The sequence below is a fragment of the Rosa chinensis genome, chromosome 7, assembly GCF_002994745.2.
Source record: "Rosa chinensis cultivar Old Blush chromosome 7, RchiOBHm-V2, whole genome shotgun sequence".
In the NCBI taxonomy this organism is placed as follows: domain Eukaryota; kingdom Viridiplantae; phylum Streptophyta; class Magnoliopsida; order Rosales; family Rosaceae; genus Rosa; species Rosa chinensis.
Genome location: NC_037094.1, coordinates 28,519,241 through 28,590,122, shown reverse-complemented (window position 1 = coordinate 28,590,122; position 70,882 = coordinate 28,519,241). Strand labels below are relative to the sequence as shown.

The 70,882-nt window shown below is 37.9% G+C and overlaps 9 protein-coding genes across 10 annotated transcripts; 5 read left to right on the top strand and 4 right to left on the bottom strand.

Annotated features, from left to right (window-relative positions):
• Positions 1–13,949: 13,949 nt before the first annotated feature.
• LOC112178958 (G-type lectin S-receptor-like serine/threonine-protein kinase At1g61500) lies at positions 13,950–17,644 on the top strand. Its single transcript, XM_024317240.2, has 7 exons — positions 13,950–15,294; positions 15,385–15,492; positions 15,728–15,885; positions 15,979–16,189; positions 16,797–17,034; positions 17,103–17,253; positions 17,342–17,644. The coding sequence occupies exons 1-7, from the start codon at positions 13,950–13,952 to the stop codon at positions 17,642–17,644; spliced, it is 2,514 nt and encodes an 837-aa protein (XP_024173008.1).
• A 14,338-nt stretch (positions 17,645–31,982) lies between these two features.
• LOC112177736 (RNA polymerase II C-terminal domain phosphatase-like 4) lies at positions 31,983–32,753 on the bottom strand. Its single transcript, XM_024315998.1, has one exon. The coding sequence runs from the start codon at positions 32,751–32,753 to the stop codon at positions 31,983–31,985; it is 771 nt and encodes a 256-aa protein (XP_024171766.1).
• Positions 32,754–38,028: 5,275 nt separating this feature from the next.
• Positions 38,029–41,424, bottom strand: LOC112179756 (phosphatidylinositol-glycan biosynthesis class X protein). Its single transcript, XM_024318234.2, has 5 exons — positions 41,275–41,424; positions 40,983–41,096; positions 39,100–39,484; positions 38,823–38,989; positions 38,029–38,426 (listed from the first exon to the last, which is right to left on the bottom strand). The coding sequence occupies exons 2-5, from the start codon at positions 41,082–41,084 to the stop codon at positions 38,133–38,135; spliced, it is 948 nt and encodes a 315-aa protein (XP_024174002.1). The 5' UTR covers positions 41,085–41,096; positions 41,275–41,424; the 3' UTR covers positions 38,029–38,132.
• Positions 41,425–41,471: 47 nt separating this feature from the next.
• LOC112179757 (protein SAMBA) lies at positions 41,472–45,593 on the top strand. The gene is made up of 3 exons (XM_024318236.2): positions 41,472–41,719; positions 43,740–43,850; positions 45,306–45,593. Exons 1-3 carry the CDS (start codon positions 41,554–41,556, stop codon positions 45,365–45,367), a joined length of 339 nt encoding a protein of 112 aa, XP_024174004.1. The 5' UTR covers positions 41,472–41,553; the 3' UTR covers positions 45,368–45,593.
• Positions 45,594–46,775: 1,182 nt separating this feature from the next.
• Positions 46,776–47,381, top strand: LOC112177735. The gene has a single exon (XM_024315997.1). The coding sequence runs from the start codon at positions 46,776–46,778 to the stop codon at positions 47,379–47,381; it is 606 nt and encodes a 201-aa protein (XP_024171765.1).
• A 1,561-nt stretch (positions 47,382–48,942) lies between these two features.
• On the top strand, positions 48,943–49,824 carry LOC112177734. Its single transcript, XM_024315996.2, has one exon. The coding sequence runs from the start codon at positions 48,994–48,996 to the stop codon at positions 49,690–49,692; it is 699 nt and encodes a 232-aa protein (XP_024171764.1). The 5' UTR covers positions 48,943–48,993; the 3' UTR covers positions 49,693–49,824.
• Positions 49,825–50,704: 880 nt separating this feature from the next.
• Positions 50,705–52,135, top strand: LOC112180416 (blue copper protein). The gene is made up of 2 exons (XM_024318966.2): positions 50,705–50,957; positions 51,594–52,135. Exons 1-2 carry the CDS (start codon positions 50,759–50,761, stop codon positions 52,088–52,090), a joined length of 696 nt encoding a protein of 231 aa, XP_024174734.1. The 5' UTR covers positions 50,705–50,758; the 3' UTR covers positions 52,091–52,135.
• A 10,463-nt stretch (positions 52,136–62,598) lies between these two features.
• On the bottom strand, positions 62,599–64,340 carry LOC112175498 (mitogen-activated protein kinase kinase 10). The gene has a single exon (XM_024313172.2). The coding sequence runs from the start codon at positions 63,788–63,790 to the stop codon at positions 62,732–62,734; it is 1,059 nt and encodes a 352-aa protein (XP_024168940.1). The 5' UTR covers positions 63,791–64,340; the 3' UTR covers positions 62,599–62,731.
• Positions 64,341–64,911: 571 nt separating this feature from the next.
• Positions 64,912–70,136, bottom strand: LOC112176867 (heat stress transcription factor A-1d). Of its 2 annotated transcripts, none has more exons than XM_024314972.2 (2): positions 69,542–70,136; positions 64,912–66,644 (listed from the first exon to the last, which is right to left on the bottom strand). In XM_024314972.2, exons 1-2 carry the CDS (start codon positions 69,860–69,862, stop codon positions 65,388–65,390), a joined length of 1,578 nt encoding a protein of 525 aa, XP_024170740.1. In that variant the 5' UTR covers positions 69,863–70,136; the 3' UTR covers positions 64,912–65,387. The 2 variants fall into 2 exon arrangements, with proteins under 2 accessions (XP_024170740.1, XP_040366806.1); XM_040510872.1 differs by lacking the exon at positions 69,542–70,136 and adding an exon at positions 67,282–68,966.
• Between the last annotated feature and the right edge of the window lie 746 nt (positions 70,137–70,882).

The window sequence follows — 70,882 nt, the reverse complement described above, 5'->3', positions numbered from 1 at the left end:
TGGAGATTAGGAATACCTGGAGTATTTTCCGTTCCCTTACCCATTACCGTTGCCTTTTTTCCATCTCCAAAAGTGACTGATCCACTTGTAAACTTACTGGAAAAGGACACAAACCAACTCTTTTCACCGGTCATGTGTCTGGAGCAACCGCTATCAACGTACCAAACATCACCTTTCTTATCTGCAAGTACAGTTAAAGCCACAAGACAAGTGGCTTCCACATGTTCAAACTCATTACTGGAACTGTAAGATGAAAGCAAACACGTTGCATCAATACATTCAGAAGATATGTCACAATTATCAATCTTAGCTGAGAAGCATTTGGGTCCTTTCTTAACCCAAGTCTGTTTTATTTTCGTTCCCAAATCCACGGGGATTGAAGCCAGCTTTGCAATCCTGGCGATCAGGTTCAGACCTTCTTTCAACTCAGCTTGCAACGAGTCAGGTGAATTAAATCTCAAAGTTTTTCTCTGATTTTGAGTGACCCTACGAAGCATATTGCACCTAGGACGTATATATCCTAATTTTCCACAATAATGACAAGTAGGAATGAAATTTTTGGGGTTGGGAACATACCTAGGCTGACGCACAGAGGTGTGCTTGTCAGAACTTACCGAAGGATTTTTCTGATGTGAATGAATGACTTTATGAGGTTATGTTCTTTTAGCCAACTCGGAGCCAGATGGTTTGTCAATAGAGCTTTGTGAGTTGCTTGATGAGCTCTCACCTTCCACACTTTTTACAAAAATCAAAGGTTTGCATGACTCACCATTATATCCTAATCCTTCCTTATTACCATAGGCTTTTCCAATTCCCATCATCTTAGAGACTTTTTCAGACCCTATAGAGAATTTGTTAAAGCTCTCATTGACCCTCAATAATTCTTCCTGCAATTTTTCATTCTCAAGGGTTAGAGAAACATTTAAGGAGGATTGTGCCTTTATTTCAACCTGCAAAACCTTGATTTTGTTAATAAGTTCCTCATGCTCCTTGTTCCAGTCTTGAGACTTGGACTTTCCCTGCAAAACTTTCATCTTATCAACAAGGTCAGTTCGTTCATCTTCCCATTCTTTCAAAGATAATTCAGAGTTTTGCTCAAATTTTTCTTTCTCACTCCTTAAGAATTCAATCTCCTCTTTGAGTTTATTATTTTTCTTAAGAACAATTCTTGAGGCATTGTATAGTTGCTTGCACTTTTCATTTGTTTCTTCATCAAAGGAGTCATCTTCTAAATCAGAAACATCAGACAGTTCAGAATTAAAGGAGGAAATAAGAGCAAGATTTACCTCTTCACCATCGGATTGAGTGCTATCATCACTGTCACTCCAAGTAGACTTTAATGCCTTGTTACCACGCAAATTGTACCTCTTATTGCCACAATCGGCAGCAAGATGTGCAATTCCACCACACTCAAAACATTTTGGTTTTTCAAAGAAATTTTTCTTTTGAGGAAATTTAGCAAACTTTGGATTTTTGTCAAAACGATTTTCAGACATTTGATCCTTCTTTGAATTAGAAAATTTTTTCGAAGTATTCCCTGAAGAATTTTTGTTTTTCAAAAAATTCTTAAATTCTTTAGTTAGCAAGGCTAAATCAACAGAATCATCCATAACTTCTTTCTTTTTGATAGAAGAAAATGCAACACTTTTTACCTTCTTTTCAGGTTTGAGACGCATCTCAAAAGTCTTGAGATTGCCTACCAGTTCATCCAAAGTGTATGTGTCAAGGTCTTGAGCTTCCTCGATGGCAATTTGCTTGGCTTAGAATTTTGAAGGGAGAGCCCTGAGAAACTTCTTGACAATTTGGTGCTCCTCAAATGGATCATCAAGGCTGCGGCATTGGCTTGTAACATTGAGAAGTCGAGCATGAAAGTCATCAACCGATTCTTCTTCCTCCATGGTCATGTTTTCAAATTCCAATACAAGTCTTTGAAGCTTTTGACCTCTAACCTTCTTGTTTCCCTCATACGTGACTTGAAGCAAGTCTCAAGCTTCTTTGGCTGTGTCACAATGGCTAATTCTCATTCTCTCCTTTTTGGACAAGGCTGTGAATAGTGAATTTCTAGCCTTAAAATCACAATTTCTATTACGAACTTCCTCTTCCGTCCATTCCTTTCTAGGTTTAAGAATTCTTGCAGATGACCCTTCCACTTTCTTTGACTCTTCGGACTTGGTTGGGTGTTCCCATCCATTCTCAATAACATTCCACATGTTTTCATCTTGAGAGTAGAGAAACGCTCTCATCATAATCTTCCATTGTGAATAGTCTTCACCGTCAAACAAAGGCGGGCAATTTATAGAACTAGAGGCCCTGTCACGTTCACGTTCCATCCTTGACCACGGATCAACTAAAAAGCTTTAGAATCCGCTCTGATGCCAAGTGAAAATACAAGGACAGAATATGATTTTCTGGAGAATGGGGATTGCAGTGCACGAATCAATCCTCACTGGGCAGCAGAAACCAAAATGTTAAAACACCGGGTTTTGGTTACGCAGTGAAAACCTCAAATATGAGATTAAAAACATTGCGGGGCTCTTACTCTTGAGAACCCAAAATAAAGATCATCATATTGAAAAGGATATGTTCTTCTACAAACTTTGAATAGCACCAGCTTGGCTATATGATTCACACAAAATCTAATACAAAGTCTGTCTTCGTTCTTGAACTCCTTCACTTGAACAATCTTCAAATCTCGTTCTTCTTTCTTCACAGTCTCTCTACTGATCTCGAGAGAGTATTATGCATATGAACCTATGATCACAAACACTTACACACGGATTAAGTGTTTACTCTTCGTGAAGATACAACCTCAAATAAACATGCAAGACTCTATCACCAATTCTTGCGTTTCAATCACCACAGCCAACCGTGTATCTCTCACTGACCTATATTAAACCTACGGCAACTGCTTAATGAAAAATCAAAGATTCTACCCTAATTCGACCTGTATTAGGAAAGAGCTTTTATTCCAATATAACCACAAAATCCTGGAATACTTAGGACTTAAAAACTACCCTTTTATTTATCAGAGAAAATCTTTTACTAATGTAATTCCATAAAGCCCAAAACCAACTTCCTAAAAACTGACTCAGATGCAAATGCAAATATACCTGATTTTCCGAGATCAGTAAAGAGACTCTTTGTATGGGAATGCCTATTCCGACAGGTACAAGAGTTGGACCTACAGTTTTTGATTTTGGTTGAGTTCTGAACGAATTGATATATTTGGTGTCATTGGGCTTCGTTGGAGTTCACTACTCGCAGCGGGTGTCTCCTATTCTTATCGGTTAAAGAAGAAACTTGAACCTCTACAGTTTAATTGAAAGAGTCATGTATGGAGAAACGATTGAGACTACTTCGAGTCAAGGTAAACCATTCTCGGCATATTCTTGTGATTTTGAAGTTGGGTTGTCAAACTAAAACTAACTGTCATGTTGTAAATTGAATGGTTGAGTTTGGAGGAAAACGCAGAAATACGAAGGGAATGGGACCCAGAAGCTTGAGGATGAAGAGAAGTGGGAACCTATATTTTTAGGCTCTGCTCGTGGATTATTAATGAAGATTTCACATGAAGGGTTGCTGCAGGTTGTTACATACTCCAAAACCCAAATTGGGTTTTAGACAGAAAACTGAAGTATAAAAGGTAATTGTGAAACACCAAACTTGGAATTGTTCATCGTACGTTGGTTGTCCATAAAGAGTTGGATAGATTATATTAATTGTAATGGTTGGTTGTGTCGAGTGTTTATGTGGGTTTGATGTTTATTGTGAATGGCCTGGCCGCCCTGGCGTAATTAGTTCCTTTAATTGTTAAGTTAAGGTCATTGAAAGAATTATGTTGTGATAGAATTAGAACTTGGTTTATTGGAGTTGACGTACTAGTCATTGAGAGTGACAATGAAATAGAAGTAATTGCATGTACTGAGCCATGACAAGTTGAATAAGTTCACAAAAGTTAGCATTCATGAGTGGTCATGGAAGGTTTGAGACCTTGTCTACTACTTGCCTGGGAGTTTAATTGAGCTGTATATCAGATATGGGGGGACTTGATTACCATGAATGATTAAATGATGTTGTTGGTAATCAGTTTGAATTCTTAGTGTATTGGTATAAAGAAATAAATATTTTCTTGGTTAAACTTTAATTTGGGGTATGAAGGTCATGAATTGAAAAGTAATGAGAGAACGAAGAGAGAAAATTGTTGGGTGCCCATGGTAATTGATGATACTTCACCCAATAAGAAATGAGTCCACTTTGGGAATGAATTAGTCAAATGGCCTTCATATTTTTGAGTGTTATCAAATAGAATTTTATATTAACACTTGAATACTATCATTGTCAGATTAGGACTACAGTTACCCGGAATGTAAGTTTACTCGGAAAACAAGCTATGGTGGTGTTGACCTAGAAAAGCAAATGAAGTCAAAGTTGCAATATTCCAGGTAGGGATTCTAGACTCGCCTCAGTAATTTTTCTACATATATTTTAAGGAAATTAATGATGCATGAAAAAGAATTTGGTTTTTATTGCATTTTCTATGAGTTATTGTTTGATGACCTGAGAGTGAGAGGAGCATAGCGACTTCCTTGGGCTTCGATCCCCTAAACCTCTGGAGGGGCTGTATGGACTGAAGAGTGTCTGACATCCGTTGAGGCATGGCACTGCTTCTAGGTGATACAACATAAGTGGACACTCTCGCTACACCTTGCCGGTGTAAACGATATTAATCGTGGTAAGGTTGTAGTTGGCATAGCCATCCCTTTGGGCCCTATTATATTTTTATAAACGAACTACGGTTTGTGGTTTAGAACATTTTTATTTATATGCATTGCTTCTCACTTACTTTGCCGGCACCCATTGTTTAAATTATTTTTGCACCTAGCTGGGGTAGAGTCTTATTGAGCAGCGAGGACGAAAGTTCACCCCTACAACAGTTTGTGGATGTAGGTACTATGTACGAAGACGGGACAGTTGGATGATGCTAATTATGGCTTAGTTACCTTGTACTTTAAATGGTCATCGACGGAGTTAGATCCGCGTGACAGGTTCTCTTATTTCCTTTACTTCTGGGTAACTTGTTTACCGAGGTTGTGATTATTTGTAAAATACCTTTTTCATATATTCTTTCGGACTTTGGCCTTGAACCGGACAAACATTCGATAATTGTTTTGAAATGACTTGTATTTGTTTTCTTTAAAGGATTTCCGATGGTTTTATAGTTTTCACCTCACTTAAACAATTGCTTCCGTGCTCAAGTTTTCCTAATGTATTTACTAAAGCATTTTTAACTTCCTTGTGTTGCCTTGCTGGTTCTTAGGACTTGAGTTAAGTATCTTAGCTTAGGTTCTAAGGGCACGTGGCACTGTAATGTACTTGGTTTGAAGAGGTGCAAATCGGGGCATTACATAATCTCTCAAAATTTAGACAATAAAACTTTGTTTAAAGAAAAAAACAAAGAGATTATATCAATTTAAAAACGTCTATTGCCCCCCCCAATAGACATTCAAATATTTTTTTTTCTTTTTCTTCTGTCCCATTACTTAAAAAAAAAAAAATCTGATTTGGGCACCCACATCATCTCCTTCACCGGACATCTCCCACCGTCGATCTGTAACCTCCCACGCCGGTTCCTTGATTTGGTCCTCACGCCGTTTACTACTCTGCCACTCCTCTGTGAGACCATAACCGACTCGAATTGTGGTGAAGTCCCCAATTCTAGTCCAGATCGCAGCAAGTCGGAGACTGAGAATCGAGTCTGAGAGAGATGGAAACTCGACATTTATGTCACCGAGCCATGGGAGCTCGGAACTCAGCCCATCAACTTGCCACCGAAACATTCAAAACCCGAGCCTTAGTGACCGTTGATTTCTGGCGGTTCCTCCATCAATTCACCAATACGAGTTTAGAGAAAGCAGAGAAGAGTAAGGGAGAGCAAACCTGAAAGCAATCGGCAACAGGCGATCAGAGCTGATGGAGAGAGAGAGAGAGACCGGAGGAGGAGATCGAGGAGAGAGAGAGAGAAGGCCGGTGGCGTAGAGAGAGAGGAAAGAGTGGCATGGATGCAATTTCTTAACTATACGAAGGGTAAAATTATCATTTTATTTTAGAATGGGTAAGTGGGAACAAAATCTGTTACTGGGGTAAGTGGGATAAGTTTGTCCAATTTTGGTGCTTTGGGTCAAGGACCCTTCTTCAAATAACTCCTCCACGGAAATCTCCACCTCCAAAGGCAGCGCCCACTGCCTTGCAGCATTTCGGGCACTCTACTTAATATCGAGGTCATCTCCCTCCACACGGGTACTAGGGGACTGCCCCTCGACTCGGACATCAGCGGGCACATTTCTCCCTATCAGAACTTCCGCAGCATGCACCGCCTCCCTCCGAACTAGGGGGGACTACCCCTCTCGCCCCACTAGAGCCCGAGAACGCTGCCTCGTCTCGCCCTCTGACTCCTGAGAGCGCCGCCTCGTCTCGGCCGCCTCATCCCTGGAGCGAGACCGAGCCTCGCCCTGCTGGTTCTGCTGTCCTCGTACGGCACCCTCATCAGCACCCACCGGCGCCTCAGCATTCCCGGCCCAACTATTAAGATACTACAACACGGTATCAGGAAACCTCTAGTACATGTCATTGAGCAACTGCATGCTTACTCGATGCTCGGTCTTGTATACTCTCTTGTTCGCCAAATCCACATTGCAACGCCTCACCATCTCCAAGTCTTGCAGCAACTCTTCGATGATGGCATTAGTATTCACTTCAGCATAAGGGGCATCACTCTTGGTAGCAAATTCGCTGGGCATGTTGACTTAAAAAATAAAAATAAAAAAAATAAAAAATAAAAAAAGCAACCCCTCCCAGGGAGCCTCCCCAACTCAAATCTCTCATATATCGCTAGTCTACACAAGCAATAAAACCCCTTCTTCCCCTTCGGGAACTTGCCCAGAACCCTCATAATGCCCTTTCGCTCTAGCGGGGTCAGACTGGTATCTTGCCTCACTACGATACAAAGAAACGCCATTAGCAACGCTGTTAGCACTAGTAAGACAAGTACACTAAAAACGCGATCATACTCACAACTGGGCTGAAACCGAGTAGGATCATGGCGCACCATATCAGGGTTCTACCAAAGACCACCAACGAGACATGGTCTCCCCCTCCATCAAGTGTAAATGTTGGAAGGAAAATCTTCAATGATTTGGCCCCCACGTGACCTGAAGTTCACGCACCCGCTATCGCCGGTCTTCGTGGAATACTGCATTTTGAACATAGAGCTAAACTTATTGATACTCGGGCACTGTTGCCTACTAAGCTTCCACAACACCAAGACACCCATCATCTGCCTCAGCGCGTTGGGCACGAAAATATTAAGGCAAGACATCAGATATTGCATTTCCTCTGGTATCGGAAACGAGAGCCCGCACTTCAGCTGGTACTCGTAGAAGCACGCCCAACCTATTTCAGGTGACTGAATAATTTGTTACCCCTAGGGGGACGTAATAACACGTTATCCGGGATGCCCCAAGCCACCCTCATATCGGAAATCTGTTTCTCCGTCATGCTCGGCCTCAGTTGATCTATAGACATATCAAGAGCAACGCGCAATCGACCAAGCGGCGATTGGGGAACCTCTAACAACTCAAACTTCTCCCCTGGAACCTCGGGACCCACAACTTTAGCGGGAGGTTCAACACTACTCGAGCAACCGCGAGAAGAACCCTAACCACCTCCCCGAGAATAACCCTCACGACCTCAATGAGAAGAACCATCACCGCCACCACTGTTAGCAAAGCCTTCTCGCCTACCACGGCTACGATGCTCACGCGCCATGCTGTGAACTACACCCAAAGCAAGTCAATTGACTCCTCCCTATTGCCTTCCCCAACCCGCCCCACAACAAAATTTCAAAATGCAACTGGCACCAGTTAGGAGCCACAACATAGGCACCGACCAAACCCAAAATTCACACCCCTAAACCTGACCCAGAAACACAAAGACCCAAAATTTCCCGGCCACTCTTAACTCTGAACAATGACCCCTAAGCAAACCCACATTTCATTGATAACAAATTACCAGAACAAAACCTAGCAAAGGAATAGGCCAACATATCTGTTCACTCCTTCATATGCAAACCGCCAACGAAAACACCAAAGCCTTCTTTGAATTCGGAAATTAAAACAACAGACGAAAGATTGAAACTTTCTAGGTACCAAAGGCTCTAACTTTACTAGCTTTTCTTCTTCAAAACTCCATCAGAACACGGGGAACAATAGCCGCTCCCATCTCCCTCCTCCGTCTATATATAGGGTCCAAGAGAGTACCGGGACCGTTGGACATGCAAGGACAACAACACCAGATCCCGCCACGTGCTCGACATGTCTGAGCGTTACAGAAGTCATGCGTTGTTGACTCGACTCCTTACCACTACGCCATTATTACCTGTTACGGAATCTAGTACACCGGACTTCCCGCACACGAAACGTGAATGGCAACAACACACGTGTCGCCAGGGCATAGCAAATACCCCAAAGGACGCATGAAACCCTACCACGGGTACACGATAGCGATACAATGACAAAGGCAGAAAATGGTCCTTTCACCCCAGCCAATACTCCTCTAAGGTGGGGACTTGGGGACTGGGGGGTAATGGTCATACGGAAGCCACGTGGCTAGTGACTCTCCTTGCACTTCTGATACTTTTACCAAGGACAAAACTCCCCACCCAAGAGAACTCTTGACCGGGGACTTGGGGAACTTGTTGGTATACATATACCTCCCAAGCACCAGAAGCACAAGGCTCATCCAACCATCACAAGGTAACGAAAGAGCTCCCAGCCAGGGATCCCAATACCCTTTGGGGCGGTATCGGGAGCCCAAACGTCCCACACTGAATGAAATGAAACCAAGCTCCTACAAACCAATTACATGAAGGCCATCCCCAACAACCAAAAGAGGTAACTGTTTACTATCGTTTTCCATTATCATTATCTTATAACAATACTGACTTAAACATTAGAGCGTCAAAGGCTGGCACACCCGGTCTTCCCTCTGACCTTTGTTTGTTTTACAGATAAACGAGACTGATAGCGATAGTGGCAGGTCGAGACACCCCGTAATTTAGTTGGACCGAACACCTCGCGATACAGCTGAAACATTGATGACTTTGAACAAATTGACATAACTTTCTCCATTAGAAAATGAAATGTGCCTTGTGTGAGATTGAAGTTTTCTTTCCTATACATGTTGTATTTTATATATATATATATATATATATATATATATATATATATATATAGGGGAAAAGTCACAAACAATACCTCAATTTTAGGCCGTTCAACACTTTAGTACCTCAATTTTCAAAAACTATTACTTTAATACCTCAACTTATTTTAACTGATTAGCTTTAGTACCCATTGTACATAACGACGTGAACTGAACTAATTTTACAAGGGTATTTTTTCGTCTTACCGCTTGCTCTTACAATTGCTACTTTTTTTCCCTCATCCTATTTATTTGCCCCTCTTCCCTCTCTCAGTTTCTCCATGAACAGAACTCTCTCTCTGCAGTTCCTCCATCAAACAAAACTTGGCTCTCTCTCTCTCTCTCGCTCTCTCTCAATCCTCCATAAACAAAACTCTCTCTCTCAAATTCCACCATCAACAAAAGGACAAGATCTAAACCTTCAATTATTCAATTCTATTCAGTATATATAGATATCAAACTCTCTCTTTCTCTGTGTGCAATTCCTCCGTCGACAAAATCTAAACCTTCAATTGTTCAATTTCATTCGTGGATATATAGATTCAAATCAAATGATACCCAATAATACTCAAGTTGCAAATTATTCAATAAATACAGTGCAGAGAGGACTTCGATAATTTGGATATGATATAATCAGAGGGGTAGTGTTGAATTGAATTATGAATTGAGAGAGAGAGAGAGAGAGGTGTTTCGAGTACCTCAAGCCCATGTAATAATCCCTTAGAAAGACTTTGCCGAAAATAAAAAATCCCTACAAAGAAGAAGGAAGATTAGCAACAAGGAGAGGTGTTGGTGTTGATAGAGAAAGAGAGAGCCGGAACAAAGAAAAATTCAGGAAAATATAAAAATATTTTTTTTAGTTTAATGAATGTTATTTTACAAAAATATATATCAAACTGGGAAGATTGCATTACATAACCAAGTACACTGACAGAAGCTACTATATAAGTGCTGCATCATTCATGCCACACAGAAAGTAGGGAGAGAGGAGAGAACCAATTACACTGACAGAAGCTGTCTAAAATCTCTGCAACAGGTTAACAGAAACACAGAGACAGAGAAGGGATCTAGATAGTCTATTATATTAAGCAATAGTGCTCTATTTCTTCTCCTTTTCTGACAGATCTCTCTACCCTCTCGAAACCCAGGAATCAATCTCCCCAAGAAAACTAAGGGGGATGTATTGTATATGGAATTAGTGGAACTTTTTAAGAAATCTATGGAATTTAAAAGTCTAGGTGTATTCAATATAGACTTTCAGCCGTCCATGAAAGTCTTGAGGTATTCGATTAGGATTTTAAAAAACTTTATGAATTCCACCAAAATCTAAGGGATTCAATTAAGACTTTTAAAAATGAATAAAAGTTCAGAGGTATTCAAAATTTCATTCATACTTATGGAATTAGAAAATCAAGGATAATCACGGACTTTGTAGTGTTAACTATACATACCAAATTCCAATAATTTTCTAGCCACAAGACCAAATATTTGAAAAAGTCTATCAAAGACTTTTTTTTTTTTTTAAATCTATCGAAGTTTTCTCTCTGCGTGCAAAGAGGTTGGTTATCTATCGTCTCTCTTTCTTGTTTCTTCTTATCTTTTCTCTAATCTTTTATGATATCAATATTTTTTGATACCTAACATGTTCATTGTAGTTGTTGAATGTGATTTCTTTTTTGTTCAATTGTGATACTTAGAACCCTAATTTGCAATAAAAAATGATTTATGAAACCCTAAGACCCAAAAATTATGGTCTACCCCTAAAACCTTGAATAGTGTTGCTATGAAATACTAGGTTTTGTCTTATTAATTAATTATTCTCATCGATTTGAATTTATATCATTGTTCAAGGAAAGCTTGAACAATTGAATTTCGATTGATTGATTATAGATCAAGACATTGATCAATATTTTTATGATATATGTTAACAGGTGAAAACAAAATTGATGAGAATAATTAACCATAAGCATCAAGTGATCTATATTGTATCTTTAAGTTGATTGGGAGATTAGAAATGAGAACAATCTAGCTAGACAGAGTAATAATCATTCATTTAAGTCAAGTACAACTAGAAGATACTCGACCATTGAATAGGCACAAGTTATTATCTTGCTTTGCATTTGGATTGCATTGGTTGTGTTCTTTGTTTTTTATCTTTATTTACTAGAAAATCTATGGAAGTCATTCATAATAAAGTATATGGATTTTTAAGAATGAATAAAAAGTCTGTTGCTAAAATCAATGGTTTTAAGAAATCAATAGCAGTCTATCAACTTTTTAAAGAGTCTGTAGACTTTTCAAAAAGTCTGTCAATTAAAAAAAATCTGCACAAATCCAAATACAATACACCCCCCTAAACCCCTCGAAGCTTTTATGTCCTCCCGCCTTTTCACCTCAAAGTCTTTAAGAGGCAGATACACCTTTTTACCTGTGAGTATCTCCTTTGACACTCGCCCAGATTTTGTTGCTAATTCAATTCTCACAAAAAAGCGAGCATTCAATGTTTGGCTTCGTCTGAGACAACTCAGTCTAAGACTTTCAACCTACAAGTTTATATTCAAGTCTCTCTGTAACGTAAATGATTTGAACTTGAAAGTTAAATAATACTCCCTGCAGGAAAACCAAGAAGTAACGGACTGCTCGGGTTTGTTTCAAAGGTTAAATGAGATAAACCACTCTCTGTTTTTTACTGGCAAATGGTATGTGGGAGTTGCAGAAAACAACCTTGAAACGCTCTCAGGCTTTCTACATTATAAATACCAGATCAGAGTTTCTAAACAAGGTGAAACAACCCTCCATGCTCTTCCGGGTAGGCAAAAGATCATGGCTTTTCACTCTTATTTTTTGGTTTAGTTCTCTGGGGCATTTAACCAAACAGGTTGTTGCATCTTTCTCAGGTCGATTTTCTCTGTAGCAGTGTTACCTCAGAAGCAAGCAGAGGAGGCCTTAGTGAGCCAGAGCATTGATCATAAAGACAGACACGAAGAAATCCCAGATCACCATCAAACTGGTTTCAGCCTCAGCAACTTTCTCTGGCATAGTGGCTCTGTTTTATGATGCTTTGTTCAGCTGTGCATCAAATCAAGTAAGAAACTGTAACAAAAACCCAACTCGGAATTTCTGCTTTTTGAGTGCCCTTATTTGATTCTGGGAATTGGGGTTTGATTGTGTTTTGCAGGTTGCTCAAGTTCTGCTGACATTGCCATACTCTTTCTCTCAACTTGTTGCATATCTCTAGAGTTTTATGGCATTTTGGGAAGCTGGACTAATTATATCATTAGTATTCTGTATGTTGAGTACTGAAGCCGGGAGGAGAAAGAAAATGTTAACTTCAAGAACCATGTTATCCAGGTGAGTATTCTTCCAATATAGCCAAAGCAAAATATCAACTTTATCACAATGCCAACAGGCCTAAAACCCTTTCTTGGTTTGGGTCTTGATGCTGGACAGTATGATGTTGTTTTTGAGGGCTCTTATCCCCTGGGTTGTTGGATTCCATATGGTTTGTGTTCTGGGATTTGATTGGCATCGGTTATTCAGTACAGAAACTAGTTGGTGTTCTGCTTCCGATGACACATCGGTCTGCAGTAGCTAGGTTTTCTGTATTGGATTAGACTTGTTCTTTGGGTCTTTGTTTTAGTTGTTTTCCAAGGGCTAATTTCCTTATACCGGCTCTTTTTGAGTCCAGTTGAAAATTAAAAATTAAGTTCGTTTTATTGTCTATTTGGGCCTTCCATCACAGTATGGCACTGAAGTATGTAACATAAATCCTATTTCGCGATCAGAAACAAGAGAAAATGAAGTGACTAAAAATTTTGTGAAATAAGAGAAAATGAAGAAGAAGTAGAAAAGCCGTCAATGGCGGCTTGTTGGGTAAAAGCCAAAGCATTTTGCTCTCACTTCCCTTGACTCCTTCCAGGTACTGAATTGTTTCTTATGTAAATTTCTGAACATTGCAAAGTTTCAATCTTTCACATCAAATTCAAATGTATTCCAGCTATTTTTCATGATGATGATAATGATGGGTGTTAAAATTCTTTCATTTAGAGATTGATTGGTTTTAGTTGAACGGTTGGGGGAGAAAAGTCGTGGGTAATATTTACTGGGTTTCATTTACTGTTTCTGAATTTCTTGGTGCTGAGTTTTACCTATCAGATGATTTCTTTTCATGTTATTTGGGTCTCTCGTACGCTGAAACTATCATACATTGCTTCGCTTCCTTCACTTAAAGTTCAATTCTTTTTCTCAAATGTTACAGCAGCTCACTAAGTTTGAAAGTTACTGAAAACAATGGTACAGCAGCCCACTAAGTTTGAAGGAAATTGTCAACTTGATGCTTATCGAGGTTTACTGTCGTAAGTCTTGGATGGTATGTTCGAGTCAAATGATATCCTAGAAGGAGCCTTAATAATGTCAAATTTGTCTGCGCAGAATTGTCATGACTTTTGAAGCATTGGCAGAATTGTCATCATGTATTATTGAGTTGTATGATTTCCTAGAAGGAGCTCAAGTCTCCAAATTTGTTTGCCATGACTTTTGAAAGCATTGGTAGAAATATCATAGAACTTTCTACATTACCTAGTCTACGCTTAGTTCTATGTGGCCTAGGTTCTTTAGTACTTTCAGCAGCCAAGCTATCCCTGTGAAACAGAAAATAATTGACATAGTTCTTCTGTGAAACATATTCAATAGGGATGCAACTAGGTACTGTTACTTTGTTTTTCTTATTCATCTTCAGTTTTCTTCCATCACAGTATGGTGCTGAATTACTATATAACATAACTCCTTCACACCCATTATCCGAGGGACAAACTCTAGTCTCTCCTGGCCTAATATTTGAATTGGGCTTCTTTAGTCCTACTAGTTCTGGTAACAAGTATGTGGGGATATGGTACAAGGATATATTTCCACGTAAAGTGGTATGGGTGGCTAACAGAGATAAGCCTCTTGCTCTTATAGACACCTTGGCTAGTTTGAGAATTAGCAGCAATGGGAGTCTTGAGCTTGTAGATGGGAAGCAGAATTCTGTGTGGTCAACCAATGATACTTTACAGGTTTCATCATCTAATACTAGTTCAGTTGCCGCAATTCTTTCAGACGATGGAAACTTTGTTGTCAAAGATGTAATCGGAGTTGGTCAATCAATATGGCAGAGCTTTCATCATCCTGGTGACACTATGCTACCAAACATGGTGTTGGGATACGATAGTAAATACGGAAAAGGCCGTTTTTTGACTGCATGGAAAAGTGAGAGTGATCCATCTAGTGGGATATATACAGCTGAACTCGGACGGCGAACAGATATGCCAGCACAAGTGATCATTTGGATTAATCGGTCAATTCCCTTCTGGAGAACTGGGCCATGGGATAAATCAAAGTTCATCGGCCTCCCAGATATGGATGATCGATATCTTAGTGGATTTAAATTAGATGAAAATATGGAACAGGGAACAAAGTATTACTCTTATAACTTACCTGATAAAACTCTCGCATATTTAGACCTCTCTTCACAGGGAAAGATAAAGCTTATGAGTTCAGAAAATGGTAGGAACTGGTCACTCTACGCCGAGACACAAAGGAATCGATGTGACATCTATGGAGCATGTGGGCCTTATGGGTTTTGCAGCATTTCTGAATCTCCAATCTGCAAGTGTATGAAAGGGTTTGTACCAAAGTTACACCAGGAATGGAGCAAAGGAGAGTGGACCAGTGGGTGTGTAAGGAAAACCGAATTGTTCTGTGAGAGACAAACGAATAAGAAGTCAGTACCATTGCAAGGAAAACAAGATGGTAATGATGATGGGTTTTGGAAGATCATAAGGGCGAAAGTACCAGATTATTATCAGTATATTACATCTTTGGATCCTGAAGACAAGTTCAATGACTGCAAGATACAGTGCCTAAATAATTGTTCATGCCTGGCTTATGCACTTGTTAATAATATTGGGTGTCTAGTCTGGTACAAAGATCTTATTGATATACAGAAATTTTCCAAGGGGGGAGTTGATATTTATATTCGTCTAGCACGCAGAGAACTAGGTAATTGATAACAATGCTTGCAAAATTGTAGTTAGTAATATGTTATCTTTTTCTTATGTTTTCTTTTTCATGTTGTAAATTAAATTGCAGGTGAAGGAAAGCCAATTAAGTTGATTGTTTGCCTTACAGCTATTGGTTTAATGATTATCATGGTTGCCATAGTGTTTGGTTTGCACAGGTTGCGAGCTGACCAAAAGGGTAAGAAATTGAGAAAGAGGAGATCAATTATTCTAATGCATTAGCACATTTATCAGTATCTCTGTGAAGTACTAGACTACTGATCAAATCATTATAACTTCCCTGCAGAACTGTATAAGAGCATGTATATAACATACTGGTTGATATCCATAACTTTTGTTGTTGTTTTTTTTTTCTGACTTGGTGTTTGACTTTCATACTTGCAAATTAAGAAAGCTTGCCTTTGAATGAACAGAATCAATTCCAACTTCTAGGGACACTCTTCGAGAATTTATTAGAAAGCACGATCCATCAAAGCTATTGATCTATGATTTTGATACCATATTAACTGCTACAGACAATTTCAGCATTACAAACAAACTCGGGCAAGGAGGCTTTGGTCCTGTTTACAAGGTACTTATTTGTTTACTTGAGGCTAATACAGCATTGTAACAGTTAAAAGAATACAAACATGAACACCATGATTAACTTGAGGACCTCGTATAGGGTATGCTACAAGATGGGAAGGAAATAGCTGTAAAAAGACTATCTAGTAGCTCAGGACAAGGAATTGAAGAGTTCAAGAATGAGATGTTGTTGATCTCCAATCTTCAACATAAAAATCTTGTTAGGATCATGGGTTGTTGTGTTAAAGAGGATGAGAAGTTACTGATTTACGAGTTCATGCCAAACAAAAGCTTGGATACTTTTCTATTCGGTTAGTTTTTTTAGTGCTTTATGTTCAATTGCCCTGAAAACTCATCTTCACCTATCTTCTTATTTCAATGAAAGTATCTTTGCTGTTTGTAAATGTCGAACTTGGGGCAACCATGAAAATTTATTTGTAAAGTAAGTTCTCACTTATATTTTCATATTTAACAAGAAAAAGATCAGAAAAGTCTGAAGAATTGAACCTTAGTATAATTTGGGTTTTGGGATCACAACTGCATACTAACATAAAGCTATGAATAGATTTACATGAAATAAAGTACCCAACAGACAAATAATCCATTGACTGCTTTCAGATATTAGATATTGATTATGTCTGTCATATATAATGCAGAGAACTGTTAGATATTGAATGTGTTTGTATGATATACTCTCTGCTATGTGTTTACTTCATATCTCTATGATGCATTCACTACTACTTTTCATACAACTGTGTCTGCATTTCATAGCTATTAAAGAAGCCTAGAAATCTAGCTTTAACCAACTTTTGAAAGGGTAGCAGTCATGATATTTCTTTGTTGCATGCATGGGAGTCATGATTTATGAAAAACCATTACTGATTACACTCTAAGTAGGTGCATTGATTATTTGATCAGATACGAGGAAGAGAGCAGTGCTTGATTGGGCAATACGCTTTAATATTATTCAAGGTGTTGCTAGAGGGCTTCTTTATCTCCATCATGATTCGTATGTGAAGGTGATACATAGGGATCTGAAAGTCAGCAATATTCTCTTGGATGAGAAAATGAATCCAAAAATTTCAGATTTTGGATTGGCACGCATAGTTGAAGGAACACAAAATCTAGAAAATACACAGAAAGTTGTTGGAACACGGTAAGAATCCTTTCCTTCCTAGTCTCCAACATAGTTAATTGTTACCTACTAATTAGTTTGTCATGTAGTGGCTATATGTCTCCGGAGTATGCCATGGGAGGGATGTTTTCTGAAAAGTCCGATGTCTATAGCTTCGGGGTATTGGTCTTGGAGATTATTAGCAGCAAGAAGAATACCAGCTTCTCTTTGTATGACCAACAGCTAGGCTTTCTAGCCTATGTAAGTTCATACTTTAACTTCTAATGTAAAATGTGAACTCATGAGCAGTTTCTTTCATATAGCTTAACCCATATATATGAACCTTTAGGCGTGGAACTTGTGGAATGAAGACAAGGGATTGGAGTTGGTAGATGAAATATTGGGCGATTCATATTCCTCATCAGAAGTATTGAAATGCGTGCATATCGGGCTTCTATGTGTACAAGACAATGCTGTGGATAGGCCAACCATGGCGGATATAGCTTTGATGTTAAGCAGTGAGAAACATGGTCCACAACCTAAGCTGCCTGTATTCACTATCCAAAACTCAGCTTATCATCCTCAACCGCACTCTGTGAATACTAATTCCTCCAAAAATGAAGCTAGCATTACAATGATTGAAGGTCGATAAGTGCTAGCAAATTGTTACACTTCAATGCAATGCCTTTTGGTCATTCTCAAGAAGATTTCTTTTTGTTTTTGTTTTGTTTTTTTTGTTGGTGATCCTCCCTATCCTCTTATATTAAGAAAAGGAAAAAAGAGAGTACAAAGGAGGGTGATCAAATCAAAACCTCCCAAATAAATCAGTTAAAGCAAACATGGAACTACCAAAATTGAAAATTTGGAAGACCCAAGTGTCTCTGTTACAATGTACAAGGATGAAGGGTGGAGCAGAGTTCCACTAAACCAAGCTTGTAGAAGCAGCACCAAAATTCGCTAATGCATCAGCAACTTGATTACCTTCTTGAAATATATGAGATGATCAGAAATTCATTTGAGATATGTGATACAAGTAATTGCGCCATTTAATGTGAAATGTCCATGGAACTAAATTAGGATTGCAAGAAAGTCAAGCATGAGAGAAGAATCCACTTCCAACCAAATATGCTTCCAGTCTCTAACCCAAGCTAGTTCAATGGCATAGATGACCGCCATCACCTCCACTGCAACTAAGCTATGAATTTCAAGATTATTAGAGAAAGCACCAAGTACATGACCTCTATAGTGCCGAAAAACTGCACCAAAACCCCCCACATTAAAACTATGCTTCCAAGCACCATCAGTTAATGACTTTATATGCAACAACCACATACATGACTTATGTTTTTTTTCCTCACTCTTTTGCTCTGAATATTTGACTATAGTCTAAAGGCTTATGTAATTATTATCCATTTATAAAAGTTCTTTCAAATAGAGAAAGGATCAGAATTGTGTATGTGAACTTAATTGATGTTATATGTATGAATATGGTTGTGGTGCTACACCATTGTCCATATATATATATATATATATATATATATATATATATATATATATATATATATATATATATATATATATATATATATATATATATATATATATATATATATACAGATTCTATCAAGAGTGAGGCCTCACTTAGGGGTGTAAATGAACCGAGTCAGAGCGAATACCAAGGTGATCATGTTCGGCTAATTTGCTTTTTATCGAGCTCGAGACGGGCTAAACCTTAAATTTTTTTTCCATGCTCAAGCTCAACTCAGCTTGAATATTTTTCTTAGGGCTAAATACAAATTACTACCCTGTGGTTTAGGTCCAAAATCAATTCAGTCCCTGAACTTCTAATTTCATCAAAAACACCCCTGCACTTTCAATTTTGATCTAATAGGTCAAAATTGTTAGTTTTTCGACAGTTGAGTTATTTAACTTGTTAATGTGGCTCATATATGGCCTATGTTTTATGATGTGGTGTTGAGGTGGTCTGCATAATCAAATTAGGAGTGATTCCTACTATTAAAAATAAATAGTTTTTCAACAAATAATCCAACTATAACTTGAACCCATAACAAAATATTAATGAATTGGACCTATTAGATCAAAATTGAAAGTGCAGGGGTGTTTTTGATGAAATTAGAAGTCCATGGACTGAATTGATTTTTGAACCTAAACCACAGGGTACTAATTAGTATTTAGCCCTTTTTCTTAAGCCTGAGCTGGGCTCGACTCGGCTCGATTTATTGTACGAGCTTGAGCTTGAATAGGTTTGGCTTGGCTCATTTGACTTTAAATTTAAAATATAATAAAGGAAGAAAGAAAATTTAAAATAAGAATCCAAATTTGATGTTTAACCATCAAATTTGGATTTATTTTTCTTTATTTTTACTTAAATTCTCAAATTCTCTTCCAATTGAAAAAGAATGTAATAAAAAGAATTAAAGATTTGAGATTAGAAAAACTATATTTTTATTTATACTATAAATTTTCATGAGTAGAGCTTTATCAAACAAGTCGAGCTAAACAAGCTCGAGCTACTCATGAAAAATACGAGCTACTCACGAGCTAGACGAGCCGAATATATCATTGTTCAAGCTCGGCTCATTTTTTTGTCGAGCTTAGTATTGAGCTCAAGATCGGCTCATTTATCTTACGAACATGAGCCAAACGAGCTAAAATCGAGCCGAATACAAGTCGAACACGAGTTTTATCGAGCCTATTTACAACCCTAGCCTCACTTTGAAATTAACATGTGAGGTTGGAGTTTGGGGTCACTTTTTGATTTCACATTCACATCTCGACCGTTCAGTTCTTAGGTACTAATGTATAGATCATCTCTGCAAAATTTCATTCAAATTGATGATCGTTAAGGCATTGAAAACTGCTTTAAAGCTAGTACGGTTCAGGGTGGACAAATTCAGCTCGTCTATTGGTTTAAGTGAGTTAGGTACCTTAAAGATCATCAATTTGGCTGAAATTTTGCAGAGATGATCTATGCATTAGCACCTAAAAACAAGACGGTTGAGATGCGGATATAAGACCGAAAAGTGACCCTAAACTCCAACCTTACACTTTAATTTCAGAGTGAGGCTTCACTCTGGATAGGATATATATATATATATATATATATATATATATATCCATCTAACTTGTCCAGAGGGGCAATGATATCCCTACTCTGGACTTTCTAATTACTTATGGGATGTACTGTAAAATGCAGGAACAAATGTTAGGCATTGCCTTGAAATTCCAGTTATGTTCATTGAAAGAAACTTGCTTTTGATGATAACAACCCCAAACGAGTTAGATTGAAATTTGCTTTGATTATTTTCATCGAAACAAACTTGCTTTCGATTTAGAGTCTTTTGAAAACTCACACATGGGCTCCTTATTTATTGTGGCTAATTGATTTCTGTTTCTATCTTTATATGTCCAGGGACTTCTCTCTTTTATTTACAATGCAAAAACTACTGTAAAGTATACACAAGGTATGATTCTGTTCTGGTCTCCTTTGAACTTGCCTCTAGTTTTGTATTTTTAGTATTTGTTTTGAATTAGATTGAGTCATAAAATTTGGTCATTCGGAACCAATAGTTGTGTTACGCAGTCTCTTCCACAGTAGGTCAGTCTCCTATATCATTCATGGTTTTGCATCTGTGCATTAAAATATGATCTCTTAATCTATTTTTTGAATCTCATTTAATATGCTCCTACATCTCTGTTTGGTTATGAAATGATGACTTTGCTCTCTCTTCAGAGGTTGCATGATGAAAATGAAGGGTGTTTGATATATTCACAGAGAAAGCATCTTTGGCTGCATCAGCACAGTCTCTCCCTTTTCTTTTCCTACCCTCCCTCTGCCTCAGAATCTCATTGTACTCAAAACTATCAATTTAATGTCACTATCCACTGCATGTCTCACAGTTCTAGTTTCTAGTGAAACTAAGAATGACTCTGAAACTTGCAAGAATGATCAGTTATCAGGTTGTGTTCACCTTAGTCTGCATCTCGGTGACAGTATTAGGTGTTTATTAGTTGATGGTAAGAATCATGATGATTTGGAAAAAAAAGGAAAGAAAAGGTTGTGCTAAAATAAACAAAAATAATTGTGACAGTAAAAGATTTCAAAGTTTAAAGGCTCACCAATCATCATCCAAAATGTCATACCATTGTACTTGATTATTGTGCAGTGGAGGGAGGGATTGTGCTTGATGAGAGATTTGCTTTAGTGATTTAGTTCGTGACTAGGTCTAAACTTGATTTCAACTAGCTAGTTGATTAAAAAGGAGTATGTTTCTTTTTTATTTCAGCCCTTCCATTTCATTATCAGTTAGCTTTCTTGGCGGTTTTTCTTTTAGGTTTTATGTCTGATAAAAGAAAATCAGAACTGCTGTCTTGTGATGCTTATGCTTGAGCCTTGTTCTATAGTTCTATACAGATATTTCATAAGGAGCCATTCTTCTATGGACATGATAATTACGATAAGCTAGTGAAACTAGCAAAGGTATGTATGTCGTTCACAAATTTGTCTTGTATATTTACTTTTATTTATCTTATATGGTCAATCTATTACCACTGTCCTGTTCAATTGCTTCATGTGCAATCACTCTCCTGGCAACAATAAGTAGTTTAGTTGATTTCGTGTGAGTGGAATATTTTATCAAAGGCCTTGGTTGATTTCTGAAGGCACAGCCATAAGAGCAGCTAGTGAACTACTTCTCACACTTGCTGAACGCTGACTCAACTTTCAAAAAGTAACTAAGAGTTCAAGTGAAATATTGAATTTACTAGTATGAACAATACATGTATCATGTACATCTCCCATTTTTTTCTAGCCTTTTTTTTTCCCTCTAATGTATGCTTGAAGATTTCTGACTTTATGTTATAGGATGCTTGCAAAAACACTAGAGTAAATGGTACGTGAAGCACATAGATCGAGAAAATTCCTACAAAGTTTATCTTGAAGTAGAGGAAAATAATCAACTTATAAAACTTAATTATCTTGTAAACTTTGGTAGAACCTTCATTCCTTTTGTAACATTCATGAGGAAAATTAAAATGTAACATATCCTCTCATATCAGCTTCATTCCTTTTTATATAGCTTTTATCCATTAAAAAAAAAAAAATTGGCATGCATATATTTGCATAATATAAGATGAGGCCTAAGGCAAAATTTAAATAATCCCTCCTATTTTTAAATGGGAGCCTCAATTTTTAATTTTTACTCATTTTGTGACCCTCTTTAGCGAAAATGCCCAACCAATAAAGAAAAAAAAAAAAAAAAAACCTTTGTTACTCAAGTCTAAATTACTTTAGCTGGTACAAAATGCTATAAAGTAAAGATGACCCACCAAAAAGTTAAATTTAGGCCTCTGTTTATTTTCTTTGTGATATACAAACAACCTATTAAATAGAAACTTTGTAGTATCAGTACTATGTGAGAATAAAGGTAATGACCCAAACGTGGTTAAAGTTTCTATTAATAAGCTTATTGACTGATTTGGGCCTAATTAATACATTTTCCTCATGTTATTTTATTTTTCATATTTGAATTAATGGACTTTTACAAGAACTGAGGCGTGGTTCAGGTGAGGCCCAAGGCAATTGCCTTGATTGCCTTACCCACGGGCCGGCCTTGCATGAGCCGAAACATGGGTGTGAATCCAATCGCCCCCCCCCCCCCCCCCCCCCACCCCACCCCCACACACCTTCTATCCCCAATCCAAAATCGAAACTTCACTTGTAATTAGATGTTGGCAGTAGACGATGAAGGTGAGGTTGGTCCAGAGAAACCCTAAATAGAATTTGGATTTGATTTAAAAAACAAGTTTGGGGTTTAAAAAATCAGAGGTTGAATATGGAAAGACAAAAATATCTCTTGAAAAATATGCTTTAATTAACGACGTCATAGACGGTAGGTACTACAATTGGTTCGAATATTAATGTTAGATTACCAATATGATAGTTTTTGAAGTTGATGTACTAAAGTGATGAATGACTTTTAATTAGAATACTGTTTGTAAAATTTTCTCTTAAAAGAAATATTATCAACCATTTAGGGGATTGAAATACCTATTTTAAGCCCCACTCACATAATCATAATTTTTTATGTGCTTATGACATAAACATGCAAGAGTTATCTGTAAAGCAAAATCAAATAATCAAATTCACAACAACGCAGTTACGAAACTAGGAATCAAAATATTGTCAAAAACATATCTGAGGGGCTTCAAACCTCGCCCCTAACAAAAATAGATTTGCCATACATCATCTTAAAATCCATAATTGAAAATATAAAGAGTTGAATTACAGAAAAGATAAAAACCGTAAATAAGGAGGTGAAGGCCACGATTTCAATTTTAGGAAGCCTTGGACGCAAGAACCTCCATGAAGCACATTATGGCGAAGCTTTATGGTGTTGATGGTTGTACGAATTTATGAACTTGTAAGTCATAACTCGTACGTATTATAGATTTCCTTGGTGTATTAGGGAAGTGTACATCAAGATTTCGGAATCTCTTCACCTGACATTGTTTAGGGTATGCATCCCTTGAGCTTTTCTGCATCTTCCTTCATTGTTCTGTGTCCTGTTAGGAATCTACCTTGAAACTAGGATCAATAGTGTTCATATCGCAAGAAATAACAGTCATCACATTCAAATACTTCACTCTTGAGATCACAATTATCCACAAGCCACAAATGACTGTCGGATTAGAACTGAAAGCATGTCATTCGAGCAACATATATAACGTACGTCGTATATTATATGGTTTGGGGATATTAGTGCAAGAGAAAAGTTTGGAATTGCTGGATTCTTCTTTCACTTCTTTAATTATATAGCAAACCATTATTGATTAGTTAATAGGCATACCAGTTTAGGTAGCTGATGTTCATGAGACTTGGAAAACAGTACCGCAACCTAATTATGATTAATTTTCACACTTTTTTATGTTTTAATTCAAATATTGAAAGGTTAGAGTAGTGAAAAAGAAACTAAACGCCGCACGCGCACCAAAAAAAGGTCAAGTCTTCAGCCGAGGTCCTGTCATTCGGCGGCACCCTCATCGTCGTTGTGAGGCTGCCGGACGGGTGATGATGGTCTAGGGTTCACTCGCTTCATGGATCTGCAGTGGCTCAAAGCTTGTTTCGCTTGATCTGGTCTTGTTTGGGTCGAAGCTTCTAGTTCTCTGTGGCTGGGGGAGTCGTGGGTCTGGTTCAAGGGGTGGCGCGGGCTGGTGTTTGACTTCAGGCAACGGTGGCAACGCAGCAGCATCGTCGGGATGCAGCCGGTGCTTTAGGGGCACATGAGATCCTTTTCATTTTGGATCGAGTCTGGAGTCTTTCAGGTTCTTTGTTGTCCTTGCAGTGGTGGCGGTGTGGTGTGGGCGACAACGGTATGGTGCAGGCGTGGCAGTGGCTTGCTTGTGGCGTGCGGCATCCTCAACACAGGAAGGTGGAAGTGCAACATGGCTGGGTTAGCGAGTTGGGCCTGGGGTTTTGCTTTTCTTTGGGCTAATTGGGCCATTAGTTAGTTTTGTTTATTTTCTAGTTTCTTTAGGCCTTTTTTGGGGCAGTCTAGTGGATTTTTTTCCTACCTAGTTTAACATTTGGTCTTGGTCTTTGTCGCTTAATTCTCAGTGTCTCTAGTTGTATACCAATTGAGGTCTCTAGGCGACTAGATTTACTATTTTATGAGTTAGGTTGGGAGGACTGAGCCCTTCTAGCGCCTCCGGCGTAGTACCAAAAGGGAATCCCGCTATGTCTACATACTTGATTGTATAATGAGTAGGTCTATTTCCTATGTACCACTGTGGGTATCACCACTATCTTCTTGTCTGTCTAGATGGCAGCGGAAGGGTATGTAATGACATGTTCTGGCTTATGATGAATATATTTTTTCTCCCTCAGGCTCGATTCAAAAAAAAAAAAAAAAATCTCAAATATTGAATCTAAGCCCAGATTAATCATGTGAGAAGGACTAAATTGGGATCAAGTATCAACTGGAGACTGCACATCATGTCAGATCAATATAAGTTATAAATAGAGTCAAGCAAATCTAGGATATGTACTTTTGCAGAACCTTGCCTAACATCAAATTAACGATAGTGATTACTAAGAGCAAGTTCACCCGTTGGGTCACCAAGTCACCTAATATTCATTACTTTTTAGTGTTAATTTCCACTCTCTAGGTCACGGGCGCAGTTTCCAATAAGACCTGGGTCACCATGTCAGCTTGCAGGTCACCAGGGTGACCCAGAAAGTGACTCAGGGCACGAAAACACTATTCACTACTTTTTAGTGTTAATTTCCACTCTCTGGGTCACAGGCACAGTTTCCAATAAGACCTGGGTCACCAGGTCAACTTGCAGGTCACCAAGGTGACCCAGAAAGTGACCCACCCAGGGCACGAAAACGCTGTGCCCGTGACCCAGAAAGTAAAAATACACATAAAAAGCAGTGAATAGTAGGTGATCTGGTGACCCACGAGTGGACTTACTCTAAGGAGATGACCATGAATCCATGATCACCCCTGAGCATTTACAGATAATCAATACATGATCAAACAATAACAGATTTTTAAGATTCTACTCTAATTTTATTCTCAAATTAACTTATATTTGATCAAATACTGTATCTCCCAAATACTGTATCTCCAAAATACTCCCCCTCCCTATCATCTTCACCCAAAAACACATTTTTCTACTTTGGCATCCGAGGGTACTTTAGAGGCATTGTTTCCATGTCATTCCCATCACTACTATGCTAAGGAACTTCAAGTCGAATTCAATGCATAAACGAAGATATCAACAAACCACTAATAGTAGAAGTTAATTTTTATTTTTTTTTATTTTAAAAAAGGATCAAAAGGTTTCACTCATGCCCTCATGGTGACTCGAACCCATGACTTCGTACATAGGTAGTGGGTGAGTAGAAGCTAATTCATTCACAAGTGAAATGATTACAAAAATTGAACCCACAAATATTATTATTCCCACACGACAATAGCATTACAACTAAAAGCATATCGAGCAAAATAATGTACGCATATTACATCAGGCCGGGGATGTAAGAGCACTAAAAAAAAAAAAATTGTCTTTACAGTTTGTTAACATGGAAATAAACTATTGGAGTCTAACTAAACGATAACTATATATCTTATTCATTTCAATGCAGACAACAAATGCACTAATTGGGACGGTGAAATAATACTGTCCAACCTAGATTTCAATCAATTCGCTATCACTTTGGCACAAACTTTGCAAGCAACAATATAGAGGGCGACAGGGCGTAGCTGTGACGTAGAAAATGCATATTCATGAAGGTTACGACTATATGTTTCGGACGTTTTCTACACTCAAATGCTAAACAGAGGCCAAAGGCGACATAATATCCCACCGACGAGTAACACGTGATTGCATAAAACATATACAAGGTAGAGCATGCATGGGCCTAGAAGGTTTGCATAGCTTGAAGAGGTAGCTTAGGATAGGTATTTTATATATTGTTGGACACAAGAGGATGATCCTATAATATTATGACTTTGGAAATTGTCTATTAGCTACTGTACTAGATGTACTCCCGCGCGATGCTGCGGGTTAGAATTTTTATTTTTTCCTCTAATTTGTTTGTAGAGTCACAACTGTAAGCTAAGAAAAGTAAACTCAAAATGTTATCATTTTACTGTACATATTACAAAAGCTGGTTTTAACAGAAGAATCATCAAATTACTACTGATATTCTCTTGCTGTCATGCAAACTGCCATAATCCCTGCATTGTTACTGGGAACAAAGGAAGACGTGTAAATTGGTTCTACATGAGCTTTCCACTGCATTGAGTAAATATTAGAGAATCAATGTAAGAAAAAAGTATCATAACATGATTTCTTATCTTACACAATATGATGGAAAATCTTGCTCAGCTATTCTGTTTTCTACAAAAGCTCAATGTATTTAACCACAGATTCTCTGATCTTTGAGTAATAATCAATTCATACATAGCTGCACCTTGGAGTATAACCTTAGACAACACTTACCAAATTCCCTGCCCCTATTTCTTCAATAATTTCAATTGTAGACCCATCTTTTGTAGCTAACATTAAACATCCATCCATGAGAAATTTCATGCTGCCAGTTCCAGAAGCCTCATGTCCTGCGGTGCTGCACAGGAATCATCAGTAAGCCTTCTTACAACATGATAGAAAACCTCTGAAAATCTTTATATAAAGAAAAAAAGAACTGTAAGATGAAATAAGAAATAACTTATATCAATCATGAAGGAGAAAAATGACCTTTTCTCAGTAAGTACCCATAAGGCCTACAAACACTCAACAAAATAATATTGGCAAAAGCAGATAGTGTCGCTAACCAACAGATAACAAACACATCACAGAACTGGATTTTTTTTGTTGCTAAAGCCAAGGTCTATCTGCTTAAAATCAGTACAATCTTCTTCTTCTTCTTCCTTTTTTTTTAATTTTTAATTTTTGTCAAAGTTGCTTGCCTTAAACAGCCATGATGCAATATTATTACTGATAACAAATGAACAGGATTGACTTATTTATAGATAGGACCAGAAATGGAATAAAGATCTACACTCTTTGTAGGAACTCAAACACTGCCCGAATTCAAAGTGATAATGACATGCAAAAGTCGATCTGCCTTCTGTATCCGAGAAAGGATTTAACTTTTTAAGTAACAAAAGATTAACCCTTATGGCCTTACCTGATATACGGGTCCATGAATTTTATCAATGCAGAGCTCTGCATCATGTGGTAAAGTCAGATCACCACATGCTGAAACAGAAACGATATCTGGAATATTAACTTTTATAACTGTGTCCCCTGATCTTCCAGAGTCGCTTTCGGGTACTTGCTTTTTGTCACCTTTGCTGACCTGCTGAAGGGATATAGATAGGGTTTAGGTGTGCAGTCAATTTTTCTTTTCTTAATACACACTATAAATAAATGAAGAATTATGAATCAATATAATGAATTACCTGTTGAAGCAAAAAACATTGACTAACACATTATCCAGTCTTTCATTAGCTGCCCCTGCATTGATACACCATAGCAATTACATACATTTTCAACTCCATAATGTAGAATGGAAGAATAAAATTTGAAGCATTCTAACTCACCAATGTAGCTCTTTCCTGCTGACAATAATTCAATGGCCTCTTCTGTTTCGGTGGCTTGTTTCTTTGCCAAGGCCTCTTTGGAAAGTACTGCATGAGGCTTATCAAGAGCTGCAAAAAGTTATTTGGGTTGTCAGAACGTCCTTTCTTGCTAATTAGAAAATAACTTAGGTTGGTATTCAAGTTCACGATACTTGAGTACTTATGTTAAAGCTGCAAACTTGAAAATCAGCTCTAACCCTGAAACTGAATCAAACATAGAAATCTTTCGCATCAGTAACAATTTTCTTCAATAGGAAAATGCATTAAGCAAAAAACCAACAAATGTTCATTCCCAAATCAAAGCACATAGCAGAAATCCAGAACATCAATTCTGAGAGGGAAAGTTATTGTTGCGTTTTCTCCTGACCACATTTTTCAATAAATGCGTCTGCCCCTTAGGAACCACTAGTTTGCAAACTCCCACCAGTTTGGATCAACCTTTCTGAATCCCTGCACATGATTCAATGATTTTGGAGACTGAAATTAAATCTCTACAAAGACTCTCCTCTCAATTAGAAAACTTCACAGGGATGACAGAACTCAAAACATATACCCAATCACAATTCACAGGGATGACTGCAAAATCCTATTCTATTGAAAATTGTTTTACTTCGACAACAACACTTGGTTTAATGCAAAGAACACTCATTTCAGAACTCAGAGGCTACAGTGAGCTCCAGTAAATAATGCAAGTAAATTTTTTTTCCTCAAATTGGACATACCTTCGGGCTTCAGGGGTTGGCATTGCATTTACTCCCTTCATGGGTCATGATTGCAGAGTCCTCATACTCTTCCCACTTCACATAAGGGCAGTATTTCCGAACTTAGAAAAAAAAAAAAAAATCAGCAATCCAAAACAAAAACCCAGAATTAGATAAAAGAAAAAACTTACATCCGCAATCCAAAACAAACCCAGACTCAGATCCCTCTTCTCCTTGTTTCTCGTGAAAGCTAGTCAGTCCAAGGAACAAAACGCCTGAGACGGATAGTTTCCCCGAAAACCTCCCCTCCTTCTTCCTCTGATTCCACTCCGCCATTTTAACCTCGCCATTGAAAACACATTTTCATCCTTTCCGCTCGTATAAAGTGGGGATGTGAATGCAAACCTGTAAAGCTACTGGCTCGTTGAACTGAAATTGGAATAGAGCGAATGAAGCAGCTACCTCTCTCCTTCCCTTTCTGTGGAGGAAGCAAAGACATGTAGAATGGGGGTAAGGAAGCAGAGACACGACAGGGGCTAGACAGGTGTCGGGGTAATTTCGTAAAAGAGCATACAGGAGAGGGGTAGAATGGTCAGGGAACTATTCAGTTCGTTTGTCCTCACACTCTGTTTGCGTTTTAGGCGTTGTTAGAATTGCTTCCTTGGCGTACGTTGAAAGCTCATACATGCTTAGCATAAGTGTTGATATATATACCTATTCCGATCCTAGTGATGTATACATGCTTTGTCACTTTCTAAGCGTGCGCATGTGCATGCCTAATGACATTGATCGATCAGATCCTATGCATCAACTCATTCTTTTTGGAACGCAAATTTTTGATTCTTTATCCCATTCCTAAAAACTCGTATGTTTTTCTTTCAAAAAAAAATTTGTATGTTTGAACTTTTTAATAGAAATAATTCAAGCTAGTCATTCTTCCATCTGTTTATATTTTGTAAGTTTGGCAGTGTGCATATCCACATGCAAGGATCTCAGGCCTTCTGAATTGGCTGAAGCTGGTTGTACAAATTTATGAACTTGTAAGTCATAACTCGTACGTATCATACATTTCCTTTGTGTATTAGGGAAGTGTGCATCGATATTTTGGAATCTCTTCACTTGACAATTATTTAGGGTATGTGCTTGTCTACTTATTCTTCCTTCATTGTTCTGCCTTAAATGAGGAATCTAACTTAAAACTAGATAGGATCAATCGTGTTCATATCGCAAGAGATCACAATCATCATATTCAAATGAATACTACACTCTTGAGACCTTCAAAAAGGAGATCCACAAGCCACAAATGACCGTCGGATTAGAACTGAAAGCATGTCGATCGTTCCAGCAACATTTATAACGCCTATGTCGTATTACATGATCTAGGGATATTAGTGCAAGAAAAGTTTAGAAATGCTCGTTTCTTCTTTCGCTTCTTTAATTATATAGCAATCCGTCATTAGTTAATAGGATTCTGGATTGCCTCATACAAGTTTACGCCAGCTGATGTTCATGAGACTTGGAAAACACTGCAAACTATGATTGATTGATTTTCACACATTTTTTTGTTTTAATTCTCAAATATTGCATCTAAGTCCAGATTAATCATGCGAGAAAGACTAAACAGGCATCAAGTATCAACTGGAGCCTGCACATCATGTCAGATCGATATAAGTTATAAACTGAAACAACCAAATCTAGGAGATGTACTTTTGCAGAACCATGTCCAATATCAAATTAACGACAGTGATTACTAAGGAGATGATCATGATCACCCCTGAGCATTTACAGATAACCAATACTTGATCAAACAATAAGAGATTTTTAAGATCCTACTCCCATTTCATTCTCAAATTAAATGATGTTTGATCAAATACTAGCTGTATCTCCAAAATACCCCCATCTCTATAGTCTTCACCCAAAAACACATTTTTCAACTTTGGCATCCGAGGATACTTGAGAGGCATTGTTTCCATGTCTTTCCCATCACTACTATGCTAAGGAACTTCAAGTCGAATTGAATGCATAAACGAAGATATCAACAAACCACTAATAGTAGAAGCTAATTCATTCACAAGTGAAAGGACTACAAACATTGAACCCACAAATATTATTATTCCCACACGACAATAGCATTACAACTAAAAGCATATCGAGCAAAATAATGTACGCATATTACATCAGGGGATGTAAGTGCACTAAAAAAAGTTTGTCTCTACAGTTTGTTAACATGGAAACAAACTATTGGAGTCTAGCTAAACGATAACTATATATCTCCAAAGGGAAGCTGTTGAACAAAAGAATTTGAATCATCACCCCGTGGCTTGGTCTTGCTTCTGCTTTCTCCAGAAAGATTTGATTACTGAAATCAAAGGACTTTGCACAATCAAACCAACTATCAGTCTCAGCTTCAGACCAGCTGGGGTGGGGTTATCTTTTTCCCTTGAAATTGTTGAGGCTTTTGGTAAGCATCAGAGCAGTAGCATAACACTCCCGTCCTGAGGAATTTCGAAGCTTCAAGTCAGTAGCCGTATGAGTAGTTGATGACATCAATTTGTTTCTGAAGGCAAAACCTTTTCACCAACGATGAGTCTCACTATTGGATTCAGCTTTTGTTGGCTACTTTTCTTTGTCCTGTAATCGTTAAGCAATTTGACAAGAATGGCCATTTGTGAAGGAGGTAAGAGCCTTGTGAGCACGGTCAACAGCAGAGGAACATCAACTATTTGAGTAGCTGTCATTCTCTAAAAGCAGCAATAGCATTAGTACTAGCAGTTCTCCTCTAAATAAACGCACTAGTTAAAGCGCTCCCTGTGTAGATGTTGGATAATCCTTCATGAAAGGAAAGGCCTTGAAGCTTACAACATAAGTAGGAAAAAGTGGGAGTTCATGAAAGCAACATATAATACCTTAGCTATATGGTAAAAATGCTAGTTGTATCAAAAGCTAAATTTTCAACCAAGAGGTAGTTGTCAAACAAGTAAATCTTAGTAGTAAACCTATTACCAATTATTTCCAAAATGAACTATACAGAACATACCAAATGAACATTACGAAATGATATGCACGAAACATAGTTTGTGACTAGATAGCAACAGAACAAAACCATACATGGTCACTAACCTCTTGACGAATTGTTTCCAAACAGTTGTAACACATCCCTCACATCTACACCAGAAGGATTTATGGCTAGTTCATCACAGAAGATACGGTTGATTACGTTAAGCACTTCAAGAAGTGCTGCTGCAAGATATCCACATTCATCAGTCTTTAACTCAGCATAAGACTTGCATTTAGGTAGGCCCATTTTGTGCCTAAAGAAACAATACTTCTCGACAACGATTAGATTGTCCCGGCTTTCCTTTGTCCATGCCGCTTCTGTATCATCAAGAATCAAAACATTAGAATAATTGCAGCCAACCACAGCATCCAGACTCTTATATCTCCCCACGATTCCGTGATCCTCGCAGGATATGACTCTAGAACTGGAAGGGAAATACTCCTTCCTAGGATCAAGCAGGGCAGCCATTAGACCCGCATAGTACCGGTTACCCTTTGTGTATATATACAGCTCAAACATCTTGCTGGCTTCATCCAAGAATCTCCAGACAAAGGGCCTGAGCTTGGTGATCACAGTTTCAAGCACGAAAACATCTCGATGAGGATGGGTTCCGATCTTGAGATAGTCTTCTTCAGGTGTCAGATTACAGAGTTGAGTGGTGTGGAGGAGTGTGTGATCCAGATCAAGAACCAAGTGGAGCTTTCTGGAGTTGGAATTGAAACTCAGTGCTCTGGCAAAATTAGGGTTAGAACAACATTTTGAAACTTGAAAAGAAGAAGCTTTTGGAAATGAAACATTACCATTGACATCCGGCGAAAGAGTTGCCATCTCCGGCGAGTCGAGAGTGAAATTGATTTAGGAAAGAGAGAAAGAGAGACAGAGAGAGAGCTATTTTTTTTTTTTTTTGAGATGAACAGAGAGAGAGAGAGATAGAAAGAGAGAAAAAGAGACAGAGAGAGAGACCTATAAAGGAGTAGAATATACGCGGTTGAATACGCGTGGAGTAGAATATACGCGGTTGAATACGCGTTTTGATTACTGTATAAAGCGTGTTTTATACAAAAAGCGTAAAAATAAAAAATAAATATAAAGTTTTTTTTTTTTTTTTCAAAAATTATTGAACTTAAAATGAGGTTAAATTGCTATTGGACACGTTTTTTTTTTTTTTAGGGTCCTTGACTAAAAGCCCCAAAATAAACTAAAGTTATCCTACTTACCCTAACAGCAGATTTTTATTCTCACTAACCCAAATTAGAGTATAATGACCAGTCTACCCTCAATCTAATTAAATAACTACATCAATGCCGCTCTCTCTCATCTCTCGATCACACACACTCTCTCTCACGATTTGGCCACATCCCCGTCGGCGTGGTCGCCGATCGTAGGAAACGAAGACAACAGTGAGATCGTGCAGAAGTCCCAGTAGAATTTCGAAACGGATCTTCAAATTTCGCCGACGAAGAAGGCGAGGATGTGAGTGATGGTCGAGATCGACCTCCTCGGCGGTCCAGAACGACCTCACTGGAGAAGAAGGTTTCCATCCCCTTGGGTCCTTGCCCTCCGGTCTCTCTCTCTCTCTGCCATGAAAGCTCTGTCGCTCTCTCCTCGTCGAACTCAGTCCTGGTGCCATCTGGTTTCTCCCTCTCTCTCTCTCTCCAATCTCCAGTTCCGGCGGAGGAGCAGTCTGCCTTCTTCTTCTTGCTGCTCCAACAATGAGCTCGACGACGTCTCTGGCTGAAGACGCTGCTTCTGGTCAGCTAGTCAGCTCGCCGCTTCTGGATCAGGACCAAGATGCTAAACGACATCTCCGGCTGAAGACGACTTCTGGTCTTGAGTCTCACAGTTGAACTTCGATAGGGTGCCCAAATCTTTTCTCTGGGTGCCCAAATCAATTTTTTTTTTTTTTAAGTTATGGGACAGAAGGAAAGAAAAAATAAGTTTTGAATGTCTATTGGGGCGGGGGGCGGGGGGGAATAGACGTCTATTGGAGAGCAATAGACCTATTGAATTGATATAATCTCTTCGTTTTTTTTCTTTAATCAAAGTTTTATTTGTCTAATTTTAGGAAGATTAGTTCTCATTCCGGCAACTGAAAGTTCTATTAGGGGGCAATAGACGTCTATTAGGGGGCATTAAACTTTCCGGTGAGGTTTTCAGAAAAGTCTGATGGGCGGCGACCGGTGATCAGAATCCTGCGAAAGTTGGCCGGAATCCAGCCGCCGGTGACCGGATTCCGGCGAAAGTTGGCCGAAATCCGGTCACCCCGGTGAGATGTTCAGAAAAGTCCGATGGGCGGTGGCCGGTGACCGGAACCCACCTTCTTATATTCTATTTGGGTTTTTTCTCACACTTTCATTTGGTTCCTTTTTTGTGCCTTCTTCCATGATCTTCTTTCTATGAGATACTCAATCTGAAATAATCACAAAAGAGTTTTATTTTTTTATAGAAATATATCAGAACTTTACTAACCTTGAGAATTATAAGTTGATATTTAAATGGACTTGATGAAGGCTATGTTAATCTGCAATCAAACAGTGAAAGGACTAAGATTTTTATGCATCATGCAAGTTGCCAAAGAAAAGGCAACCTGCATTTTCCCTTCATTGTAGTTTATGGCACTACTTTTTCCTCGAGCAGACATCAAAATCAAGCAATGAATTTACCTTAGAGAATCAGTTTACAACTAACTTCCTTACCTGCATAAGATGAAGAAAGAAGGAAGAAGGAAGAGGAAATAACTACTTCTGTCAAAGAGTTTTGAGATTCAATGAATTGTTCTTTGCTTCATTTCAACAACTATCCTATTAAAATTGAAAATTTTGTGAACAAAAATGAGTAAAGATCGATTAGACCATGATGGTACAAAGAACTTGGAAAACAATTAATCAATATAGAAAAAGGTACTAACAAAAGAATGAGATAAGTTTATCCATCCCACTCTGTTTTCTTCACTCTTTAACTAAAGAGAACTTAGTTAAACAAAGCCATCAAATATAAGACACCAGGACTACAATTTAATTGCATACCTGAGTGGGATTGGATAAGAACTGTAAATTCTAAAAAATTAAATAAGAGAAAAAATATTCAAAATGAAAATTGCATGCATACCAAAACCATGAGATAAGTTTCATTTGTGGTAATTGCTGGACGCCAATTCGTTTTGGTCTTCTGTGCAAACTGTAAAATGTGTTCTCTTTTGTTATTTTCCTTTTCCTTTTCCTTTCATTTGTCTATGTACTCGATGCTTGATTGCTTGTTCATAGCGATACCCAATTGTAATTGACACCCAAAATCAACATGTAAATACAATCCAATGGAATAAAAACAACAGAAAAACCTAAACAAATTGTCAACGTTGATGGTTTTCCACTCTGGCACTTGGTGCTGTAACTAAACATGAAAACCTAGCAAAGGAGAAAAATTCTTCTACGACCCATAAAGAAAAAGAAAAGAAAAAAAAAAAGGTGTTTGTGTTCCGTAGACACTGTCACACGTAAGAACAATTATAAAAAAAAAAAAAAAAAAAACACAACACAACACACAGAGATTTGGAGCAATCAATGGCTTAATGAATTTTATCGAAAAAAAATCATACCTTAATGAAGAGAGAACAGTAGGAACGCATAAATTAATTGGAACGCAAGATCAAAGGAACGACTTACCTTACTTGAATGAAGATTCAAAGAACGTGTGGGGTATCTCCTGTGTTGATAAACTCATTCCTCATGAATTTGGGTATCTCGAAAAGTTTGTCAATTAGAAAAATTATCAATTATGAGGAATCGAAAATGGCAAAAACTAAACCTGATAGAACCTCCTTTGATCCGGCTTTAATGTTATAATTTCATCGATCTTCTTGTGTTGCAGTGAAGCAAGTATGCCTACGGGAGAGATTAAACACAATAAAGGAAGAAAGTGTTATTGGAAAAAAGAAATTGAGTTCTAGTGGGAGTTAGTAACTTCTTTTCTTCCTCAAAACGTGGCCGTGGGTTTACTGCTAACTGTAAGAGGGAGTTGTGCATTTCTCTTTTTACCCTTTATGTATTAAATTTCTAACGATAAGTAATTTAATAAACCAAGGGCAAAATTAGGGTGAGAAGAACAATTTGAAACATGAAAAGAAGAAGGAAATGAAAGATTACCATTGAGATCAAAATTTTCCTTCTCCTGAAACAACATTGGTTGAGACAAAGTTGCCATCTTCAGTGAGTCGCTCCTGAATTCAAATGCGGGCAAAAGAAATAAACCCTAGAATCGAATCAAGTAGGCAAAGAATTGAGAGTGGAATTGAATCCCTAGGAGTTCGAGACAGCAAGGGAGGGCGAAGTCACAATATAAATCGTGTAAACGGCTATAAGGACTATTTTTTTAGAATACACGTATATGTTACGCAGTGGTATACGCGTTTAATACAAAAAACATGAAAAATATACTTTTAAAAAAAAATATTAAACTTTTTTTTTTTTTTCAAATGCAGGCAAAAGAAATAAACCCTAGAATCGAATCAAGTAGGCAAAGAATTGAGAGTAGAATTGAAACCCTAGAAGACCAAGACAGAAAGGGAGAGGGAAAGCACAATTGATTTAGGAAAGAGAGAGAGAGAGAGAGAGAGAGCCAAGTCAGCTAACGGCTATATAAGGAGTAGAATAGACGCGTAGGTGTTACACGGTTGAATACGCGTTATCGTAACTATATAAGCGTGTTTTATACAAAAAACGTAAAAAAAAAAAAAGTTTTTTTTTTTCAAAAATATTGAACTTTAAGGAAATGAGGATTAAATTGCTACTGGACATTTTTTTTTTTTAATTAAACCTGATTGTGGAGATTTTGCTACTGGATTATGTTGGCTGAATATATGTCATTATACCCAAGATACAGAACTCCTAAGCTAACATCATTGAAGCCTATTCAAAGGAGGGGAATTGAAAACAGAGTATCACACTCGGAAGCTCAAAACCTTCTTTTATATATGCGTTTGTTTTAGGTTTTTAAATTGAAACCCGCTCTAACTTGTCCCTCGATTATCGACTGGCCATATTAACTTATCAATTTTACTCAATTGCACCCACTTTTCGAAATCTTGCAATTGTCCCTTCATTGATTGAATAAACTTTCGTCCAATTCTATCACTAAATGTCCTTTCACACCAAAGATCGACATTTTCATCTATTTACATTCTTTTTTCATGGAATAGAAGGTAGTATTTAGCGCTAGGAATTGGTTTGTCTGGTACATCTGAAGTTCTGAACAAGTGTCCATATGTTCAGTCCCTCCATTTTGTTGAAGAATGTCGGGACATAATACTTATGGTCTGTAATGCAATTAAAGTTACACTAGCTTGTTGCAATATTTACCTTTACAAAAATATTTGAATTGAAAATGAAAAAATGAAAGAAAAAAAATCTAACAGGGTACAAATACAATAATCAAGAATATCTAATGGGTGTAGCTATTGCCACCCTACCATATGCTCAATTCACCATACATCTAAAATTTGCCACCCAAATTTCCAATGCTATCCCTAGTTACAAAAAACAAAAAATAAAGACTGAAAAAATAAATGAAGAAGATGCATACGCCGTAGAGAATCGATCACCACCGCTTGAAAATCTCATGGAATATGCCACCACTAATTGAATTCCCTGTGTCCTTCAACGGTTGGTCTAGGGAGAAAAGTTACGGGTTTTTATGTATTGCTCTCATGGATTGTAGGGGTTCCCTCATATTAAGAGAACAACACAAGGACTAGTGAAAGAGAATGATGGCATCTGAGTTGGGTGTTGATAGTGGTGGCGGCAGTTGAGGCAAGGATCGCCGGCTAGGTAGGTGCAAATATTGATCTTCATTGTTTTTTATTCGTTTATTTTATTATTATTATTTTGATCGAGGGTAATACGAGAATATTTGACTAATTCTTTTCATGTATGTAGAGTGAACTAAGTATATGGTAGGGTGGCAAAAGCCGCACCCTATCTAATTCCATTAAAAGATTGTATTTGAATTGACTAATACTGATGCAAAATGACAAGCGTAGAAATCAAATAGAATTTTGCGATCAAGAAATCAAGTAGGATGTGTAAACGGCAATGTATGATTGAAAATGGATTGAATAGGGAGCTTGGTATATATACTGAAAAGAAACAAATAAGCAGCATGCAAAGTATAGCACCAAAATTTCCTCAAAGAAAAAAAAACGTATAGCAACAACTAAGATTCCTTTGAACGTTTGCTGGAGTTGTCTGAATAAAATATGGATGTTACAGCAATCAAGATGGCTGAAATTAAGGCAGCAATAAAAGTGAAGACAGAAACAATTCGAGCATGTGCCTTCATCCCAGAAGGTATGTTCCAGACAACTGTACCAAATGTTGAATCAGAACCATCAATATCTGGTATCCTATATAAACAGCCTTGATTATGTGACTTTCCCTCAACACTGCAACGCATGAAGAAATCAGGTGTACCAAATTTGACTTCCCAATAGCCACTTTCATCTAGAGGCTGCAACCAGAAAAGAACAGTAAAATAAGGCAATGCAGCAGGCTTTCTACAGGCAAAAAATGGTGATATTGTACAATGTATAGTCCAGAGCACAAAAGATGGTCCACTCATATTTTAATTGTACCATAACAACAGGGAGGCATATGTATATAGACAGCTATTGTTAGATCTGCACATGTTTATTAATCAAACTCAGCCTTCATACTGAAAACATTCTTCTTACTACTCTCAATGCATTTGCTGTCATTCATAATAATCTTATTTTGAAATATACTTGGCCACACGTTCCTATTCTGACAATAAATGTGTAATGCTAAATGAAAGTCCTAGTTCAGAAGTACAAGTAGCCCAAATAAGCCAGATACAGTTACAATTTCATTGGTGTTCTTCACTTACTGGATATCGTGCATGTAGGGGAAGCTCTAAATTGATGGTAGACTCTTTACTCGGACCCAGCAAGAGATCATGACCAACATCCATGTGAACCTCTACAGCAGAACGATTGGAAAGAAAAGAAGGCAATTCCAAATTTGTATCTCCAAAGACAGCTATATTGCCGTACACTGCATTAACGGGGAAAAAAAAAATCCAATTACCAAAAATTAACATCAGTGCCATATGGCTATACTCAGGACAGCAGGTTATGGTAGTATCTAGGATGAAAAAGAATTACCACCACGCTGAAGGAGATGTTGAAGCTCAAATGGATCGGCAAATACCCCAGATGGCAGTCTCTCAATGACTATGACCTCACAGTGGTGAGAAGGAAGCTCAAGTATGGATTCTTGTTCAATCTTAAGTCTAAAGGACGACGTAAGATGACGATGAGAACCATTCCCTATCAGATTGCGATGCAAAATGGAGAGTCTTAAAGCAAGACTCAGATTATGTGGCAGCACCTCACACAAACCAATAGGAAGTTCTTGTGCTATAAAATCTTGGAAATTTGAATCTAGTAGGTCTTCATATTTTTCATAGTAAGACTGCAAAACATAGTTCTTGGAGCTACAACTAATACTTGAGTCACTATCATTAGAGTGTGGATCACACCTTTTTACCTGAAAAATGAAGGATATCTGTAAGAGATTGGAGTCTTTAAAGTAACATGAAGAGGGAACAGGAAAGTCAGTAAACATCATAGTATTTACTTTTTGTCAATATGGATACAACTGCTTAATGAATGAAACAAGTACATTAGAAAGAGAGGAAAAAAATTACTATTTAGGTCGCCAGAATAGGTAATTTCTACTAAAAGTTAAAAGATTTATTCATTTCCAGAAACTTGTAAGGTGATTTCACATCATAACTCTATAAACTTGTTGGACACAATTACAATCTATAATAGGTAGGGGTAAGGGCATTGTGAATGTTGATGAATTTTTAATGCTTCATTTCAATCAAAACACTATTACTCAAGACATCTGTGAATTCCAAAATGTGAACTTTATTGTTGTTAGTGTCAGAATCCATACTCTCATTCTATATATGTGTTTCGGCAGTAAGTTTTTCTCTTCTCAGACAATCTGGCATGTCCAACATCATCAGATTGTGAATCATAACTGTTGATTATGTCAAATGGTCTTGAATGTTCAGTCGTAATTCACTGTGTAACAACATACTATCATAGATCTCGCAAGTGATCATTCCTACTGTTTCAGGTATATCATTGATGATGCAACTGGACAAGATCACCAGAATTATAGTTTTAGTAACATACATAAGTATCCAATATCACTAAACACTAATATCCTGATAGCAATTGGTGGTTCTAGACAATGGGGAGGTAATTTGACAAACAGGGGTATGGCTGTTTCTAGTACTCAGATCAAGCAGGCTTCTGAGACCAAACTAATATTCCTATAATTGATTGCAGAAGTGAAACAAGGAGCTTGTGAGCTACACGCACATGCCCTTGATTGATAATCATAATAGTATAGCAAAAAAGATTCATTTGCAAGATTTCGACTATAAAACCAGAATTCCCCAGTTTCTAGCACATTCTTTAATGATGAAGCCTAAGAATCTCCAAGGGAAGAGAACCTCAAATTTTCAAATTAATAGCATCCGGAACATGGTAAGTCAACCGAGAGAAACAATCATTAATTTCAAATAAAGGGATTGGAGGCTTGGAGCAGAAGATAGTGAAGATTAGATGCCACTGGGGTGCTCTGCTTGAAAAAATTCCTAAAAATTACAAATACAAACATACTACCAAGAAAAGACACATGGATACCTATTTAAGTCCCAAAATGACTGTAACTGAGCATCCCAAACTGAAAAACCAAAGATGTTCACCCCCTTAGTCCAAAACGTCGTCGGAGCAGCTCAACACAATCAATATAACTCTATTAGAAACCAAACTGGGATATATCTAACAATCAAGAACCTTCCTAAACAGGAATGGCAAACCCAAATTTAATGGCCATATACACTCTTTATAGACATCATAATTTCCAGGGAATTATCAGCTACAACCATAGAACAAGAAAATGGAAACAACTCCAATGCAACAATATCCTATAGATTTACAAAACTCCATAAAGGTAGAGCACTGACCTCATTTGAAACTGCAGAAGAACCAATGCCAGAGAAGAATACCAATAAAACCCCCACTAACAAGGAATAGCACAACCCAAAAGTTCTCCTCTGAGTTTCCATTATACCAAGGAACTGAAACAGAGAAATACTCTAATAAACACAAAAACCCATGAATATAGAACAATCCTGAATCCCAAAACTAGACATTTGCATCAGAACCAATCATAACATAGATGTAATTTCTGGGTTTTAAGGGTATTTGCAAAGTACAGAAGAAAAAAAATGAAATTGCAGAAAATATATCACTAACCTGAATCAGCAATAGCTATCTATGCAGATCTTCTTACTCTGTTCTGAGAGAAAAGCCATGAAATTCTCAGCTGGGTTGGCTTCAGCAATATATAAAGGTCCAATTACACGTGTCACCTCTGTGAGGGTGGAACTGTAATTTTAAAGACTCGAGCTTTGGAAATAAAAGCTCAATAAAGTTCAAAACTTTGGGAGCCAAAAGAGCCCAAATTGAAAACCCTATTTGTGTTTGGAGGAACCCACAATCAGATTTGGGGATTTTCTTCCGCAAAAATTAGGAATGAGTAGTTCGTCACCGGCACATTCTTCGATTTCGACGACGGCGATTGCCGGAGAAAGAAATGGAGGCAGCAATGGGAGTGGTGCAGCTGCTTTGTCCACTGACGATATCTACTTCTCATCTGATCTCATTTCGATTCAAGATCGAAAAGACGAGGCAATGCTTGGTTTGTCATAAACCCTCTTCCTTTTTATGCTTTAATCTCAATTTTTTTTTTTTTTGTTTACTAGTTTCTCAATTTGGTTAAGTCATTCCAATTTTGTGGTATGATGGAAAATTGGGTCTTGGATATATTGGTGTAGCGTTTATATATACTAGTTAGAGAAGCAAAGCCAACTGGGTGTTTTGTTTGGGGTCAAATCACACTTGAGACTACAGTAGTTTGGGTCCAGTAAATGCTTTGGACATTTGGCTTTCCCATTTGTAATGTTAAACAGGACTGTACAATTTGTTGCAGTTTCAGAAAAGTATTAAAGGGATGATGGTATAGGTTAAATTCAGTTGTATACATTCTACTCGATTATCAAGATATGCTTTATTTATCATGCATGTTAAGACTTCCCTTGCGATAATAACAAGAAAGGTGACAGGGGATCACCTTGTCGGATGCCTATTGTAGGTTGAAAGGATTTTCTGGGTCTTCCATTCAATGGAACTGAAAATGTGACAGTCTTCGACCACAGCATGACCAAATCCACCCACTTTCTTCAGCATAACATCCTCCAGAAAGTGACATTCAATTCTATCATATGCTTTATTCACATCCACCTTCACGGCCATATCATTCTCATAAGTCATTACTAGACTTTCTCTTTAGGAAATGATGCACCTCATAAGAAGTAACTATATTAACTGGAATCTGTCTGGCATGTACGAAAGCTGCTTGATTAAATGAAATCAGCTGAGGTAGTAGAGGTCTAAGTCTGTTTGCTAGTACTTCAGAGAAAACCTTGTCAGAAAACTTACACAGACTGATTGGTGGAAATTGAGAAATGACCTCAGGACTAGCAACTTTAGGAATGAGGAGAATGCTTGTTTTATTAGTAGACAGCTTCTTTCACTTCATCCCCTTCATCCATGGTAATAGATTTCAACAAATCACAGTTTCTGATGTCACCATCCCATCCATACACCCCAATACCCCTCATTGCAGTCTCTAGGGCGATGAGTAGAGATTAATTTTGTAAAGTAATCATAATATCCCTGTGCAACATGATCTAAATCATCAAGCCAGACTAGACTAAAAAAAAAGGAGAGAATTTTGATTTTATTTATTTATTTAATCTATCCTCAATACCCCTCACGATTTTTAATCATCTCCGCATGATTTCTCGTTCTTCTCTGACTAGTACTGATGTGAAAAACTCTTGTGTTTTTATCCCCAGCCTGTATCCACCTCACCCTGGACCTTTGATGCCAATGAATTTCCTCCCTGGTCCAATGCTCATCAAGTTGATAAATAATGGCCTCCATCCTGTCAGAATGTTCGTTATAAGATCCTTGATTATGAAGAGAAACCGATTCACTCATTAAAGAGTCAATTTGTTTCTTTGAATTGCCAAACTTCTGTTTACTCCGTTCCATAATCCCCTCTTTGCTGAAGTTCAGGTTCTTTCTCCATTAAGTTGATAACCTACAGTAGTATAGTTTCCCCAACATCTTGAACCACTTCAGAGTGTTCTGGATCCCTTCTCCATTTCTCCTCAAACATAAATAATTTGGGGAATTTAATATCCTTTTGCAAATAAGACACAATCACACATCAATGATGTAGAAATCAGTAGAATATATGTACTAGGCCATAATTCTCACCACTCCATATTCATGAGAGCACTGTCCGGTCTCTCCTGGCACATTCCACCATCATTGAATTTCCTAAGTGAAAGGAGGACTGTGTATCTTACTGACATGTCTTTAGTGTATCGACAAAAGTGTGTGAGGGGTCAGTCTACAGTTGTGGAGCTTAAAAAGCCTGACTGGATTATTCTTTGTTTAGTGTTAGGAATGGAGAATATGAAATATGTTCTTTTCCAGGAAAAATAAACTCAAGTAGACCAAGCACCTATGAAGATTTTATTTAGATCAGGGAGTTGAAGAATCAGTATTGGGATGCCTTTTTCTTATGGTTGCTTGGCTATCAATGCATATTGCTTATGTGAAATGAGTGTTTACTTTCTCAATTGCAGTTTTAAAGGCCAATCTCATGGTTGCACTTAATAAGGAGGTTAAATCGCTTGATGAAGATAACTGGATGTTTGAAGGGCCACGGTCCCGTATCAACTTGATATCTAGACAAGGTTAGCCCACTGATTGCCTTGTTTGATGTTTGCTTTTACCTTATCCCATGTGCCTTTTGGTTTTGTGTCATCCGTAGTCTTTACTAAGAAAACAATAATAAACAATAATGCCCAGTTTTAAGGTATTTGGACCATTTACTGCCTGTCATGAATGTTGTTGCTAAAGTAGTTTTTCAGCACATTTGCTTCAAGTTCATAGACTTCTTATGGTCAATTTCTGGGGACATCCCAGCACTGGTAAAGCCATCTAGGCAATATTCTTCAAAAAATAGTAAAAATTATGGAGGGGCTGGTATTGCTGGTACACAATGATGTCTAAAGCATTCAAAACTTCAAACAATAGTTCAGAACTTCAGATGCAACATATATGAAGGAGGCTTTTCTTGCTCCCAGCCAAATTAGGGTTCGATTTCCACTCCATTTATTAAACCTGTAGCAAATTATTTGGACATCATGATAAAGTAAAACTGGTGGCAACCTAAATGCTGTGAAATGCATTAAGGTGCTTGGAGTTGCACATTCAAACCTCCATCCACCATGTCGGAGTTGCATATTTGGCACACATATAGTCGGAGTGGATTGTTTTGTTGGTTACACAACCACAGAACCTGGTCAGGTTAACGTGAAGTACTTGATCAAACCTACAGGGTATCCAAAATCTGAACCAATCTGGTCAGTTTGAATCAGATTATTTGAACACTTCTAGTATGCCAAATTTAAGAATCTTCATAAGTTGCAATTATTTATGAAGAAAACTATGCTAAACCTTGGAAGTAGGAACCTGGGGGACAGTACTGTGAACAACGTAAGGTAATGCTTCTGCAGTTATCAATGAGAACTGCATGGGAAACGCGAGTGTGTTGGTTGAGAAACATGTGTCAGTATAGACTGTTATGTCTTGCAACGAATTTTATTAACAGTTCCAGACATTTAGATTCACTTGTTGTCAGTTGCAACACCAGATGTATGAATATTGCTAGTCCGTTGGCTCTGTTGATGGGAGAAGAGAATGAGGGAAGAAGTTTGTTCTGTGTTCCCTTTGTTCGTTTTCATTTTTTCTTGTCTGTGGTTGTTGGCTGAATTGATAGGGTAACTATCTACAAAATATCCTTTTAGCTAGCTTTACTTGTTAACTTATAAAATCTCTACTGTTCCACACTCAGGGTAAGTAATAAATTGAATTAACGGACATATCTAGAAATCATCATTATAGCTACCTTAGTTTTCAAATTTCTATACTTGCCTACATGCAGGGAAAGTAGTAAATTGAATTAAGTGTCACTATCTATAAATTATTCTTATAGCTAGTGAAGTTATCAAATTTTTCTACTTTTCGCAGATGCGGGTAAGTACTAAACTATATTGCATATCTGAGATCCAACAAAAGAGCATTTAGAAAATGACAAATATTTGTGTTGTGAGTTGTGACATTTGACGTTCATTTTTCTTATTCAGGGGGTTTTCTCCAGAAGCGACTGGGAATTTCAAAGAATTGGAATTTGGCGGGACCAAGATGATTTTCAGCACCTCATGCAAGATGTTGTATTTCTTTGTTTATAGCTTTGTAGGATCCGTGAGGATCTTGAAGCCACATTTACCTTTTTCATTTGCCACTGTTTTTGAGGAGTTGACATGTAAATGAAACAATATCAGCATCTGCAATTTTATCAAGTTTGTCCATGAAACAATATACTTTTGGTTCGTGTAGTTGAATTTTGTTTCCCTGTGTCGTTTGGGTAAGAATTTAAGGAGTCCACTATGCCCCGAAATCTGAACCATTGTCTATAGTTGAATTGTATGATATGTATTGTTTCTTGACTTCTTAGACTAATCATAACAAAAAAAGTTGGATAAAGTTAGTTGATATTAATCGATCCATGTCATTGTTCATGTTTCATATATGTGGTTAGTGAGTATTAATCAATTTTTCTGTTAAATTCATCAATCGGATGACCAACTGCCATTGAAGATTGCCACTGGTGCACTAAAAGGGCAACCACAACCTTCAAGCGTGCCCAGAGTGAATTGATGGTGACCATGGACATATGTACATAGAAATAGTATAATTTAGTAGAATTTTTGGATGGATGTCTTCGGTCTAGGGATTTTATGGATATAATTGATATAAACAATCCATAGCATTGTCATAATTAATTCATCTACACACCACCGGTACTAGTATGAAGTACGAAAACAAAACTCCATTATTAATTTCTAATCTTTGATGCAGGACTCAAAACAATCATGTGGAATAAATGAATACAAATACCCCACATTGTTATCATAGAACTAACTTAAAGGCGAGAATGATGTGTGGCCCCGTAAAACTACAATGTAATGCAGAGAAAAATCAGTAATAAGTTACAATTTGACGGTATTTTGGGAGCATAATACAGTTTGTTGTACGATAATGTAACATCATATAAGTCAATGCAACTCATCTGAGTGAAGAACAAACTAACAGGAAAGCTGTGGTACCTCCCTTTCGAATGTCACATAAAGCTTTCTGTGGCATCCCGAAGGGAGGTGCCATGAAAGTAAGTTCTTGCAACTTGTGCGCTAGTATTCAAAACATTTGATCATTTTGAAGAAGCACTATTTAACATTACTTAAAAAGATGTTTCCATTATTTACCCTTTTCTGTTTTATTCGTTAATTGAAAAAAGATGTCTACTCATTTTCTGCAACTGCATGTTCGTTTTTAGTCTAGTTATTCATTCTTTGACTATACCGATAACCATTTCATTTTGACTGAATTTTAACAAATACCGTAGTAAACTTCTTTGTACGTTTTTAACGATCTCTAAAAGTTATTTAAGTTGTGTAGACATTCTCATTTTTAAATAACTTTCCTCACACCCATATTTCTTTCGCTTTTTCACAAAGACCTGCCTTGAAATCTACTTAACTAGCTTGCTCATTACAATGGAAATTAATCTCAAAGTTCTTGAAGGCCAAGACAGCCCACCCCAACTTTTAGCTTCAAATAACCCTAATTCAAACCCTTATGTTCAGAGGAATATGAAAGCACATTACATTTCTGAAGTTAGAATTGTCCACCTCCTAATTCTAATGGTTACATTTTGGGCAGTCTTGTGCTTGCCTTTTTTTTTCACCTCCATGTCCTTGGTTCCTCAGACTCTAAGTTTCCAACACAACTCTCTTTTCCTTTCTAATTTTAACATCTCAAACACAACCATCGGGGCTGACTGGGATAAGACCCTTCAAATAGAGAACCCCAACTCGGTCACAAAGATTCACTTCAACATCATAAATGGCTCGATTTCGTACAAAGACAACTCTCTTGCAATGTACTCGATAAAGCCATTTGAGTTGGGATATAGGGAGCACAGAACAGTCCACTTGAAGATATCAAAATATCAGACAATGGAAAAGAATGGATGGGTTTCGGATGAGATCAATATGCAACGAGATGAGAATGGAGCTGTTAATTTCAGCCTCACAATGTTTGTTTCAGCTACATATACAACTGGCTGGTGGGGAATCAAAAAGTTTGTATCGAACCCTTAGTGTTTGGATTTGAGGGTTGCCTTCCTTTCTAAGCTGAGTTAGGAAATTGGGTAAATGGAGGGCCAATGAAATGCTCACTTCCTATACTGTAACCTAACTAAACCATGTTTCCTTTTTCTTTTCATCCTTGAAGTAAGAGCAAGCTAGCATTTTAGTTTGTGATTACAACACGATGGGTTGTAGAAAATTACATATGTAAGATTTTTGTCAATTACGCACTCAAACAAATCTTTTGCAGTGTATTTGCCTATTAGGTCTTGTTTAATTTACAAGCATTCATAAATAAAATTCACAATTGAGACTGAGGTGAAATCAACTCTTTGCTATATGAAGGGCCCTTGACTTTTTCTAATATAACAGAAGGGTCTCTTGTCAGAGGAACCACTCAAAAATGCAGACAAAGTAAGCATGAAATTTAGAAATTACTATATATTTGTTTCCTTACAGACGGGTTTAGCTAGTTTTACTTTGGATATGTAGAAACGTTTCTCGTTTATTGATAGAACTTCGACTATCCATGAATATTGAGTCACTAGTTAAAACAACGAAAGAAAGTTCAAAAGGTTGTGGACATTTTGTGTTTGTTTCCTTGCGTACTCCGAGGTTTTACAGCAATTGAAAGCTCAATCACTTACTGAGAATGGACGAGAGGCTCACAAAAAATGATGTTTAGATGTTTCTCTAGTACTAATAATATTGTGTTTCATTGAAGATAGAGTTTCAACTTAATTTAATGGATATTAACAACACCAGTGCTAGTTGTTTCTTGGTATATCGATATGTGATCATGGACATGCACATAGAAATAGCTTTAATTTAGTAGAATCATTGGATGGATTCATGTTTTCGGTTTAGATTTTTATGAATATACCTTATATAAGAACCACATAGCATTGTCTTAATTTATCTACGTACCCACCACCATTAGTAATATGAAGTTAGAATAAAAAGGTGCGCATTATTAATTCCTAATCTCTTTGATGCATGACTCAAATCAATTGTGTGGAACAAATGACTACAAATACCCCACATTGCAATCATGAATCTAGGCGAGAATGATGTGTGGCTCCGCAAAACCACAATTTTATGAAGCGAAAACATCACGTAATAAGTTACAATTTTACGTTATTTTGGGAGCATTATATTAGTGTACAATTTGTCCTAGGATGATGTAACATCATATAACTCAATGCAACTCATCTAGGTGAAGAAAAAACTAACAAGAAATTAAGTAAGTACTTGCAACTTGTCCACTAGTATTCAAAACATTTGATCATTTTGAAGAAGCACTATTTTAACATTAATTAAAAAGATGATTCCATTATTTACCCTTTTCTGTTTTATTCGTTAATTAAAAAAAGATGTCTACGCATTTTCTGCAACTGCATGTTTGTTTTTAGTCTAGTTTTTCGTTATTTGACCATTCTATAACCGTTTTCATTTTGACTAAATTTTAACAAATACCGTAGTAAACTTCTTTATTTTTAACGATCTCTGAAAGTTATTTAAGTTTTGTAGACATCCTTATTTTTGTAATACTTTCCTCACATCCATCTCTCTTTCGCTTTTTCACAAAAACCGGCCTTGAATTCCACTTAGCTTTCTCATTACAATGGAAATTAATCTCAAAGTTCTTGAAGGCCAAGACAACTCACCCCTACTTCCAGTTTCAGATAACCCTAATTCAAACCCTTATGTTCAGAGGACTATGAAAGCACGTTACATTTTTGAAGTTAGAATTGTCCACCTCCTAATTCTAATAGTTACATTTTGGGCAGTCTTGTGCTTGCCTTCTTTTTTCACCTCCATGTCCTTGGTTCCTCAAACTCCGAGTTTCCAATTTGACTCTCTTTTCCTTTCTAACTTTAACATCTCAAACAAAACCATCGGGGCTAACTTGGATATGACCCTTCAAATAGAGAACCCCAACTCGGTCACGAAGATTCACTTCAACATCATAAATGGCTCGATTTCGTACAAGGACAACTCTCTTGCAATGTACTCGATAAAGCCATTTGAGTTGGGATACAGGGAACACAGACTGGTGCACTTGAAAATATCAAAATATCAGACAATGGAAAAGAATGGATGGGTTTTGGATGAGATCAATAAGCAACGAGATGAGAATGGAGCTGTGAGTTTCAGCCTCACAATGTTTGTTTCGGCTACATATACAACCGGCTGGTGGGGAATCAAAAAGTTTGTATCGAACCCTCAGTGTTTGGATTTGAGGGTTGCCTTCCTTCCTAAAGCTGGGTTCGGAAATTGGGTAAATGGAGGGCCAATGAAATGCTCACTTCCTATATTTTGACCTAACTAAACCATATTTCCTTTTTCTTTTCATCCTTGATGTAAGAGCAAGCTAGCATTTTAGTTTGTGATTACAACACGATGGGCTGTAGAAAATTACATATATAAGATTTTTGTCAATTACGCACCCAAATAAATCTTTTGCAATATATTTGCCTATTAAGTCTTGTTTAATTTACATGCATTCACAATTAAAATTCACAATTCACAATTGAGATCGAGTTGAAATCAACTCTGCCCTTGACTTTTTCTATTATAAAAGCAGAATATATCTGTCTTCATAAATTACACAAAAAATGCAGATTGTTGATAACAAATTACACATAAATTTCAATTCAAAAAAATTATTGAATCTACAATTAACCTGTCAACTATTAGTACGTTCTTCTCAAATTTTGTAAAAATATACTGAATTTTGATGATGAATCACGTTGGACCATTCGCTGGAATCCTAGGAATTGACGTCATTGGTATTCTGATCATCTCATGCGAGTGCGGCCCTTTACTTCAGCTGTAAGCAATTGGAATTGATGTTATAGGCTGATAGCACACCTACAATACTAGCATATCAAATAAAAATCAGTTTTTGTTTCCATATGCCCAGTATTAACTATTAAGAGTCTTCACCGTTTTATCATTTTATACGATTTTGTTTTTTTTTTTTTTTACCCTTCTTATTTTATTAAATCTTTTTAACATGGGTTATTATTTACTCCGTGACAACTTCATATAGTCAGTCCCGCTTAGATTGTCAGTTGATTTTGTACCCAGTCATGCTCAATTACATTGAATTTAAATTTAAAGTGAAAAATAATGAGGTTATTAACAAATTAATTTGTTTGTCTCATTATTCTCCTTCTTGATGCCGTGATTGTCACTGCATGAGGTTCCTATTGACTTGAGTAATACATATTCGCCACGTAGAGTGTCTGAGTAGCTGGCAGTGGCATTCCTCACATGCATGATAACAATTAAGTTGAAGTACTAAATGGATCTGCTCCCCACAGCAACCGCAGTGAGTACTAATAAAATCACATCTCAGAAACTCCGAGGACGATCGAAGAAGAATGGAGGAGACGCGAAATAAGGTGCTCATCACCTCATCATGTTTTCTTATTCTTGTTTCAGTTTCCAGTAATTCTGTTCATGCCTACAAGAACCACACAGTGGGCGACTCCTTGGGTTGGTACGACAACCTCCAAAAGCCTGATCTTAATTACCAGAACTGGGCTGCAGCCAACAACTTCAGCTTGGGAGATTTTCTCAGTAAGCTCCTTCTTCTCTTTTATCATCACTTTTATCCTCCATCTATATCATTTTCATCACTAATTACGTTTCTAGTACTTTTGAATTGCGATTTTCTGAGAATTTTCATCTGATAAGTCCTTGTGTTTCTAAGTAGATAAAAATTAGTGCAAACTCTTAACGTAGCTGCTCGTTCTAGAAATTGGTACGTAATAGAGTCGCTCCATTACAATCATGAAGCTTTTGAATACCCTGTTCTAAAATGTATTTCATCCCATTTATCTGGGTCAGAGATCTTAGTCGAAAAGAAAAAGCTAGTTAATTATTAAGCTGAAAGAGGAAGAATTAAGAATAGGACAAGGTGATCGAGGTTGCAATGATGGACGTTTCCATAAAACGGCATGGCCATGTGTGCTTCACATGTAGCCACTCAAAACAAAGACTCCCACCGACGCCTTCTCCGTTTATCCTCTTTAAGCAGCTCCTAGGTATATGTCGACAGCTCATCTACAAGGCCAATTATTCTTTTCTTCTATTCTGTCTAAACTTCTTCTTTTTTCCTTTTTGTCCCTTTTGGACTAATTTTTTTTTTTAATTTTTTTTTATGGCATATTTGGTTTTTCTATGGTATGGAATTAATTATGGCTGGCCATGCAGTTTTCAATACTGATACGAACCACTCGGTCGTCCAAACCTATAGCATGACAACGTACAAGCTGTGCGATTATGACGACGCCGAGGAGAAGGATATAATTCAATGGTCGGAAGCGAACCCGTCAAACACCGCCACACACGATGTGTCGGTCGCAGTTCCTTTGTTAAAAGAGGGCATCACATATTTCTTTTCCGGTGATTATGATGGCGAACAGTGCCAGAATGGGCAGCACTTCAAGATAAATGTTACTCATGGACATGGCTTGCCAAAGAGTTTAGACGATTCCCCGGCGGGACCAGCAAGCAGTCCACAGTCAAGCAGTGGAGACGATGAATCAATCCCGGACACAATCGTCCCTAATTCCAACTTCAATGACCCCAAACAAGAAGATGACAATGATGATAAACAGCCATCTGGATCCGTTTCATTTTCAGTTCCTCATGTACAAGGCAATCTGATTGTCGTTTTGCTAGGTCTTGTCTACTTGTTGTACTCATGATTTTTTTACTCTTCTTTCCATTTTCGTCTTCCTTATTCTGCTGCTTTTAATAACACATGAAATTATTTGACTTGTTAATCCGAATAATAAATCTGTCTTTATTTTCTTTTTCTTGTCTTCATGTCTACCATGGACAAGAAAAAATCACCAAAACTGAAGTTCCAATCTCACAAGAAAAGCAATCAAGTGGGTTTCACTTTACAACAATTAACCATGTAATCATGCATGGAAGTGCATAATAACCAATAAAAAAGAATTACCTGTCTCTTCTAGGATCTTCCTCTTGTCCCGTTCATTTTAATTTAAGTGGCATCAATGGCTTCTTCGTCCTTTCTATTTCTCTCCTCTTCAACCCTTATTTCTTTTCTCTTCTAAATCTCTTTCTGAATTTCTTGCATTAATTCCTTTTGGGAAAAATACACCAACAATGTCTGGACTCAAAGAGGACTGTCAAAATAATACCTGAATTTTAAAACGTATCAATGTGATACCTGAACTTATATTTTCTTGTCAACGTGATACCTGTGTCAAATTTCCGTCACAGCACCGTCAAGTCTAACCACGTGACGCCTAAAATAAAGGCAAAAAAGACTTTTTACTCCATCAAATCCTAAATATTGAAAATTAAAAATAAAAATTGAATAATTTTTTTTTTTGGTTACAAAAAATTGAATAAATTATGATAATGAAAATAAAAATTGAAAATTGAATAATCCTCCATCCATAATTTTGAAATCTGAAGATTAAAGACAAGCTTTGATCTTGAGTTTGCTTACCTAGTTCAGATCAGAACAACATACGAAGCAAATTAAGCAAAGATTTTAAAGTTAAAATCAACTGTTCATCTTTCCTTTATCTGAGTTTCTCTTACAACTTCTAAGTTAGAGCAAACCCATTGATGACATGAACCCAACCAAAGAAAACCCATTATGTGTTTCATGAGTCAAAACTCAACAAGAAGAAACTATGATCCCTTGGCATGAACAAACTCACACTATGCTTCATAAGCTCAACTAAGCAAAACAGATTCAAAAAAGAGAAAAGAACAAAGGGATTCAGAGAATTTATTTTCTTGAAGACCAACTTTTTCTTTCAGAAAACCAAACAAGCAATTGATAGGAAACCAAACAAACAATTATAAACCACACAAACTATACATATGCCAATCACTGTGATCAAGTTTCGATGATGAAGGCGACTCAACATCTTAATATCAGCCAAAAAATTGATGACCTCGAAGACAAAATTTCTAAAAAAAATCTAAGCAACTCTCATCCCTCAAACTTTACCACCACCGCCGCCACAACCCAACCTAGTTCCGACTCAGACCAAACCAATTGCCTCAACCCCTACCGAAAACCAACGGCAACTTCATCTCACTATCCTGCAGATCGCCATGGGCTCATTCGTGCTTCGTCGTACCTGCCTTGATCCTCCGCGATGATCTTAGTATGGGTTAGTACTAACATATTTTGCTCATCCCCGCCGATGCCGACGACGACTTAGCCGCCACCATTCTCATTCTCTCCTTCGAGCCCTTCGTATACACCGTTGATCAGAAACTCAAGACCCGCCAACCCTCCACTCTCAAATCACAGCTCCAATCCCACCCCACCATCCTCTCCGTCGTTCTCGACATGCAACATCCACACCACCCGCATCTGCAACTTCATCGGTCTCGCCGACAGCTTCGGCCTCTAGCCTTACATCACCCCGGAAAACAAACTTTTCAATTTCCCAAACACCAGCCCAATTCAATTTCAAAGAAACAAGCTTTCAAAAGTCCTCGTTCAATCACCTCTCGTTTCTATTAGGGTTTTGAGAAACTAATCAGTCTCTAATGGAGCTGATTTAGGCTCTAAAATCTTCTCCTTTTCTTCAATCTTCACCAAATGCTGTACTGGGTTTCGATTTTCACAAAAGATAATGGAAAAGATAGCCACAGATTTAAGGGCAGTGTGGTCAACCTTGAATGTAAGCTCTCGATCAAAGGTAATTGTAAGCCAGAGAATTAAGAGTGGAGTCGGAGGAGGATCAATTCTGGGTAACTGATGATGAATAGGAGAGAAGAAGAAATTTGTTTAATTCTCTCTCTCTCTCTTATTTATAAAATCCATTTAAATTAATTATTTTATTTCTATTAAATCATAAATCAGATAAAAAAGCAATTTGAGGGGCACATCAGTCATTTAGCTATTTTTTTCAACGTCACGTGCATCACACGTGGTCAACTTAACTGCACCGTGACGGAAAGTTGATATAGGTACTACGTTGATAAGAAAATATAAGTCTAGGTATCACATTGATACGTTTTAAAGTTCAGGTATCACTTTGACAGTCCTCTTTAAGTCCAGACACTGTTGGTGCATTTTTCCCATTCCTTTTTAGCTGCTCCATCAGCAACAAGTCAAATATAACGAAAAACAAGAGATAATTTTGACTGAACAGTACTACTCTTAAGGCAAGTAGTAAACCTAATAAGGATTTACACATTCCACATTTACTTCAAGTCTTCAACACAATCTTTACTCATCGAAACACTTCATGATTCAGAACCACACAAAATCCTAACACTTCAATTATACTTGTCAATTTTAAAAACTATAATTGCCAAACAAAACAATAACCCTAGAATTAATCAACGCGTAGATCTATTCCTTCTCAAACAACATTATCCATTCTCATCAAAATTGCTACTTAAAGCACAACACTATCCATTAGATTTGTTCACCATCACTCAAATTCTATCACAAACTAAATCTTGAACAAAACACCTCGGCAGAAAAAAAAAAAAAAAAAAAAAAAAAAAAAAAAAAAAGGCCAGAGAATGAAACCTAAAATTGAAGGAGTTACCGAAATTGCGATCGACGATGCAATGCCAGATAGGTCCATGCCTCGAGTCAAACTCCTTTCGCCACGTCCTTCTCTACGCTATGAGTCTCAATTGCTTGAACAAAACCATAATTCCCTAAGCGAAAAACCTATTTCCGAACAGAATATTACATATAATGGAATATTACAGAATATCTACATAAATAAGGTAAGTATGACTCACGCCAACAGATCACGAATGCCCAACTTGTCAAGTGAGTCATGAAATGCCTTACTCGATACTGTCTTCGTGAGAACATCAGCTAACTGTTCTTCTGAGTGGACAAAAGGAAAGAAGATAAGCTTAGCATTGAGCTTCTCTTTAATGAAATGTCTGTCAACCTCAACATGCTTAGTTCTGTCATGTTGAACTGGGTTGTGAGCAATATCCACCGCTGCCTTATTATCACAATACAAATCCATGGCTCGTTTGGGTTTAAATCCCAAATCACGAAGTAAATTTCTCAACCAAAGTAATTCACAAACTCCATGAGCCATACCTCTATACTCTACTTCAGCACTTGACCTAGCCACAACCTTTTGTTTCATACTTCTCCAAGTAACAAGATTACCACCTACAAAAGTGAAGTAACCAGAAGCAGATTTTCTATCCGTAACACAACCTGCCGCATCTGTATAACCACTAATATCCAGATGATTATGCTTTGAAAACATCAAGCCTTTTCCAAGTGTAGACTTTAAATACCTCATAATACGGATCACAGTTTCCATATGAGTTTCACTTGGATTATGCATGAATTGACTCACAACACTAACTGCATATGCAATGTCTAGCCGAGTATGTGAGAGATAGATTAATCTGTCAACTAACCTCTGATAGCGAGCCTTTTCTGTAGGAGTTTGATTAGGGTACTCAGTCGGTTTACGATTTTGCTCAATAGGAGTATCAGCAGGTCTACATCCTAGCATTCCTGTCTCTATCAACAAATCAAGCACATATTTTCTCTGGCATAAGAAAATTCCTAAACTTCCCCTAGCCACCTCAATCCCCAAAAAATATTTAAGAGAACCAAGATCTTTCATCTCAAACTCTGATGCAAGCAGATCTTTTAATCTTTCAACCTCCTCTGAATTATCACCAGTAATTATCATACCATCAACATAAATAATCAAGGCAGTTAATTTACCTTTACAGCGTTTCAGAAACAATGTATGGTCAGAGTTGCTCTGCTTGTACCCAAAACGACGCATAGCTTAAGAGAATCTTCCAAACCAAGCTCATGGTGATTGTTTGAGTCCATACAAGAACTTATTTAACTTACACACAAATCTACCTCATGTGCTTGCCTCATATCCTGGTGGTAGATCCATATAGACTTCTTCAAATAGCTCTCCATGTAAAAAGACATTCTTCACATCAAACTGTTGCAAAGGCCAATCTAGATTAGCTGCTAGAGACATCAACACTCGAACAGTATTAATCTTTGCTACTGGAGCAAAGTCTCCTCATAATCCACGCCATATGTTTGAGTATATCCCTTTGTAACAAGTCTTGCTTATACCTGTTCACTGAACCATCTGCATTGTGTTTGATAGTGTACACCCATCTACATCCAACAACTCTCTTTCCTTGTGGAGGTGGCACCAACTCCCAAGTATTATTCTTCTCCAATGCCTCCATCGCTTTCATTCATTGCTTGAGACCATTTGGGATCCTTGAGAGCATCCTGCACTTTACTGGGAACACATACAGAGGATATTTGATTCACAAAAGAAGCATGGGATTTGGATAATCGGTCGGTAGATACAAAGTTAACTATGGCATACTTAGACTTAACATCTAAACTTGGTTCATATTCACGAGGTGGTTTACCACGGGTGGACCTAGGAGGCAAAACATACACACTATCACCAATATCAGAGTTAGAAGAAACACCACTAACCTCAAGATTGGGACGCTCCTCATGGATTGGTTGACAAGGGTTATCTGTATCTAAGAGGGGTGGAGAAGCTTGGCCTTCTTAGAGGGTAGACGATTCTGAAATTCTCTCTTCTATTTCGGAACTCTCAATGCTCTGTTCGGCAGTTGCATGGCGAAGGGTAGACGATTCAGCAATTGCCTTTTCTGTTTTGGAACTTGCAATGCTCTGTTCGGCAGTTGCATGGCGAAGGGTAGAGGATTTAACAATTGCCTTTTCTATTTCGGAACTCGCAATGCTCTGTTCGGCAGTTGCATGGTGAAGGGTAGACAATTTAGCAATTGTCTTTTCTGTTTCGGAACTCGCAATGCTCTGTTTGGCAATTGCCTTTTCTATTTCTACAGGAGTGTTATTGGCTTCAATGGGCTGAATTTTAATCCCACAAGATCTCTCTTCCAAAAAAGTGTGTTTCTCCCCTGAAGTAAAGGATTGATGGGAGAAAAATAACATGCATTGACAGGACCTACCCCGAATTCCACCCTGGAATCCGAAGTGGCCCTGCGGGACCCACCTTTAAAGGAGATTTACCAAAAATTTCGACATAACCTCCCTTAAAAATGGTTAACCCAAAAACCTGTGGAAAAACCAAAATTCACTTCTAATCATCCAACCACGACTCCTGGAGCCACCCTGCTCCCAAATTCAAACAATCATCCCAAAGCTAATATCATCGTAAATAATCTCCAAAGGGTATAAGTTACTACAATCACCAAAGTTAGGTCATATGCCTCAAATATAATACATATAAGTTGGGTCACATATCCCTTAGTAATCAGAGCATTCTAGGAATATAAATAGACAAGGAATATAGTAGGTTAACCAGGTAACCTACAGAAGGTGATGGCGGAAGCAGGTGCGGTCACTATGGCTCACACTCGTACACCGAGCAACAACACTGCAATCTGGGCATTTGAAACCGAAGGGCCCAGGGAAAAGTATATAAAAACGTTAGCGTGAGTGGACAAAAATAAGTAATTGAAAGAAAAAGGGTTTTATACTTTTCCACAATTATCTCAATAAAACTCCCGATGCATGCAATAAGAAAAAAAAAAGACCGACTAGCCCCGCTAGTCAAGAACAACAACAAAAGAACATGGGGAAAATGGGTTCACCATACGGGAATGGAGCCCCTCAGGCTCAACCTACCCTCGACTGCCACTCACACATAGATTGTGCGAGGAGGAGAACTAATAACCTCAACTTCCATTCACACATAGATTGTGTGAGGAGGAGAATATCACCTCGACTACCACCCACGTGAGGAGGAGAAAGCTACCTCACTGCCACTCACAAACACAAAGTAAGTGAGGAGGAGACCTATTCACATGACCCGCGTATGGTGAGGAAGGAGATCGTCCAAAGCCAGTAAATCTGTATAATTTCCCCACTTATCTCACGAAATAAGAATCCAAGTGTATAAAGACGTGACCCCGCACGCTAAGATCATCTCAAGTTCCAATATAAGTAGGGTATAAAGAAGTATAAAGTTTTGCTTCCTCGAATTCTTATTTCGTAAATCTCTTAAAAAGCTCCAAGAGCTGAATATAAATATAAAATCAATAGTATAAATTTCCGAATCCGCATAAAACAAAATCCTCAAATCGAGCATAACGAATCTTAATTCAAAAGTTCAAACCAATAAAACATTCAATAATCCAAACCAAAATAAAATGCTCGATAAATAGTTGTTAAATCAATAACTTAAAACTTGCGGAATTTAATTTGCATGCATCAATTAAAATCAAAAGTCCACTCACAATAAGCGGTCAATCCTGACGTCGCTCGTGATTCTCCTCGTATGGAGACTCCTCTCGTCCTGTACGAATAACAATCATAAATATATATATAATCCACAGGACGGAATTTTAATTTCACGATACTTATAATTGGAAATTCATAACATCCCCCTTCCTAATATCCGACTCCTCAACTCTCTACCACATCCATCCTTAATGCTCCAACAATAATCTGTCATTGATGCAATACCTAGAGTGAATTCGAAAGGAATTCGGCGATCGAATTCACGATAATCAATAATTAATCATTTAAACTCAATTTGTAAATCCTCCAATTTCCACCAAACTTCATACATTACAAACTACGATCGATATAGAGTATAAGGGGTTAAAACGACAATTAAAACACCGCTTAACGCGCCTCCACGCGCTACCTACAGTGGCGGCGCGTGGTCCCCACGCGCCGGCGGCGACCTTCTCCGATGACCACCAAATTCCGGCAACAACATCATCTCAACAGACCCAAACAACTTCTCAACTACAACATTGATCAATTTTACCTCTAAGTGGCCGAATCGAACCGGTGAAAATTTTCCAGAAAAGCTCAAGAACCCTAGAATCGGGTTCGATCGATTCCACCTCTACACGGAAAATTGAGAAGCAAGACCTTAGGCAAAATGATCTCCTGCAAAAACCGAACCTTCGATGTGAATATGGTGGCCGGAGGTGGCCGGAATGGCCGGAAATCGGCAAAATCCCCAAAACTGCAACCTTACCTTCCCGGCGTGAAATCGAGCTTTTCCGGCCAAAACTCCTCAAACCCAGGTCACTGGTATGACGAGCAGGTTGAGGCGCCCCTGTGGTGACCGGTTGCACGCCGGATGGTGGCCGGAAAGTGGGGAACCGGAGGGAGGAAGAAAAAACCCGAAGGAGAAAGGGGGAGAGTCGGGGGAGAGGAGAGAGAAAGAGGGGTAGGTTTCCAAAGAGAGAAAGAGGGGTGGGTTTCCGGATTTGGAAACCTATCCGGGTAACTTTCCCAATATATCCTAATTTTTACCATGAACAGTAAATTTCATAATTCACTCATAACTTTTGCATACGAGCTCCGATTTTTACGTACCACATATGCACGCACTCAGTTTAACGTCCTCTACAACTTTCATGAAGGAAATTTTCTCAAATTATTAACTCACAAAAAGTCAATTTTTAACCACCCCCTAAACGTTAAAATTATAACCGTGAACGGTAACCATAAGGAATTTCATGTAATTCAGTAAAAAGGGTATCTCAGATATGGGGTGTAACATGCATCCTCATAAAAGGTGACGTCCATGGTAACAAAAACTTTCTGTGTAGGAGGATGAAAACACTTGTAGCCCTTCTGATTAACACCATAGCCCACAAAAACACACTTTAATGCCCTGGCATCAAGTTTGGACCTTTGATTCTTAGGAACATGGACGAACACAACACACCAAAAGACACGAGCAGGGAGATTAGAAAACGAAGGGACAAACACATGATTTGAAAGGGCAGCATATGGGGTTTGACCATTGAGAACAGAGGAAGGTAGCCTATTGATGAGATGACAAGCAGTGAGAATTGCATCTCCCCAAAGATACTTAGGCATATGAGCACTAAATAGAAGAGATTGGGCTATGTCAAGAACATGACGATTCTTTCTTTCTGACACCCCATTTTGTTCAAGGGTTTGAGGGCAAGTAGTTTGATGAATGATCCCATGAGAATGAAAGAATTGGTGAAACTGAGAATTGACAAACTCCCCCCCAATTATCAGAACGAAAGACTTTAATATTGGCTCCAAATTGATCAAGAGCAAAAAATTCTTGGAAAGCAGAGAAGACTTCATATTTGTGTTTCAATAAAGCGACCCAAGGGAGACGAGTATAATCATCAATAAACAAAATAAACCAATGTTTGCCAGACAAGGTTGACTCACGGGAAGGTCCCCATACATCAGAATGAATAAGCTCGAAAGCAAAAGAACTCCTAGTATTACTCAAAGGATAACTAGTACGATGACTTTTAGCTAAAACACATGACTCACAATGCAACATAAACTCATCAATGCCCAGAAATAAGGATGACATAGATTTCTTCATGACACTAAAGGAAGGATGCCCCAATCTCCGATGCCATAGCCATAATTCTTCAACTTGATTAGTAACCCCAGTCGAAATCAAAGCTGCTTGGATTGCCTTCTCCTGCTTCATTCCGGCGAACATGCAATCCAGATGAAATAGTCGACCCCTCAGATAACCCCTGCCGATTATTTCCCTAGCGAGGAAGGTCCTGAAAAATCACATACAACAGAAAAAATGTTACAGAACATCGAGATTGAGTATTAAGCTGAGGCACAGATATAAGATGATGAGAGAGATCAGGGACATAAAGAACATCATATAGTGTCAAAGAAGGGGTGAGACGAACAAACCCTATTCCTAAAATAGAAAAAGAATCACCATTGGCATTGACAATAGAGGAAATAGAGGGTGGATTGAGAAAAAGAAAGAAACTACGATCATAGGTCCTATGGTCATATGCTCCAGAATCAATTATCCAAGTATTGCCACCAGTAAAGCTGGAAATTTTTAAAGCAACTCCAACCTTACCATTACCACCGCGACTTACGGATGCGGTATCCTTAGAGCAAAGTTGGTGTGATCTGGTTTTGTCACCGCATAGTAATCTTGGTCTTGAATAAGATGAACAGCAACCTTTCCCTTGGGTTTGTTGTCCTGAGGTCGGGGCCTATCAAAGTAACCTGCTGGAAAACCAACCAACCTGTAACAATTTGCTTTGATGTGGCCTGGATTCTTGCAGTAGTTACAAGTCAGATTTGAGGAGAACCTGAGAGAAACGTCTTGATCTTTCACCATGGTGAATACGCAGCAGAAGGAAAAGCAACAAATTAAGTACTTGGAAATATAAGAAGGCAACGGTGATGAAAGGATCAAAGGACAAGGAACAAATCTAAGCACAAAGAACAAGGGTCAAGGATCAAAGAACAATGAGTCAGAGTCCAGGATCGGATCTCTGCTCTGATACCAAATCAAATATAACGAAAAACAAGAGATAATTTTGACTTAATAACTCAAATATCTCATTCACCTTACAAGAATGAATTATATACAAATTACAATTGCGCCTAATAAGACAAGTACTACTCCTAAGGCAAGTAGTAAACCTAATAATACTACAGATATTACAGAATATTACATATCATGAAATATTACAGAATATCTACATAAATAAGGTAAGTATGACTCACGTCAACACAACATGCTTTAACCAAGAACATCCAAAGAATAGGAGAAAGAGGATAAATGCTAAAATATTATGGTCCCCGATAAATTTTGTTCAGATCCTATCTAATTGTGATAGTTCATTTGGTATAGAAGCTAGAATATCAAACTGGTTCATTAAAATATTTGGTTATGCCACATTATTTATCACATAAAACGGGATGTATGTAAGATATAAAATTATGATTCACTTATCATTATTCTACCTATATGAAGTTCTTGTATGTTGATTTCATCTAAATTTTAGATAATAGCAATAGCAAATTATTATCCGTTGATTTCATGTACATTTGTTATTTTTGTTAGTTGAGGTTGTAATTTGTTTCGGGTTTGGTTTTGACTTAATCCCCTATTCTTTTTTTTTATCTTTCTTGGTTCACTCAACAAAATTTCAAGTTAAGGCAGGGAGCCCTTCACCTACTTTTTTTTTCTTTCAAAAAATAGAAATTAAAAAATAAAAATTCGTTTAAAGAAAAGAACAAAAATCTACATTTAGCTAGTTCAGCATCAAAACGTTCTCAGTTTCTCATATAATTAATATGGTAATAAACAATTATCCTAAACCCTAATCAAAGTTCAAGTACCACTGCCTTGTTCTCAATTTCATCATAATACCATATAAATTAATCAAGATCCGCATACTGTGTATCTTCAACCAAAGACCAAAAGCCAGGCAAAATGGTTCAAAAGTTTGGAAAAGAAGAAAAAACCTAACGCGCGTGAGTGTAACTGTGTAAAAGGAAAAAAAAAACGAAATTAAGAAGGAACTCAATCCACAGGGAAAACAAAATTAACGAGCTCTTGATCGGTAGAAGCGCAACAAGTTTTATTCACAAAAGGGTGGTCAAGAAGCTCATCAACTTTTGCTCTCTTCCTCCAATCCTTCTCAAGACACCTCCAAATGAAACTCCGGAACTCCGGCGAGGCCGTTTCCGGCATCTCTAGCCTCTGATCTCCAAAGCAAATCACACACATCAACGTCGGCCAGTCAGGTTTCTGCCCCGGTCCAATTAGCGGAAACCTGCCAACGTAGCATTGCAACACCACCAATCCAAGTGACCACACATCTCCAGCAAAACCATCTGCATTGCGGCCGCCCCACCTCTCTGGATCAAATCTCTCCGGGCTCATGTAAGCGTACGTACCCATGTGCAAGTCACATGCCTCATCGGCACCCGCAACCATGTGACTGACCCCAAAATCTGCAATCTTTATCTCCCCTCTACCGTTTATGAGGAGGTTTGAAGGCTTTATGTCCCTATGCACTATCTGCATGGCATGTAGATAGCGCAGTCCTTGGAGAACACATTTTGCCACGCGAGAGATTAGCTGCTCGGGTAATCTCTGACGTGCTCGCAGTACATCGTGCAGTGAGCCTCCTTCCATGTACTCCATTACAAAACACAAATCTCCTCCACCCTCATTATTACTATGATCCGGACTCATGAACGCCCCACTGTCAAAAACCCCATGACATCTTATAACGTAGGGTGAGTCAACCAGTTTCAGGATCTCCGCCTCACGCGCCACCTGTTGCAAGATACCGGTGGCGGCATTGTTGTCGAACCGCAGAACTTTCAAGGCGTAAATGCATGAGCTTTTCTTGTGACGTACTTTATAGACAGTGCCGCCATCCCCGTGGCCAAGAACCTCAACTTTCTCGAGATCGGAGAGGCTTTCAATAATGGCTGGAGAGTCAGGACTGGAGGCTGGGGACAGTGCCGGAAATAAGCTCCGGTGGGTGAAGTCAGCTGTTGCACTCACTGGTGGTGGCGGTGGAGAGAGCCTTAGTCCTTGCTGATGCCTTCTCTCTCTCACTAATGTCATTTACACACTAACTACTCTTCCTTATCAAGATCTGTTGTTTCTCTTTTGATCCAATGCTCTTCTTAAATCTGTGAAAAAATAAATACTTAAATTCTAAAAAAAATTAATACATAACCAGTTGGTTCTAACTCATAGTAGGGGCTGACAGGTGGATGTGTGTATCCCCAAATTAACGGGCAGGTGAATTTTGTGTGGAAAGTCGGTGCTGTAAAAATGTTGATCGTTTTAACCTTTTGAGGTGAATACTACTTATCTCGACACGTATGCTTTCTTGTTGATTACCTATCCATTTTCTTGTTAGGATCTGTTTGAGTTTACTCTTATATTTGTAATACATGGTTAGGATTGAGATGAGCAAAAACAATTACCAAACAGAGCGCATCCAAAAGTCTACGATTCGAAATAGAAATTGTGATCATCTTAGTCGTGATTTTTTGACTGTCAGATGAACTACTCTAGCCCTATACTAACATTCTGGATATGATCGAAAACAATGAATAAGTGATGGCTAAGTACCATGGATGCAATTAGCTAATAATTAGAGCAAATAATTGATTGAAATGAATCAGTTGCGAGTGGCAAGATAAGGCAAAGATCCCAACAACAACTGCAAAAGAATACACTGCCAGGATCTCTGAATATCGGGGTTTTAGGATCAAATCCGATATGGAAGGCGGAGCCGTGTGTTAATTAAATTTGCGCCTATTTTCATTAGAGTTAGAGAGAACTACGTACCCAATGGTCACTAGAACAGAATCAACTATTTTGCAAGGACCATGATTTGAACGCAGATATGCCCACATGGTGCATCAAATACTTCAAAACTCCGATTCTTTATGCGTACACAAAAGGTAGGATACTCGTATGCATATTCAACAAACAGACTGTCCATATCAAAAGAGCACGGTTTCTTTTCTACTTTAGGTGTTGCAAAAAGGGACAAAGAAGCCATGTTTGCAATATCATTGGATCAGAAATTATTCTATAGAGCTTTTCCCTTTCTGTTAAATTCTCATTTTATCAAAAATATAAAATAAAAAAACAATCTGGATTCTCATAGTATAAAATCTAAAACATACAAGTTGTTAGCGCATATAAGAATACTTTGCAAAACAATAAGATTGATTTCCAGATGCACAAAATAGTATTATCATTTCAAGTGCAAAGGATGTGATAACATGGATGTTAGTGCAACCGAAGTCTGTGAAGGAACAATTATGAACTTAATAAGAAACCAGCCACCCTTAGGAGCAATTCCTTTGAAACAAAGGATTTGTCCCACTCTACCTAGAGCAGGACATCAACCTGTACAACTAAGATCAAAGATCAGAAGTTTTTGCCTCTAAGACAACTATGTCCGCTGCATTCATTCAACACTGACTACCACAATGACTAAAGAGACTAAAGGGGTAATGACAACAAAAACTTGTGTCCCATATGTGCAAAATAATGCCAGGATGAACTGATACAGAAGTCATAGCTGCTTTTCCAATGGCCATATAAGAGGGACCAGGTGATTGATATGATCTACTTAGTATGAGTTTGGGGGGGTTTACCTCGAACGATGTTTGTAGCTAATGTACATTAGTAAACATGATCAAACCCCTTTAGTATTTGATTTAAGATTTCCCATTTGCTCAGTAAGCTTATCCATATGCTGGGTTTTATCCCACCCATTCTCTGTCGGCTGCACTTCATTTCCCACAGGCATGCCTTCTGCAGAGGTCGAATCCATTTCATCTGGCACAGGACTTTGTTCAAGAAAATCCCACAAGTTGGAATTGTCAAGCAATGCGTCAATGTCAGCATCAGGGGGAAAACTATCAACATCTAGGGACATAAAATCAAATGCCGTGGAGTCGATAAATCCATCACCGGCTTCAGGTGCCATATCTTGAATAAATCCAACATCTGCCTCAGGTTTTGTGTTTCCTTCAGGAATATCAATTAAACCTCCATGTGCCATACCTTGTACCTGAGAAACCTCAGGGATTACATCTGCCTGAGAAATAGGAAGTGCTGGTGCCTCTTGCGCTCCAATGAGGACATTAATATCTGACAATGGATCTCTCATAACTTCTCCAGAGGTTGTAGCCTTAAGAGAAGATTCTATTTCTGAAATTGCAGGTAACGGTCCACGCCCTGAAGTAGGCGGGACCTCTTGAAGTGTAGCTCCCGAGACATGGCTTGAAGAGCTACCACTGTCTACTGCACTGGATGATGATGAACCCTCACCAATCAAAAAATTCTCAAGATTGTTGCTAAAAGAATCCAGCTGGGAAGAAGTATTTGTTTTCATCATCTGCCTGAGCATTGCCTTTGCCGCTTCATTCATCGGAGGCTGATACTTAACAATCTGTCCATCAGGAGTATCAGAACGCTCGTTTTCAGCAATTCCTTCCTCCCTGAGTCTCCTTTTCTTATTGGCTTCAGTTATGCGCCTATTGCTATCATTTTTCTGCTGTACAAACTGATTCAAGAAACCGGGACTCTGCACAGCCTTTGCAAGGAATGACATCATCTGTTGCTGCCGCTGCTCCATACCTTGAAGACGTTGGACCATTGTTTGCAGCTGATTATCAGTAGACTGTTGCTGCTGCCTCAACCTGATAAGTTCCTGCATAAGCACATTCTTGTCCCTTTTAAGCCTCTCAACCTCTTCCTCCAGACCAAACTTCCCAACCTCTACACATGCAGCTACTGAACTCTGTCCATGTGATGGCTGCTGTGGCTGTTGATGACCATGTCCATGGGCAGGTTTTCGCCGGTTGATACTCTTTAGAAGATGTTTTTGACCCCTCAAAAAGCCCTCATTTGCAAATTCCCAGCGGTCAGGATCAACTTTCCTAAATCCCTGTTAGCCCCAAAATTAATAAAGGGTTAAATCACCATAACAAAAGGCAAAGAGAACTGCATGATTAAGAAAAAAATGAAAGCAAACAACAAATATAACGATGGACAGGCAAGCATTCATGAAGGGGTAAAAAAATGTCATATCAACACTCTTGAGAAAACTACAAAATTTGACCAATATAGCTTCTGTTTATTATTAAAGAAAACCAACAAGCACGCTCGCGCGCGCGCACACATATATTAAGAAAACTGTAGGAGCCTAAGCTCACCACTGAACTACAGGGATTATCATTCAACTTGAGTCCCTCCATTTGCAAACCACATTTCCATCAATATTCTTAGGAAAACAAGATGTTGCATCACTTCCCAATTTCACTCAGAGATGATTAAGGAGATCACCAAGCTTTTGCAGTAACCAAAAGTACATATTTAAATTTTAATAAAAACATTTGAAATTGAGACCAGTAACACAAATGAAATGAGATAAGGTAAACTATGTGACGACTACATCCAGTTAAGATATAAACAGAGCTATCCTTCAGGTAGGGCCTAGCCAAAGCTCAGTCCTAATCCAACCGTCTAGTCCGCCTAGAAGCAAAAACCAAAGAAAGACATGAGGGGGGGAGGTCGTAACTTACGACATTCATACTTTCTATATGAAATATGAGCACAGCACCCCCTAACTAACCACATGGACACCCTCAACATCTCAGGCACCAAAAGTGTGCTTACATCCACAGTAGTCTCTATCTCACACTATTGACAGTACTTAACAAGTGCACTCCCCATTCAATATGCACATGAACATCATCCTTGTCAAGCACAAAGTAGTCATAAGAAATAAGAAAACAAATCCACTCATTTTCCAAAAGCCATAAATCCTATGGAGAAAACAGAACAAGATATCAGACAGCATCAAACTCCCAGTAACAAGATTCATAAGTTCTGTAATGCAAAACTAAACCTTTTAACTTGCATTTTCACAAATGCTATATGGGTCAATAGCATACCCTCCATAGATTACATTACATGTCTTGCAAATATCATGTATTCATTATTTCAGAAAGTATACCTCTAAGGCTCTAATTAATGCATTAGTGATTGGTTTAGTATTTACAATCATTCAAAATTTCCATGTTTCAAAGAAGATATTTCTAAACTTGCATTAGTTCAAATAACTTTAACCAATATTTCTATCCATAATTATATTTCAAGCAACATTTCCCTAAACCTGAACTACTGGTTTACAGGTATTTCCACAATAACATGACATATATTGCCCCATGACACTAACAGAGATCCAATACATTATGTACCACATTTAAGGCATAAATTTCTAGCATGACACAGAATAACCATCAACAGCATACAAGTTCCAACAGCTTAGCAATTTTTTAACCAAAACAAGGATCAATATAAGTATAGTGTTGACAGATGTTTAGGAAGTAACTAGACCATGCAGTACGAGTACCCACATGGATGAACTGATACCGTTTCGGTGAGCATGACTATATCCCTGAATAACTATATTAGATAAAGTCCTAGCAGTACCACTGTACATTTCATCCCCACTTACATAGAGTAATAGCATACTTGATAGTGTTCCTAGGTCCAAGAACAAGTAGTCAAAAGACACAGAATCTTTAGATACCATAGATGCTCCACAGCCAAAGAACTTATCAAAATTGTTCACAACTATCCAGAATACTACATAATCTGGAAACAGGTTGCTTCAGTAAGAAATGTTTGCAATTCCGTAAATGCAAACTACTGATATTTTCTACTGGCATCCATATTAGCATGGCATAAACAATACAGGTACTTACAAACCCACTAATTTGTGGTAGCAATCCAATACAGTAGTCGCCCGCGCGCGCGCACACACAAATGCAAATAACTAAAGTTTTGACAAAACTGCATGTTAAGTTATTTACAGAATCAACAAAGATATAGAGTAATGATTTATTTGATCCGAATCATATGCTTGTTTGAAACGTTGAAGTGATATGCTGTGCAGATTGTCAGAAAACCCAGTATCCAAAAGGTCAGATTAAGTTGCTGAAAAACCTCATCCAGCCATCCAGAATTCGAACAAGTGGTAATGATAGCACAACGATCATGACAAGCCACAAAATTTCCTTAAATTTGATAAAGCCAGATAAGCCCTTCCAAAAAAACATATTAAATAAATAAATAAAGCCAGATAAACATCTGGTAGTTTATCTATTAAAATGTTGACCTTTCCAACATCAAAGACCTCTCACAAAGAGAAACATATCCCTGTGCTCTACATATATCAGCTCATATTTTTGATTAGTTGATGTCAATATTACAAAAAAAAAAAATCTAATTTATCATTAACCTTGCATTCTGGCACTCAATTTCTTTCCCTTTTATCCCCACTTCTGCACGATCTGGTTGCTGAGACAATGGAGGAAGAAGAGAGATCAAATTTTCAACCCTGACATACTTTCCATGGCATTAGACCGCAAGAATAAAACTCCAACCCCACTCACTATCAACTCTCAATCCAAGTGCTTGGTAAAAAAACAGATCTAACACTTCGCACTTCAAGCCTATTTGCCCGAAATCTCTTCACAACCTACTGGGAGATGATATCGAAAAGGATTTCAGGATTCACACGCAAACAAAATTACCACTGACATACTAATTTCTCCTCTCTTTTCTCAAGGTTCTCCCATCATCCATACAATCTTGGTTTCTTTTCAGCATCCTCATACACTTATCTGGATTGCATTCGAGTAAATCATATACCGGATTGCTAAGATAGACTAAAATCATTGACAAAATCAATCACCAAAAGAAAAGGCATAAACGTTGAGGAGCTAAGTAAGATAGATAGAGAGAGAGAGGGAGGGAGGGAATGAAAACACATACATAAGTGTTCAACTGCCTGACGAAACTGGAGAAGTTATTGTGCTTGAAGTACTTGGGCAAAAGGTCCCTGGCGAACTCCGGCGGGTTCCAAACCACGAAGCTGTTGTTGGTGGCGCTCCACGACACAATCGGGTCCGTCGCCGGGTCGTCCACCATGTCGTACGTCTTGCTCAGGAACGGCGGCGGCGCGTTCGAGTTCAGTAACGGCGTCGGCGCCGGAGCCGATTCCAAACCTCCCCCCGCCGCAGCAGCCGCAGCCTGAGCCGGCTGGGCCCCACCGCCGGCTGGTGCCTCGTCGGCGTTGCTATTAGCACCGGCCATGTGCGTTGATAAGAGTAGTAGCAGAAATTTGAAAAGGGATAATAGGCTAGGGTTTTGCAGAGGACATTTTGTAGCTATTAAACCCTAATTGATTCGTGGTATAGGATAGAGATGAGTAGGGGAGGACGAGAGTGTGATGAAGGAAGGAGGGAAAGGAAGAAGACCGACGCAGGAAGCGGGGATAGATCCGGTGCCCTCGTTTTGGGGACAAAATGACGTCGTTGTGCAAATCTGGATCCGAACTATGTACGACTGTACTCTCTTTCCCCTTTTAGATTTTCTTGGTCTGCACTTTTAAAACTAATTTTTTTTTTCTTTTTTTCCCTAGTGAATTAAAAAAAAATTGGCAAATTCAAAAATATTTATTTGAAAGCATCTCTTTTGGGATATTCCTTTTCTTTTTATAACTTTTCTTTTATTGAGAAAAAATATTTCAAATTAAAGAAAAATTGTCTCTATTTCAAAAGTAAAAAATTAAAGAGAAAAAAGATAATTATGAATTTATAATATAAATTAGGATAAATCTATATACCTCCTTTACCTTTACACGCTAATTTACTCACGCTTCAATACTTTTAATTTTAGGGTTTTTGTCAATTTACCCTATTTCTAGAGATTTTTTTCTCACTTACATTATTAAGTTTTTTTAATTCTCTCTTATCTAAAACAGTTTAAGGAGGTTTTCCCTACACTATGCCAAAAAGTTAATCAGACGACAGAGTTTATCTGTCGTCTGATTGCATGATTTTCTGTCGTCTGAGGCGCTGCCGTCTCTTGTGCTATCAGACGACAGATAAACTCTGTCGTCTGATTGCACTCAGACGCCAGACATGTTTTTGGTCTTCTGTTGTCTGATTGATTCCTCACGTGTAAAGGTGTGTTTTATGAAGATTTCAGACAACAGAAATGTGTTACCTTATATATAAACAGACATCAACAATCTTTATCTTCTATTGTTTAATAACCATTTCAAAGACAGTATTCATGATCTTTCTGTGGTATGAATGAACTAAAGTATTA

Excerpts from the sequence above, each read along its gene's own strand:
- LOC112177736 (XM_024315998.1), bottom strand. The coding sequence starts at position 32,753 with ATGGCAACTCTTTCGCCGGATGTCAATGGTAATGTTTCATTTCCAAAA.
- LOC112179757 (XM_024318236.2), top strand. The coding sequence starts at position 41,554 with ATGAGTAGTTCGTCACCGGCACATTCTTCGATTTCGACGACGGCGATT. Across the intron at positions 41,720-43,739 it reads AAAAGACGAGGCAATGCTTG|TTTTAAAGGCCAATCTCATG; the intron begins GTTTGTCATAAA and ends TCTCAATTGCAG. Across the intron at positions 43,851-45,305 it reads CAACTTGATATCTAGACAAG|GGGGTTTTCTCCAGAAGCGA; the intron begins GTTAGCCCACTG and ends TTTCTTATTCAG.
- LOC112180416 (XM_024318966.2), top strand. The coding sequence starts at position 50,759 with ATGGAGGAGACGCGAAATAAGGTGCTCATCACCTCATCATGTTTTCTT. Across the intron at positions 50,958-51,593 it reads CAGCTTGGGAGATTTTCTCA|TTTTCAATACTGATACGAAC; the intron begins GTAAGCTCCTTC and ends CTGGCCATGCAG.
- LOC112177734 (XM_024315996.2), top strand. The coding sequence starts at position 48,994 with ATGGAAATTAATCTCAAAGTTCTTGAAGGCCAAGACAACTCACCCCTA.
- LOC112179756 (XM_024318234.2), bottom strand. The coding sequence starts at position 41,084 with ATGGAAACTCAGAGGAGAACTTTTGGGTTGTGCTATTCCTTGTTAGTG. Across the intron at positions 39,485-40,982 it reads CTTCTGCAGTTTCAAATGAG|GTAAAAAGGTGTGATCCACA; the intron begins GTCAGTGCTCTA and ends TTCATTTTTCAG. Across the intron at positions 38,990-39,099 it reads ACATCTCCTTCAGCGTGGTG|TGTACGGCAATATAGCTGTC; the intron begins GTAATTCTTTTT and ends CCGTTAATGCAG.
- LOC112175498 (XM_024313172.2), bottom strand. The coding sequence starts at position 63,790 with ATGACATTAGTGAGAGAGAGAAGGCATCAGCAAGGACTAAGGCTCTCT.
- LOC112176867 (XM_024314972.2), bottom strand. The coding sequence starts at position 69,862 with ATGGCCGGTGCTAATAGCAACGCCGACGAGGCACCAGCCGGCGGTGGG. Across the intron at positions 66,645-69,541 it reads TCAGGCAGTTGAACACTTAT|GGATTTAGGAAAGTTGATCC; the intron begins GTATGTGTTTTC and ends TGGGGCTAACAG.
- LOC112178958 (XM_024317240.2), top strand. The coding sequence starts at position 13,950 with ATGCAACTAGGTACTGTTACTTTGTTTTTCTTATTCATCTTCAGTTTT. Across the intron at positions 15,886-15,978 it reads GCTTTGGTCCTGTTTACAAG|GGTATGCTACAAGATGGGAA; the intron begins GTACTTATTTGT and ends GACCTCGTATAG. Across the intron at positions 16,190-16,796 it reads CTTGGATACTTTTCTATTCG|ATACGAGGAAGAGAGCAGTG; the intron begins GTTAGTTTTTTT and ends TTATTTGATCAG.
- LOC112177735 (XM_024315997.1), top strand. The coding sequence starts at position 46,776 with ATGGAAATTAATCTCAAAGTTCTTGAAGGCCAAGACAGCCCACCCCAA.